The following is a 72,089-nucleotide window of genomic DNA, read 5'->3' on the forward strand; positions in this document are numbered from 1 at the left end:
CAAGGAACCAGAAACTCAAACTGAAGCATGGCTGCTAAACTAGGCAAAAACTCAAGTATGGTATCTTAAAAAGCAAAAATCTGTATTAGTTTTCTATTGCTGCTGTATTAGCACACATTTTTTGTTAGTGGCTTACTATCCTACAGTTCTGTGTTAAGTCCCACTTGGGACTAAAACCAAGGTGCTGGCAGGCTGAATTCCTTTCTGGAGGCTCTAGAGAAGAGTATTTCCTTGATTTTTCCAGGTTCTAGAGGCCCCCTTCCTCTATCTTCCAAAGTCAGCAACACTGCATCTTTCCAACCATCCTTCCCTAGTCACATCTCCTGACCTTGGCAGGGCAAGAGTCTCTGCTTTTAAGGATCCATGCAATTATCTCAGGCCCACCCACATAACCCAGGATAATCTCCCCACCTCAAGGTCCTCAACACAGTGACAGCCACAAAGTCCCTTTTGCTATGTAAAACATAGTACAGGTTCCCGGGATTAAAAATGTGAACATCTGGGGGAGAGGCACGCATTCTTCTGCCAACACAGTAAATGAACAAATGAATCATCAACTGTCATATGCTTATGTGTCACACAAAAAAAGGTTAAGGATTGAGAACTGACCATTGGATTAAGTACCATGGAGGTTCTGGTGACTAGGCAATTTCAGTGGAGTCAAAATCCTAACTGGACTGGGTTCAAAAGAGGAAAGTAGAATGAACAGGGTTAAGGTAACTGAGTTTTGCTACAAAGAGAAGAGGAAGGGGATAGTACCTGGAGGGAGGGATGTGGGTCAAACATCTTTTTCAATATAGAATAATAGCATGTTTATAGGCTCATAGGAATGACCTAGTAGAGGGAAATGAACAGGACAGAAGGGAGAATAGCTAAATCTGGGCCCACTGAGTAGGTAAGGGATGGAATCTAGTAAAAGTAGAAGAGCTTGCCCTAAGTAGGACAACAGTCTCTACGAGTGCAGGAAAGGCAGAGCATACAAGCAAAGATATAGATAAGTAAGCCAATGTGATGGTAGGAGCCTGTGGAAATTCTCATTTCTACTTTTTTTTTAAAAAAGGTCATAAGCTGAGTCTGAGGATGGGAAAGGTGTTAAAGTGTAAGAGCTTTCAAGGAGAGTGAAAGAGTATGAGATAGAGAAATGTAGTAGGATTGCCAGATGGTACAAAGGTCTACGATAAACACACAGGTCATGACTTCAGAGAGACAGAGTCAGCAAGTTCAGCTGCACAAGTGCCTAAGTGTAGAGGTGGCTTACTGAACTTAACCAAAAATGGAGATGAGCCAGGCAAATCCATATAATGAAGCAAGAGATGGGGCAAGGCAATTTAACTGTGTAGCCAAGTGACTGTAACTAACCATGGGACACTGAATCTAAACTGGATAATGGACATGAAGTAGAAAATTAAAGACAGGTGAAAGGATCAATAAATTAAGTCACACAGTACTGTTATCACTCACTGTGTTTATGTCTTACATAGCTAACTCCTCTTCTAGACAGGTCCTCCAAAGTGGGATTAGTGTCTTTTCCTTCTTGGTACTTGAGCACATAAGTTTGTTGTCTGAATGGATGGGTGAATTGCTTACTGATGGTTTAAGGGAAATTCCCCACCTCCAATCCTATGATATATAGAGTTCAAATAAAAAGTTACAATGCTTCATCAAAACCTAGGGTATAAACAAGTCCTTTGGAATGAGACAAGATACTGAATTCCTAGAGTGTTGTGCCCAAGAACTGAACCAGAAGATGTAGATGTATCCCAGTAAGTTTGCCCTTACTGAACACCTCGGTGGAATAAAATCTTTGAACTTCCCAACCTCTAATTATTTCACCTCCTTCCAGTAATTAGCAGGACTCAAAAGAGGCCTCGAGAATACCAAGTTTTCTAAGGAAACAAATGAAACTCACCCTGCAGTGAACAAATGCACAAACAAAGAGCATGTAAAATATGTTTATTGTTCTTTAAAAGGGTTCAGGGTTTGGTTTTAAATCAGGCTGCACACCTTTCATCAGTCTGACATCTCTCTCATCATGTCAAACTGGCTTCAGCTAGCAATACTTCATTAAATCCAAAAGATAAAAAAACTTAATTTTGAAGAAGAAAATCCAGTTCTGAGAACAATTAACATTAGTCTACAATTTAAAACAAAATGAGGGCTAATGTTTCATGTTGCTTTACACACCCTTCTCCTCATACAGAACCAGGAATGTAATTTTCCTAACTCAGGCAGGCACTGATACTGGCGGACACTGCACACACGCACATACACACACACACACAAACACACTTGTTTCTCTGTCTCTCCCCGCAAACAACAAAAATCAGAGCATGTCAAAGGGAAAAGGTTTGTTATGATACTGATCAAAACCCTTGGAGTCAATAGACAGTCCATCTGAGCTTAGAGAACATTCTGTTTTGATCTTAAGCCTATGTTAAAAGAATCTATTGTCATGTTCTGAAATAAAGAATTTTGGATAGTACCATCATTTTCCACTTTAAAATCCACTTTAAAATCCAAAAAGCATTATTTTGTTTTGTTTTCTGGGATGGGGGAGGAGACAATCTACAGATTTTCATTTAAAGAGCAAAACAACTCTGGCATAGGAGATAGGCAATTCACACAGCCAGCGAATGTCTGAGGTATCACCAGTGACAAGGTCTCGGTCCATTCCTACTGGCCTAGCTGATCCTAACAAAACGGGAAGTTTATGGCTCTGCATAGCAAATTCCAGCAGATGACCCTAAACCTTTAATCAAATTCTTAGAAGCAGAGCACTAAGAAATGTGTAATATTTAAATGAAGAGTGCAAGAGCCCCTGATGGTGTCCTTCAACTTGCTTTGTCGATACAGCCTGGTCACAACTGCCTTCCACAAAAGAGCAGAAAAACAGTTTTCTAGATCAGCACATTGAACCCCACAAAGAATCAGCAAAAATGATACTACACCAATTTCACTAGCAACATAGTCCTTTTGCTACTGGTTGGGCTGTTCTAAGTCTCTCTCCTACCCTGTTAGGCCTGTGGACACATACTCACTAGGCATTGTTGGTTTTATCTCATAAAGAACCTAGTAAGAAAATAACAAGGCAATCAGTGGTTAAACTGAACTGTACATATAGGGAGCAGTTTGGAAAATACTCATAACAGGCATTTTCTCAAGTCCAAAATATTGTGTCTTTGCTGCTACTCCTCTGTTCCTGAAAATTCAGAGTACAAATAAGTCCTAAAATAAAAATTTTAAACTACCAGTATTCTCTGGTATCATTAGACAGAAAAGCAGAGCAATGCTACATTACAGACCACAATTCTACAAGGTGTAGAAAGTGTGTTAACTCTGTCTGAACACATCTTTAGTGATGGACTGGAGTACTCCCCTTCAGAAAACAAGTTTCTGGAATACCCACTTAGCTTCATTGGTTGGGAAAGAGAAGAATTTGACTCTCAGCTAAGTCTGAAAAAAGAGACTCCTCTTAAAATGCCATTTCCCCACTAACTTACCAAAACAAAAACCCAAACAAAAGGCTCTTGGCTACTGTGCCTAATGTATAGTTTTCAAGAAAAGAAACTAACATGAATACCCCATCATCAGTAAAGACTAAAAACCACCTGGATCATATAATATATATGCCACTGCCTTTTTTTTCTTTTTTTCTTTTTTTTGGTGTTTTTGGTGGGTTTTTTTTGTGTGTTTTTTTCCCTAAAAGTGCCCCGGTGGGCTTAAGGCTGCCAGACTGCACGCACATCTACAGCAACAAGGGCTTCTCCTATTCCATCTACAACTTGTATCGGGAGGAAGAGCGGAGTAGGGAAAAGGAGAGAAGAGAGGAAAATTGTAGCCCCCACCCCCTAATCCCAAATAAAGAAAAAAGAAATTCCACAACAGGGAGATACATCTATGTGCCAAGCATAATGGAAGAGTGCGCTCCCCAAACAGAAGGTTCTGCACAGGCTAATGTTCTGCTGGTTTTCCTTGGAGACCTATTTTGAAAAAGTTAAAAAAGACAGGAGATTCTGAAATAATTCAATCTGGCAGAAATTCAAACTCCAACACTAAGAGCAAAACCATTCTCCACTGAATTAATCCCTTTTTTCTTTCTCTTTTTCTTTTCTTAAACATTTTATTCACGTTATAGAGGGATTTGTTTGTTTGCTTTTTCCAATCATTAGGAGAGTGGTTGAGGAGTACTGAATCCATCACTACTTTGATGACACAGTCAAGATTCCAGATTCACATTTCCAGGTACCAAGAGTTCCCTCTAAATGCCACAATCAAGTCAGCCTTCGTTTATGTTTCTTTCTACTGAACACAGCAATGCCCATTGGTATCTCTGAAGCGTAATCGCATCTTAGGTCGGTATTTCTCCAGGTAAAGCAGCTGTTTGGAATTGAATGCTCCCCTTCTTTTTCTGAAAATACAAGAATGGCAAACTTTATTATATAAAAAAAGAACTAATTCACTGAAATGCATTATTTATGGCCCAAAGCCACTCTAACGCCACAAAGCCAAAAATCAACGTATTTCCCATACAACATCATTTCTTAAGTTTAAATACGAACTTTCCAAGAATAGACAAAGTTTCTTTGCTGACTCTGATTAGTCTATTAATTGTTTAATAAAAATAAGATTTATCCAGAGACATCTGACTATACTCTAGATTAACATATTCTTCAGATTAGAACTGGTAGCGAGTATTTATATGAAGCAGCAGGCACAGACAGCATTCCTTGAAAGATGTTACCTTCCTAGAGCTGCTACCATTCATTTCATGCCCTGTCATTAATAGCCTTTTTTTTCCTTTTCTCCTCTTTTTTAAAGAAAAGAGGGAAAGGCTAAGAAAATAAATGCCAAAGAATTCTGGACAGCAAAACAGCAAGGCCCATCACTGGAGACTGAGGCCAAGATTCTGTCTGGGAACTACCATCCTGACTTTATGCCTCAGCAGGTCACTTATGAGTCCCAGGTGATTAACTTCTTCTCTATAGATTCTGGTTTGCCTCTTGGTTATAGACAGTTGCATATTAAAGGTATTTTGGACATCCATTAAGAGAGACACAACACCACTGAGATTCTTCTACCTAGCTATTAATTTTAAAGATTCCTAGATATTCAAGTTATATACTGGATATATTCTACAATGTCCACATTTGCTGCTTAAACTAGAAAATCTTTAAATCTGGGAACCAGTAGTCTTACAAGTCTTTTTATCACTTGCTCTTTTTGATATCTTCAAACAAACAATATTTTAAACCAAAAACAGCAAATTATGCCAGTCTATAATGGGTACTTTCCATAATTCCTCTCTCTTATATGATCTTGCTTCATGTGTTTCTGAACATAAAACTTCATACTCACTGTCTTATAAACTGAACTGCATCTTCATACTTCATTCCACATTCAATCAAAGCAAGTGCAACCAGCACAGGTGCCCTGCAAAGAGAAACTCATTTATAAATATCCACACATCTTTGGAATTGAAGGATTTTTTTAAAATCCAGATTACATGTTACCAAAAATTGTCCCCAATTTTTGTTACAAATGGATTTTAATATATTTCCTTATCAAATACTAAAAAGATGCTAGAATTCAACAATATCCTTTTCGTAAGCTAGGAGAGAGTGTCAGAGAATTGGTAATTAGGAGCAGCCTCTATATAAATATATTTTTTAATGTCTCAAAGGAAATGAAGTTTTTTAAAAAGTCCAATTCAGGGCACTGACTTTGGACTAACCTAAATTGACCCAAGTCAAATTAGTAACACTACCACCTTTGCCCCTCAAGATAATGGCTGAAACTTAGAAACTTTACTAAACTATAAAAAAGGAAAACAGCATACAAAAGGGCTAAGGAGAAGTAAGAGTCTGAGTCACCACTGCCTGCACTAATGTTTTGAGTCAAAGTACACATCATAAATTGACATTTAACCTGCTGTTGATGAGAGTGTTGTAACACCATTCCATGCAATGCTTGAAGAAAAAGGTTTTTAAAAAAAATCAAAGTTAATTTTTGTTCTCCAACATATCTCCTTTTAGGAGTTTAAAGCTCAGTCATCTGCTTTCCACCTATTAACTTCCCATATATCTCAATCCAAAATTAACCATGTACAGATTTTTAAAATTTTGTTGCCTATTTCAAAGACCTGAACCTTTGGCTACTTGAAATGGGGGGAAAAAGAAAACATACTGAATTAAGACTGTATTTTTAGCTCAAAGATAAGATAATTACATTAAGTCAGTTTCAAAACAACTGAGCCATCACCCATATATCTAGTATGGTATCAGAATCAGACAACCAATGAAACACAAAAAGCAGCTCTGAGAAATCATATACCAGCTTTTGCTCTTATTTCCTTTCCTTTCAAGCAATTTAATATTTAGTGTAACAAATGCAAATTTCTACCCAAGTGAAATATCTGATAATGAATACACAGACGAAAGGGTAAGAACTTACCTTCCCAATCCTGCAACACAATGCACTGCAACACAGCAACCTGGCTCTTCACGAAATTTGGTTTTTAGTAGGTTTAGCCAATCATCCACTATCTGATTAGGGGGTGGTGCGCCATCATCAAATGGCCAATCCTGGAAAGAAAAAAAATACTTTATATTAAATTGGTATTGTTTCCAGGATTAACATCCCAATGCAGAATAGCTGCACAGTACACAGGGCAGGCCTAATTGAACTAACTATACCATATATACCTACTCTTTTTTTAAAAAATATATCTTTATTGATTTCAGAGAGAGGAAAGGACAGGGATAGAGAGATAGAAACATCAATGATGAGAGAATCACTGATAGGCTGCCTCCTGCCCGTCCCCAACTGGGGATGGAGCCTGCAACCCAGGCATGTACTCTGACCGAGAATTGAACCCTGATCGCCTGGATCCTAGGTCGACACTCAACCACCGAGCCACGCCCAGCCGGGCTATACCTATTCTTAATAACAGGATTCTGGCCACTCCTGAAAATGATCCAAGATCGAAATTCAAGTGTGTCAAATAACTTAGCCTTCCTCAATGAAGTGTAGTCAGAGTCTAATTTTATCTTATGGAAATCTCTTATCAAAGTGATAAGAAATTGGTGTTCCTCAACTATTTTATCTAAATAGATCCGTAAACATAGAGAAAACTGTGTTTAAAGCCAAGACAAAGTAAGAGAAGATACAACACTTGTCCATATGATTTAAAAATCTATTCCGGTGCCCTTGGCTTTTGTAGGTCAGTGGTAGGCCCATGCACCAAAGGGTCGAGGATTCGATTTCAGGTCAAGGGCACATACCTAAGTTGTGGGTTCGCTCCCTGCCCCCTCGACGGGGCATGTGGGGGAGGCAATGAGTCAATGTGCCTCTCTCACACATATGTCTCTCTCTCTCTCTCTCTCCCTCCCTCCCTCCCCCCATCTTCCCTCTCACTTTCTCTGAAAAGCAATGCAAAAAATATCCTCAGGTGAGGATTAACAAAACAAAACAAAAAGTCCACTATGGCAAAGAAGTATACCAACAACTGGTAAGATTACTGGTCTCTACAAATATTTGTGAGGATTATCTCCCAAATAGTTCTAAGATATAATGTCTTTTCTTTAGAAAAAGGCTCTCGCCCGGCCGGGCGTGACTCAGCGGTTGAGCATCGACCTAGGATCCAGGCGATCAGGGTTCAATTCCCGGTCAGGGCACATGCCCGGGTTGTGGGCTTGATCAATGACTCTCTTATCATTGATGTTTCTATCTCTCTCTTTCCCTCTCCTTTCCTCTCTCTGAAATCAATAAGATATATTTAAAAAAAAAAAAGGAAGAAGAATAGAGAAAGGCTCTCTGATAAGAAACCTCCAATAGCACACCATAAGACAGAAACATACTATCATCTTTGGGCTTATAAATATATTTTTAAAAAGTCAAGTAGCAAATATTTTTAAAGCTGTGCCTAAATTATGCTTATCTCATTGAACAAGCACAGTGCCACATAATAGGGTGAGCAAACGAGACCTTTCTCTCAAGTATCCCTTTCTCTCTTTATATTCATCAAATTGGGCTGTTTTTTAATTAAGACCAACCCTTGCACATAGGTTGGTCTTAATTAAAAAACAGGTAGGTGTTTATCTTCCTTGCTACTTTGCAAGAGGTCCAAAGAAACTAACACAAATCAGCTTTAAAGAAAGGGGAAAGTGGATTCACATTTTACATACCCTCTTTTCTATCTAGCTTCAAGGACAGAAATGTAAAAACACAGGGAATTGTTTTTAAACAAAAGACTATTCTGATGAAATTGGATAAGGACACTTTAAGATACTAGAGAAGGAAAAAGAAAAAAGTGACAGAGCATTAAATTGATTCTGCATTCATTATTGGCACCACTAAAGCCCTTCATGTAGCTCATCAGCCATGACAGTACATTATGTTTGATTTGTCAACTACACCCCATAATTAAAGGGCTGTCCATATCATTATTATAAATGTAACCACAGTTTAACTGTAAATAGCAGTAAAACCAGTAAGTACTTTAGTCGAGTTTACTTCTAATACTCCCTAAAATGCACCTAGTTAAGAAACAATAACACAAAAATGCTTCACTTATATAAGCAGTTTCTATTTAAAACAATCATTAAAGTAATAATTTAGAAGCATCTGAACATTAAATTGACATAGCTGAAACCACCATTATTAGTCTTTTTCAATGTGCCTCTGATTTGTAAGAGTGCTGGTCAAAGGAATGAAGGGTCTTATTTTGGGGATATTCTCTCATACAGTGTCCCAAACCCTCTTCACCTAGCAAAAGTAAATTAACAGTCCATCTTAAAATCTGTCTGGGAAAAGGAAAGAAATTTCAAACTTAATTTTAAATGCCCTTGTTTTTTCAAGCTTAAGTTATCATCTAATCATAGCTATTTAAAACAAAAGCCTAGATTTAAAGGCCTGGAATAAATCCCAGACCTATCGGCATTTTCTACAAACTACTTCAAGTTCTTTAGTTCATTTCTATTTCATAAAGGTGTTCATAAACATTACTGGGTCAAACAGACTACAGTCAATCCATTTTCTCACCCTGCCATCTATCAAAACAAACGTATTTTTTATCTATCTACTGGAGAACATACAGTAGCTCTCCCTTATCCACAGGGGATATGTTCCAAGACTCTCAGTGGATGCCTAAAACTGCAGATAGTGCAGAACCCTATATATACTATGTTTTATCCTGTACATACAAACCTATGTTAAAGTTTAATTTATAAATTAGGCACAGTAAGAGATTACCAATAACTCATAATAAAATAGAACAATTAAAACAACATACTGTAATAAAAGTTATGTAAATATGGTATCTCTCTAGCAATTTTTACATTTTTCAGTCCAAACCTATTCCTGAATCTGTGTAACCATCTCTTACTTGTTTGGTGTTACTTGTTTCAGGGGATCCCCTGCTGAAGTGTTCATATAGGCTTAATGCTTTCCAATGCAACATTTTGCCATCAATTGGAATATGTTTTCTGTTCATGTCTTCCATGCACAAATTTAATGCCATTTCCATTTTAACTAAGCACTTATCATGCACTGTGGCTGTAACTTTTGCAGTCTGAGGTGCAAAAGCAAAACCTGCACAAATTTCTTTTCCCTTCTTCACAACTTCACAGATAGAAGACTCATTCCTACTGTGACCATAACAACCTCAGCATGCTTTTTTTCTTTCCTTATTAAGTCGAGAACTTTCACATTTTCACTTAAAGGAAACACTTTCAGACTTCCCTTTGGCATATCTGAATTGCCAGTATCACTACTCTTGCACTTTGGGGCCACTTTACATAAAATAAGGGTTATCGGAACACAAGCACTGCAATACCATGACAGTCAGTCTGATAACTGAGGTGGCTACTAAGTGACTAACAGTAGGCAGCATATACAGCGTAGATATGCTGAAAAAGGAAGGATTCAGGTCCTGGGTGGGACAAAGTGAGATTTCATCACTCTACTCAGAACAGCACATAATTTAAAATTTATCAACTGTTTATTTCTGGAATTTTCCATTTAAGAATTTAAGACCACAGTTGACCCCTCAAGGTAATTGAAACTGTGGAAAGCAAAACCGCAGATTAAGGGGGGACAACTGTATTCACACGGAAAAAAACTTATAATTCAGTCTAGCTTCAGAAGTTAACATTTTGTTTTGTTTAAACACAGGGCTACACCAGAAGTTAAATTTTGGGGTTTTTGTGTGTTTTCTAAACACAAGGCTACATTTTACAAATGTTTATACTTATCCCCAGTGATTTCCAGACCAAACTTAAAGTGATTTAAAAATGAGAATGCAAGCAAATTACTACCATGCCATTCTATTCAAATACATTTGAATACACAGTATGGTTTAAAAACATAATGCTTGGCTATTTATTCTTCTATTTCCACCAAAATGAAAGTGAGGAAACTTTATGGGTCAGATAGAAGATGACTGCCTTACCAACAGGACATTTATTTTGTTTGCACGAACAGCCTTCCCAGCTACTGACCAATTGCAATAAAGACTACAGAACTACCTCTCAATAAAAAGTAGGAATATAACCTTGCACCAATGTCTTCTTTATTATTTTCTTCCTCATTGAGTACTTTAAAAAGTCTCCAGTTTTCATCCTACTTCACTGCCTTCCCACAATCAAATCAAATAGCTCTAAAACACCTAAGACTACAAGGTCATTTCATGACATGCTCCTGTAATTTAGACAACTACCTAAGGAAAAAGGTATAAAATTGTACCTAATATGAGGCTCTTGTTTTCTAAAATAAAACAGCATATACAGAGGCTAGGGAGGATTTTATTTTAAAATAATACCAATCACTTTTTGTTCAAACTGAACTATGAAAATCTAATCATACAAAAAAGCTTCTTAGAAACCTAAAAAAGTATCAGAAACTATGATGATAACTATGGAGCAAGATGCCTTCCCCTTCTCCCTTCTTATCCTCTTCTCCCACCTGTTTGTCCCCTACAAGTTAACTACAAAATATTAAGTAACTAATTTGTACTTGCAAAGTAAGAGAGAATATTTCCATGTGACGTAAGAATGTCTAATGAAAATTACTTGCAGTTAGATTTAAACTGGTAGCCTACAAACAAAAGCCAACTATTGTATTAATTTCCTAGAAAAAATAAAGTGCAAATTTCTATTTTCCTAAAATAATTGTTTACTAAATTTTACCTTTTTAAAAAATATATATCTTTATTGATTTCAGAGAGAGGAAGGAAGAGGGAGAGAGAGAGGTAGAAACATCAATGATGAGAGTCTGATCAGCTGCCTCCTGCACGCCCCTGAATGGAGACGGAGCCCACAACTCGGGCATGTGCCCTGACCAGGAATCGAACTGCAATCTCCTGGATCCTAGGTTGATGCTCAACTACTGAGCCACGCTGGCCAGGCTAAATTTTACTACTTATTGAAAATACCCTGCAAGTGTACACTTTAAGGGCACGAATGACCAAAACTGCCAATCCAAAAGAATTTAAAGGTTGCTATGAATACTGTATTCTCGTAGTGTAAGTTCAAAAAGCAAAACTACTGAGTGCCAAGTTTTATAAATATCTATGTCTGAAAGGTGCAACTTGTTTGTAATAAAAAATTAAAACACTACACACTCACTAGAACGTGGATTCCTTCTTTTTCAACTGGAGCTTTATCATACGTAGCATCACAAACTCGAACCAAAGTTGTCACTCCATACTTCTTAAGTTCCTTTAAAGAAAAACAAATATAAGGGAATTTGCTTTTAGAATCTGCAACCAAAGCTTTAAAAATGTACTACTTTAAAACAATGAGACATCATTCTTCAACAAAAATCAACATCATTCTCATTATGCCAACATATAATGGGCACTCTTGCACTCTCAGTAGAAATGTCAGTAAGACTCAGCTTTATAAAGGGCAATTTAGTAGCATAACACAGAAAATTTAAAAGAACACATATACTTTGACCTAGAAGTTCTACTTCTGGGAATTTTTACTAACGAAATAATTCAAGATATACACAAAGATTTAGGTGCCAGCATGTTCAGCACTGTTTGGAAAGGTAAAAACCTGGAAACATTAATGGTCCAAATGGGATTGGTTAAAGAATGTATGCGCCATCCATACAGAATACTGTAACAGCTATAAAAATAGTACTAAGGAGGTTGGGGGAAGATTTTTTTTTTTTAAATATGCAGTGTGATCCTATCTATATGTATATTTATAAGTATGTGTATGAAGAGAAAAAACATCTAGAGGCCAAGTATTAACAGTTAAGTATTTTTAAAGTGTCCTTTGCTTATCTGTATCTTCTGACTTTTATTTGGTAAACACATTGCTTTTTTTAATTTAAGGAAACAAAAGTTATTTTGAAATTAAGATTAAAAAGTGGTATTATATTACAAAGCCAATTAACATACAAATAATTATAGCCAGAAGCCTTGCTCCTTTAAAAACTTTCCTACAATAATGCCTAATCCAGTGACTACCTATCTTCAAGGCACCACCATGTTTTTATAGTTGCAAGACGACAGTGACTTCTGCCACTTTTGGAATCTATGGCCAAGGAATCCACAGGCTGAAAATAGTATCTCATAATTCAGCCAGGCTTAAAGGTGACTGAACAACCTAAGGACACACAAGCCTAAAATCAACTTGTACACTGCACACAAAGTTAAGAAGCTCAGGACTTATTAAGTATAAATAAGCAGGAACAGTAATATCCTACAAGAAATGTCCATCATTCGGTTATCTGAAGTTATTTTAATTGCTAACGGAATTTATTTTTCACAAAAAAAGCCTTCTTATAAAACATGTTCAGGAAAGTTAAGTATTATATTAAATCAGGAATTTCAAAATACAAATAAAACCCCATTGAAATGAACTTCATCAAAAGTGGTCAGAATATTTGAGGTAGAATATTTGAGGTAGACAAGGGTTTTAGTGTCAGAGACAGTTCTATCACATCTGTGTGCCTTCAGGCAAATTATTAAATTGCTCTGACTTTCAGTTTCCTCATTTGTAAGAGGGAGATAATAAGAGTACCTATATCTCACAGTTATTACAAGGAATAAATGATATACTGAATAAAATTGCTTACTGTAATGCTGGGTACAAAGTGTTCAATAAATATTTTTATTTTTGAAAGTATGATCAAAGAACTGCTAATAATGTAGAAAGGGTATAAGAAAAACATAGTACTAGATAATCCCAAATTCCATAAATGTTCTTTTAAAAATCTGTTATAACTAATCCAACCCATTTCAAAAAAAGATAGGATGACCATTCATATGCCAATCACGAAAATAAATAGCTTTGTGATGAGTTTATATGGTGTTAATTTTTAATGGGATTTTACCTATATATCAATCCAAAAAGTACACCATGCTACAATCTTACCTCTGTGAACTTGTTGAGGGTAGCATTGGTAGGGTTGTGAGTTATCAGAAAACGCATGTTCTCATAGGAGATCTCCACAGGGGCTGGACGGTTCATTATGGCAAATAAAAAGTGTGAGCGTGCGTGTGTGAGTGTGATGGGGAAAATGAAAACAAAAAAAATCAATAAATCCTGAAATGTTTCACAGCAGAAAACATTAAAAAAGACCACTAAAATGCCTATTATCAATCAGTGTTTTCTCTATTCAACGTGTTTATTCTTTAAGAAGCTTCTCTCTTCAAGATAAGCAGAAGTATTCAGAATCCACTTGAATCCAAATTCAACTTGGGCCTCAATGTCTGTAGATGGATACCTTCGGACTCCAAAAACATCCAACTACATACAAAACTTAAGCAGCCTTTACTACATTTAGGCACTAGTGAAACAAGTTAAAAGTGTAGATCACTTTCCACTTTTATTTACTTGATGCTTAATTTTACTGGAGTCATTAAAAGAAATATGCTTGCAATAAAAAAAAAAAAAAAGCCAACTATTTCTGAGGCCAGTCTCGGTGTCCAGAGTCTTCAAGGCAATGTTAATTATGGCACATAGAACCCCCCAAGCTCACTTGTCAGCAAAAACGCTGTGCTGAGCCTGGCAGAAGTCTGCCCTCACGCTCAGAATCGCCATAAATGTGCAACGTATATTCCAACGAAAAACCTGAAAGAGAAAAGCATAAGTAAAATGAACTGGAGGTTGATAGCATCGTAAACACAATGCTCAAAGTCAAGAACATTCTTTATGAGCCTAAAGACATCTGAAATGTCACCAATTTTAAATTACTGCCATCTATAAAGAATAGGATAAAAGTGTATACCAAGAGTCTTAAGAACCAGGGATTCAAAAGTCAAGTATGTGTGTGTGTTTTTCAAAACAGGATCCAAGAAACAAAGTTTCTGCGCTAACAAGATTATTTTTAACTCAAGTCATATGTTTTTATTGATTTTAGAGAGAGAGGAAGGGAGAGGAAGAGAAACATCAATGGGCTGCCTCCTGCACACCACCTACTGGGGACCAAGCCACAACCTGGGCAGGTGCCCTGACTGGGAATTGAACCTATGACCGTTTGGTGTATGGGACAAGGCATAACCGAGCGACACCAGCCAGGGCCTCAAGTCATCTTTAAATGATTAAAAGATCCTTAAAGAAATTTTCCCTCCATGGACTCCTCACAAAGTTCACAATGATCTCCTTTTTCTGCTTTGATGGTTAAGTCTTTCACATACACTCTTTGCTTAAAATAAGATAAATCTATACATGGATGGAGGATATTTACCAAAATTCCACTTTGAGGATTTAATTCTTTCTATCCAAAATATATGCATTGGCCCCCAATTAGGATACTAGTCCATAAAGCACTTCTTTCAAAAAATTATCTTCTTTTCCTCACAACTCTGAGTAGTTGTTACTACCTATGAGGAATGAGGAAAGAAGATCAGAAAAGTGAAGTGACTTGTCTAAGGTGAATGAGTTAGCTGAGCCCAAATTCTAAACCAAGTTTTCTGTTAGTTCCACGTTTTTCCCAATGTAACATAATGTCAGCTGAGACAACCAATGTGTAAAACCCAACCTCTCATTTTCTAGTCCAGTTTACCTTTTTATTATTTCTCACACCACTACCTCTGAAGTACAAAAGCATTTAAAGTTCGATTCACACAGCGTTCTCCTGCCCAAATATTAATCCCTACCAAAAACAAGGCAAGAGAAGTGGTAGAATTTTAACATTATTTTAGGCCTGCTGTTTTGAAACACAGTAATCTTTATAGCTGGCTCAGTCAGTGTCAACATAATCATAATTTCCTCTGGAAACAGGGATCGAGTCAAGTTCTTTCACTTGCCTCTTTCTTAAGCCCCCAATAAATGCTTAATTAGAAGTTTCTAAAAAAGATAAATGTGATCAGACAGAAAAAGACATGAAAAGATAGGACCATTTTCAGAAGAGACTGAAATATAGATTAAAAAGAACCTGGGCTTACAAACTTTCAAGCCTATTCATCTATCCTCAAGTCTTCTTTTTATGACTCTTATGGTATTTTATTTTGTAAGTTACATATATGTGATGTTATCACCATGGACACAAGCACAAAACTACAACATTCCTAAAATATGAAAGACATAAGAAATTCAAAATGGCGTTCTAAGAACTTCAATAACTCAGCAGAATGACTTACCCACTGCAGGGGTGGGGAACCTTTTTTCTGCCAAGGGCCATTTGGATATTTACAACATCATACACGGGCCATACAAAATTATCAACTTAAAAATTAGCTTTGAAAAAAGCTCCCAAATTTATTGACTTTCAAGTCCCACTTGCGGTTGCCTTGGCAGGGCCAGACCAAATGATTTCGCAGGCCTGATGTTCCCTACCCCTGCACTACAGTAAAAACACAAAACTTCTATACTCAAACTGAGAAAAACAAAAATACAAACCACCACTCTTCCTAACTCATAATTCTAACTGTAACTCCAAAACACAGCTACCTTAGATTGCACATTTCATAGAGTACTCCTTGCAAAGTCAAGGAATTTTTTTTTTTTAATCCTCACCCAAGGATATTTTTTCCATTGCTTTTCAGAGAGTGGAAGGAAGGGGGGGAGGGGAGGAGGGAGGAGGAAGGGAGAAAGAGAGAAACATGGATATGAGAAAGACACATTGATTGGTTGCCTCCCACATTCTCCCTGATGGGGGCAGGAACTGAGCCTGCAAATGAGGCACGTGCTCTTGGCCAGAATCAAACCCGGGACCCTTCAGTCAATGGGCCAAATTCTCTAATCACTGAGGCAAACCGGCTAGGGACAGTCAAGGAATTTTAAAGCTAGAAGAAACTTACGAAATCAACTACTCTGACCTTTAAAAAAAAATAAAATAAAAGATGTTTGGGATCCAGAGAAGTCAAAATGTCGGGCAGATCAAAGACAAGAGCCCAGGTCTACTAACTCCCTGTTTATTTTTCCTTCAATTTTGACTAATGAAGGTACCCACGTATTTGTCATAATCTTTTTCATGTAAGTATAATTTTCAAATATTTGTTTGGATGTTCATCTGCAACTGTGACCTTATAAGGGGAGCAAAGATTAATAAGGTAACTACTCAAAGAACAATGGTTTGCATGCAGTGCAGAGCAAAACACAAGGAAATTCTAACCTGTTTGAATCCCTTTGGTTTAATGATGTTATCGCACCTAATTTGTGTGTCAGCTGAGTAAAGGCACTGAAAGACGTCCATTGTAGTGATGGCCAGGGTTAAAAAGTTACAGCCTAGCATTAAGTTTTCTACCTTGTCTCCAGTGTTTGTCTGCTCAGCAAACAGAGCAAGCTTTATCCCATCTTATTCCTCCCAAGCTCATTTTGGAAGGACCACTTCCAGGGTTAAGGATAATTCATTATTAGGTTTTCAATTCTTAACGCCATACTGAGATATCCAGCAAAAAAACTTCTGCCAAATGAAACAGTATGTTCTATCAATGTTAACAGATACATGATAAAAGCAAGCTTCTGCTCCTTCCCCCACACACAAGAATTCAACTACACATCAACAGTTAAATGTTCTTGCACCTGTGAATTCAGATAACTAATGTTAATTCCTGTGACATGCATAAGAATGCAAAGCAAACAGTCTGTAAAAAATCATAAACAACGTACCACAGCTGGAAAGTCTTCTAGCGTAAACTTAGCACCTGTACCCCTTACAGAAAAACCTTCTTCTAAAGTTCTCTCTCTGGCATTAACTCTGCTCTATCTACTTAAGTAAAAATTGATTCTTGCTTTAATTTACCTGGTGATGGAAGAGGCTGGTTTACTGGACAAATAATAGTGGCTAAATTCAAATATGCATCTAAATATTCTCTCCACTCTTTACTTTTATCTTTTATGGAAACTAACTTTTAAAATGTTGCATTTTGGGATATTTCCATTTTTCACAAAAGAATGTAACTTCACTGAAGGATTAGAAAGGATGGTCTGTGAGAGAAAAATCCTTTTAAATTAAGGAAAAGGGGAAGGGAGAAAGAGAAAAACAAAGAAAGAGGGGGCTGGAAGAACAGCAAGTAAGCAGAGGCCTACCAAGCTAAGCTAGTGCACTGCCAATAAGACTAAGTCAATAACAGAAGCCAAACCTCAGTTCTCAAATGCTTCCCATCTCAGACAAGTCTCTTCTCACCCCAACAACCCTTTCCCACTAATACCTGTATGATCAGTCACCTGTCTCCCAGGCAACAAACAAAAGAAAGAGTGTGCAAGTGTGAATCAGTTTACCACTGTGAACATCTCAGGAAATCGTGCTGTGAATATTTTCATGTTTTCTGCCTTTGTTGCTGCTTATTATTAAATTTTTATTTTTCACTGTACATTTCATTTCCTTTTATTTTTAAAGTGTTTATTTATAGACTAAACAATACATTAAAACAGGGAATCATTTGGGGGTCTAGAACAGATTAATTCAATTTACATTATTTGTAATGGGAAAAATGCTTGGGTTTTCAAACAACCTTCTAGAACGAATTAAGTTCCAGAACCAAGATTGTTAGAGTTTAAATGTCTAGTGTCACTACTCTACTAATATAGACCTAGATAAGAATCAAAAACCAGAAGGCATAAAATACAGTAAACCCTTAATTTTGCAGGCCTTGATTTAACGAACTTCAGATTTAACAGACAAAATTTTCAGTCCATATGTCATCTGTGAAAATACCCTGTTAATTTTAAAATGCTTTCAACCAAGATTTGCTTATAATTAACAGGTTATTTTTTTGCTATTAATTCATTGTTTTTTAAAACAAATTTTAGTGAATAAGCTATATGTTGGAATAAACACTATAGTAATTTCGCTAACATAAATATTACAAATCTACAACTATAGTCTACATATTTAAATCCAAGACTCACTGCTTGTAAACAATGTTCAGGGAATGATTAGCACGTGATCATATGGCATCACTCGAGGTAACTGATTCTGTTGTCACTTGGTGTGACTTTCTGCAGATGTTCCAACATGTGCTAAGCCATGCACGCCCCAGCCGTGTGCATTTGTTTACTCATGGTGACTGGTAAATGCACCCCATTTACTAGACCTATTCAGTATAAATTTTAAGTTACGGAAATACACATAGAAAACTTTTCTGTGAAATTAAAACTTTTAATACATACTTAATTTTAACTATACAAACAAGTCTATATAAGTAAAAACAGGTAAACTAACTAATTTGTCAATTTTTTAACAAGCGCATTCGGAAAACCTACTTTATTATATAACACACTTTTAGCTTTAAGGGACACCCGCTCACCCAAATTAGTCTGTTATATCGAGGTTTTATTGTAATACAATATCCATTATTTAATTATGGCACATTTGTAAAATGGAAAACTATGCAGAGGTCAAAAAGAATAAAACAGATTTATATGAACTGTTATGGAAAGATGGCTAATTATCAAGTAAAAATAATTATGCTATACGTTAAGTCCTGCACCTGAAGAATTCTTTCCTCTTGGAGTGTTTTGGGATTTGAAAATAATGGTCTACTCCCAGAACCTACTGTCTTCTCTACTGAAGAACCCAATGTAGAACTGACACTGACATTTTTATTACTGCTTTTATAAGAATCAATAGGTATCTAAATGTTAAGGCATGTATGATCTTTGATAAAGTATTTTATCTTTTCAAATTAAGTTGAATAAAAGTTTCAATATCTTGCCTTAAATTGGTTAACCAGTCTTGTCTAGGACTCAAGTACTATGGCATTTAAAAAATAAAACATTCACAATTTTGATACTTAGACTTCAGACCAAAAAGGACTGAAGCCACACTACTATAATTTATAGATTAACTTACACGCTGTTTGACTAGCTGCGCAAATATGAATATGACAACTAGTCTAGCCTATAAGAACCAAATACTTTATTAAGATAGTGAGTAAAGGTATTTTTATTAATACCTTGAATATATTCAGTGGACTGGATGTGACTTCATAACTGTACTACAATTTTATTCAAATATTTCTGGAATAAGAAAGATGGCTAAGAAACACTACTAAGTGAAAAGAGCAAGGTATGTAACAGTGTGTATAGAAATATTTGTGAGTCCTATATATGCTTTCATATCCACAAACTATCTGGAAAATTATAAAGATAAGAGGTAACAGTGGTTGCCTGGGAGCTAAAAGCCAGGAGCATGATTTACCTTATCATAATATATACTTTTTGAACTGTTTCGATTTTTTTCCATGTACATATGTTATCTTTTTTTAATTCTAGGATGATAAAGAACCTATAATGAGGTACAATCTAATTACATTCTTAACAGTGCTATAACCATGGGATTACAAAGAGCCACAAGAGGGCTAGCCCCTCTGTTCCAGGCAGGCCTATACCTATATATGATTCTAGAAAGACAGTGTTTTTTGTTAAAGATACTAAATTATTAAAAAATTCAGGTCCTGCTTTGGCAACTGTAATTCTAAGTTCAAATATAAATATACAGAATTCAAGGGCGTGATGGAACTTTACATATCAGCCTCACCTAAAGTAACCCAAACTTACTGGGCATCCTTTGAAAATCCTGTCAATCCACTCACATCAAGCTTTCCACTGAAAAATCGCCTCTTTCTATTTTCAAATTAAAGCAAATGATACAGTAAACCCTCTAATTTGATGGGCTATGCCAAAATTAAAACAGTACATTATAATATAAATGCACAATAAAGTATTCTAGATATAAGAAAAAAAAATCTAAAAGCAAAGGTCTGACAAACAAATAAGCATACACTTACTGTTATTTTTCTTAACCAGAAATTCTACAGGAAGTCATGCAAATTTGAGTTAGCTTGGTTTCTACAAACAGGCAACATGAAAGCATAATACTGTATATAAGACTAAAACCTTGCAACAATTTTTTCCTAAAACAAATTTATTTCACTTTAACAAAGACACCTGCACTTCCCTTAAAGTATGAATAATCTGTCAACAGTAAAAAAATTCATTCTCTGAAGTTAAGACATTTTTTCCTTGCAATTTGGCTAGTTAAGAACTTATTAATTCAGCCTGGCAACTGTTGCTCACTGACTGAGCGTCAACCCATGCACCAAAAGGTCTCTGGGGTTTTATTCCCGAGCGGGTTCAATCCCCAGTAGGAGATGTGCAGGAGGCAGCTGATCGATGTTTCTCTCTCATCAATGTTTCTATCTTTCCCTTCCTCTCTGAAATCAATAAAAACAAATTTTTTAAAATAAATTAAAAATTTAAAAAGAACTTATTAATTCAGCCCTAGCTCAGCTGGTTAGAGTGCCGTCCCCATACGCCAAGGCTATGGGCTCAATCCCTGGTCAGGGCACATACAAAAATTAACTGGTGAATGCATAAATAAATGGAACAACAAATCGATGTTTATCTCTTTCTCTTGCCCTTCCTCTCTCTAAAGACAATAATTTTTTAAAAGCACTCAATAAAAATTTGCTGTTTACCCACCATTTAAAAAAATAATTTATTAATTTAAATGTCTATTGGACATTATACTATGTGTCACATACTCTTATAGTTGCAGCAAGAGCCGTAAACAAAATAAACAAAAACTCCTGTTAGGATGGATCTTATATTTTTGTAGGCAGAAGACAAAACATGCCACTGCTATGGAGAAAAAATGCAAAGCAGGGGAATCCGCAGCGCCTCCAATTCTAAATAAGGCTATCAGGAAAGGCCTCACTGAAAAAAGTGACATTTTATCCAAGACCTGGGGGTGTGAGCCAAACAGATATTTGAGGGAGCATTCTAGGCTGCTGCAAAGGTTATGAGATGGGATCATGCTTGGAGTGCCCTTATAACAGCAAGGGGGGCCAGTGCTACCAGAACAAAGAAGGCAAGGGAGTAAAAAGGGTCAGAGAAATAAAAAGAGAGCCTATAGGCCAATATTTGGCTTTTATTTTGAGAAAATGAGATTTCAAGCAAGAGTGACAACTTATGCTTAAAAGGCTCACTCTAGCTGCTATATGGAGACAGATTATATGAGTAGTAAGGGTGGAAGCACAGAGATCAGACAGGAGCCTACTGCTATAATCCAGGAAAGAGACAATGATGGCTTGGACTAAGGTAGTAGAAATACAGAATATAAAAAAAGATCAATTTAAAAATATACTTTGAGGTGGAACCCAAAAGGATTTGTCCACAGGCTGGATATGGGGTCTAAAAAAAAAAATTAAAAAAAAAAGTTAAGGCTCTAAGTAACTTAAGAACTCATAAATGCCTCACAACATTCAGAAACTATTCAGACAACAGACCATAAAATCTTCACTAGCTATCAAGAAAGAAAAGTAGGGAAATTCTTCTGTGAAGTATTACTGTATCTACTGCATTATGACGATTTGAGAGAAAAAAGTATCTTAAGACTTGTAAACTAAAGAGAACTCAACTTTGCTAATTAAACACTCATCTTCTGAGTGAACTGGTTTCAAGCTGAAATTTTGCTCATCTTTCATACCCTGCTCCCAACTCATTAGAGCCCTGTAGAATCAAGAGCTCTATTCTCTGTGCTATGTATCTTTCTTCATCCCTCTGTTGCTGCATTTATCGAACTAAAATTGAATACATGTGGGTCCTTGAACTGAGACAATTCAAATTAATGTTAGTTCTCCTGCCCTACTGACTACAGTCCTAGGGAGCTGATAAGGAAAGAGGTGTCCATTAAATTCTACACAAATTAGGATCTAAAATATCTGTAAACAAGCTAAAAATAGCAAGATGCTTCTTTACTGCTAAAAAAAAAAAAAAGTTTCAGTTACTCCCTGGGTTATTCCTACTTTTCTACTTCCTCATTTAAGGAGGGAACTTGAGAATCAAGTTCCAGTACAGAAATCAATAATCAGTTCTATAAAAAGAAATTATGACCTTGATGGTGGGAAAATATCTTAACATTTCAGAACAACTCAGAAAGGAAAGGAAAGCAATTAACCAACAACCACACCTGCTTCTGAGAACTGTGACAGTTATTTACTGAAGTCCTGTGGGCCCTGTTCCCACTCAAATGAAAAGGGAGTGGTTTTCAAGTTTGTATGTACCCTGGTGATTAGAAGTAGTCCTTTTCTAGTAATTCCTACCTCTACAAATAAGACAAAAACTGCATTAAATATTTTCATGCTACATTTGAAAACACTTTTCAGTTTTGTACTCCACTGTTCAAGATTAGCAATTCTCCAGCCAAATCTCTTGTCCAAATTGTTGTTTTTCCTTTCATTAATAAATTTAAATGGTGGTAACAGCACAAGAGCCAATTTTTACTTTTTCTAAAAGATTATTTGAATACCAGTAATAACATTAAAAATCTCAACAGTACAATTCTAATACTGGGCATTAATCTTATTGTTCTCAGTGAATCTTTCAAAAATTAAGTTAATTAGGTCTATTGTTTATATTCATTCATACTTTCATTTCCAGGCAAAGGTATCATGGCTATCCTCTCCAGACTTTGGTTATTTCAAGACTCCCAAGTCTCTTTCCTACTAAGTTTAAGCACATTCTTTTCCTAACTGTGGTAAGCCTCCTTTATACAATAAGAACTATCTCAAACTCAGCTGCATTCCCATAAAATTAAATCCCAATGTTTGTTTTTCTTCTTTGCTTCCATCTTTCTCTCTTCAATCTCAAAAGGCTAAGTAATTGTCCTAGAGAACAATTTAGGTCTTAATCATCTTAATTTAGTTTCTAACATCGCTATACATACGTTAACCCAAGAACCACTGATTCAATGACTTCTTTAATAAAAAACTGTATCTGAGGTTCTAAACTTCAATGCAAAAAAATTTTTAATGCAACTGTAATAAAGCAAATTCAGTAGGAAAAAATTCAAAAGGACACCTGGATTTACCCTGTCAACACCACTCTGAAATGTTTTCTGACCTCTATCAGGATACTTTGAATGGCTATAACAGCTGCAAGTTCCCTGAGGTTGAAAAATAGATACTTGGGAAAAGGTTATTTGAATCACCTTTCAAAATAACCTACAGCACAGGAGCAGCATGCAAAGCAGAAACTTCCAGGCTATTGTTAGCATTATTTAAAATACGCTTCAGAACTTAGCAGTTAATGGGTCAGCTTAATTCTTTCATTTCCCTATTTTGTCAAATATATTGGTCCTGTTCAAGTATTTACCACCAAAAGAGGGGAGGAAGCTCTCTATGTCAGGATATGGAATAAAAAACATTCCAAATACCGTCTTGTCAGCACAAATTCTTTTGTTTGAGCCCCAGAAATTTTTCTGCTGTTAGGGCATTTTGGTTCAAGTTCCCCCTAAAACAGGGTAAATTACACTTCACTTCCTCTCCTAAACTTACTTCTTCTAAATCACATTATACTTCATAGCCATCTCTCTGTGTACTGAGTCTAGTACAAGATAAATAGGCAAGACCCCAAATCATTCTATTTGAAGCTGCTGGTGGCCTTTTAAAATATACTGTTTATTCACGATTTGCCCAATAATAGCTTGATGTTTATCTTCATAAAACACAACATTCACAATCTTTAAAAACTATACAGTTGGCCCTAGCCGGTTTGGCTCAGTGGTTAGAGCGTCAGCCTGTAGATTGAAGGGTCTCTGGTTCAGACTCCAGCCAAGGGCAAGTACCTCAGTTGCAGGCTCAATTCCCAGCCCGGTCGGGGTACGTGCGGGAGGCAACGAATCAGTATCTTTCTCTCACATTTATGTTTCTCTCTCCCTCTCCCTCTCCCTCCCTACTACTCTCTGAAAAGCAATGGGAAAAATATCCTTGGGTGAGGATTAAAAAACAAAAAAAACAATGTCACAATAAAGGGAATTACTATAGGATAATCAAATAATGGTTTAAGAAAAAGCTATACAGTTGTTTCACATTACATGTGAATGTGAAGTAAAAATAGTGAAATACTCTATAATGCCGTGTCAAGGGATAATTATCCTTTACTCACTAGCTTAGTTCAATTTCAACATGGATTCCCCTTCCTTCTCTTCCCACTTAAGGAATGCAAAATTTTTTTTTAAATGCAAAAAATAATCTTTTTTGTCCTCTACCTCCACATACTTACTGAGATGAAAGGCAACATACCACCTCTGAATGATACTAAAATGCAGCACATCCAATCTTACAAATATTTGTGGAGTTCTGTGTGCATACCATACAAACATCCAGAATCAAGATCCTAAAACAATCAATGTGGGCAAAAATATTTGATGATAGGCATTAAAATTTCATACTGATACCACATACTTTGAAGGTACAAAGTAAGTGTGAGTAGAATAAAGTAGGATTAATTAAGACTTCTGAGGAAAGGTAAAACTTTTATCACAAGACCGGTAGAGACAGCAAAGGGCCATGGTAGCATAACTTGGGAAAGGACCCAAGTCTGTGATTAAATATATCTGGTAAGGACTTGACCATGCTGAGACTTTCAGATCAATTCAAATATAATAAAAGCTCTTAGGAATTTAAAAGCAGAGTAGTAGTCAGGAAGCAACTCTTTGCTCCCTGAGAGAAAGCAAATATAGCTGACTCTTGAACAACTTGGGGATTAGGGGTGCCTAACCCCTGCCCACACACACACAGTTGAAAATCCATGTATAACTTTTGGCTCCCAAAAAACTTAAGTTGCCCCTCCGTACCCCACAGATACCAAAATCCTCGGATGACCAAGTCCCCTTTTCAACATGGTGTAAGATCAACACGTACAGTCAGCCCTCTGCATCTGCAGACTCCCAACCATGCATCAAAAACAGCAGAGGCTTTTTTTTTAATGGTTTTTATTGATTTTTAGAGAGAGAGGAAAGGAAAGAGATAGAGAGAAACATCGATGAGAGTGAAACATCATCTATCAGCTGCCTCCTGCATGCCCCCTACTGGGGAATTGAGCCCCACAACCCAGGCACATGCCCTGACTGGAATCAACCCGTGACCTTTTGGATCCTAGGTAGATGCTCAACCACTGAGCCACACCAGCTGGGCAAGGCATTCATTCATTCATTTACATTTATTATTGTTGTTTTTTAATATTCACCCGAGGATATGTTTTTTAATTGATTTTTTAGAGAGAGAGGAAGAGGGAGAGAAACATTGATGTGAAAAAGAAACATTGACTGGCTGCCTCCCATATGTGCCCTGACCAGGGATCAAACCCACAACCTAGGTATGCACTGTGAAAGGGAATCAAACCCACAACCTCTTGGTGTATGGGAAAATGTTCCAACCAACTGAGCCACCCAGCCAGGGCAAGTCATTTATTTTTTAAAGTCCATGTATAAGTGGATTTGGGCAGTTTGAACCCATGCTGTTCAGGGGTCAACTATATTGTCATATTGGTGGGCATTTCTGATCTACTGAGCAACTCCACAATTACCAACAAGCTTCACAAAAAGTCTCTCAACTTACTAAATCCTACCTGATAAATTCTTTTTCCTTATGAACAAATGACTTTAACTAAATTCTACTTGCAGATGACCTCCAAATGAAGATTTCATCTCACTAGAAAAACAATTCAGAGTATAGTCTATGACTTAAATTTGAAGTGTTTTTTATCTAGAAAGATCTAAATTATTTGCATTTAAACCAATCACCAAAAGGAAACTTGCTTGCAACCACACATGCGGAAAGAAGAATGTCACTAGAATCTATTGTTTCTCTATCATATCCTTCCCAATTTGCTGACAAATCCTGATGATGACTCATATCCTTCTGCACTAACCAGTCACTCTGTTCCCTCATGATATGCTTTTCACCAATAATGGGAAGCAGAAAACATCAATTTATTTTGCTACTAAAAACAGTAAATATCAACATATGTATATAAATACAACTTACAAATACTGTGGTGATACAACCTAGTGAGTATTTCCTATAAAAGGGTACCCAAAAAAGTTATGCTTAAATCTCAACTAAAACTAAAGGACAACTAGAAGAAAGCAGACCTGACTGTAAATTTGAATTCTTGTCAAATGATACATTAGTACAGAGCCAACATTTTTGACCACTGCAGAAATAAAAATATAAAGTAATTTATCTGATCTGCTAAAGCAAATATATCATGTGTGTATTTTATGCCAAAAGAATTAACATTTTCTGAGAAGAATGAAATTTCAACCCAAAAATACTATGAAAGGAATTAAATACACCAATTCTCTAAAGGTAAAGACTGTTCTAATGGTCAAAATATTTTTTCAAAACAGGCTCAACTAGCATAAAAAGGGTCAAAGAAAAGCTTAATCTCAAAATTCTCTACAGTTGAAAACAGCAATGCTATGCAATGTAAATTTATATTCAAATGATGAAATTTCATTTCTAGGCCACTTACACTAGAGTGGATGCTGTGTTACAAGAACCTATGGAACAGAAATCCGTTCAGGCAAACAAAAACTATTTGTATTAAAGTCACATAAAAACTATTGGTATAATGTGTCAGCTCCTCATAGTCATTTTTCTGGGAAAGATTTTGTGCCCGTAAATCTATACTGATTGAACAGATAGTGCAGGGAAAACCACCTAAGACATGCAGGAGAAGAGTCATTTTCTCACCTGGGTCCTGGTAACCACAGAGTAACTGTGCAAAGTAGACAAAGCCTGCAGTTCGGTAAAGCTTCTTTCCTGGAGGTGCTAATAGTAGTGACAGTTTCTGGTAAAGCAAAGACCTCTACTACTCTAAGGAGCAACAGATTTACATACAATAACCACTTGAACTCTACACCAAGCAATCCAGTAAGGCTTCAAGTCCCTACAGTAGCCAGGAAGTCAAAGGAGATTGAGAACGTGGTTCAGTAAATAAAACAAAGGATAAACGGAAAAAGCTAATAGACACCTCTATACATATGCTAGTTCTGAAGCTGAAAATGGATAAAAGGCTCTTCTCATATTCCAGATTAATAGACTCAAATCACCACTTCCCAAAGTAATTATAACTGGTGGCATCCACTGTTCATTTAACAAACGTAAGGTACAAAATTATCTGAACTATAACTCTTACTTTTTAAACTTAGAGAATCATCAGTTTCTATGTAACCCAACTAGTGTATTGAGAAAAATCTCAACGCAGTAACATCCCCAAAAGAGCAAAAAATGTATGCAAGTACCTGAAATACCCTTTAAAAAAAAAAAAAAAGGCCGACTTCCTTAACATCTACTTCACTCCTACATAGCTTCCTATAAGCTGACTAAAGTTAACTAGAAGAAAAAAGTTTAGCCAGAGATTTATGTACTTTAAGCCCCAAGGGGAAATTTATTTTATCCACTACCATTTGTTCACTGATACTTGTTAAACTGGATCAACAACTGACCTATAAATCAACTTCCTTATCGGTAAAACTGAAAGAATGCAACTTACAGGATTATTATGAATTTATAAAGGAGATAATTTGTGATTCAGCACAAAGGAAATGATCTCAAGAAGGGAATACTGAAACCTAAACATGTTGGACTTCACAAGTAGTCAGGACCTCAAGAACTCTACCACTACCCTTCTCAATAAGTATAACTAAGTCTACCATGTTAAACTACGGATCCTGATTTCAAGTTGCTCAAAAATTTTAAAGATCCCTAACTTCTATGAGTAGTATAGCTAATGGGATAGCACTGAAAGAAATCAACCTAACTTAGGTTTCACTCTTCCAAGAGCAACAGCTAAAAATTTATGTACTGTTCCTCTGCATCTTATTTATAAATGCTTTTTCTAGAGGCTTCACTGGTTACCAATCATACCTTCCAACAAAAAAAGTACAGTCAAACCTTGTAAAATAAATCTCCACTAAATTTCAATTTTGTGCCTCAAAATCAGTGTTTTGTAACTACTGCATACAGAAATGCTACCTTTGAAAGACAGAATGAGTAAAAAATTAATTCTTAAAAAACATAAATCGTTTTTACCTTGTACACACAAATGTCTTTTAAAATAAAATATAAATATGAGGCTTTCTGACCTTCTAAGAAAATTATGTGCAAAAGCACTCAAACATTTACTCTTCCCTAGTGCCACCAAAGTCCGATGATGTTGCAAATGTTTTCTGCCTATATATTTGGTTCGTTCAAATTAAATATTACTTGACTGACTCATGGAGGGAGTGGTTTGACTTTTGCTATTCTGAGTCAGAAGATACCAGATTCAGCAGTTCTAAACAATTTCTCATTTATACAGGTGTTCTAAACTGCTAGCCTTTTCCAGGTACTAAATGTAACAATTCAATTGTTGCCTTAGTAAAGAAGTCTTAATGGTAATAATACTTTGAATCTGTATTTCAATTTATAATTAACAAAATGCTTTCATATATATTTTTTCACTTCATGTTCACAGTCTCCTGAGGAAATATCCCACACAGCTGAACAAAGACTTTCACAAAGAAGTGACAACTTCTAGTTGACTCTTAGCCCCAATAAATACACTCTTCCTCTTTCCTCCAAAATAAAAAAACAAACAAAAACATAAAAGTCTGCTGAGTTTCTTTAATCAGACTTTCCTCTCCCAGACATATCCCAGGTGCCTCATAAAAACTCTGTCTCAAAGCACACATCCTGGGGCCCCAGGAGAATTTCAAGGCAGAATCTCCACCCACATAAAGCCCTTGCTTAGGTCTGGAAGAGCCTCAAGTCAGCATCTCCTAAATGATCCCCTTGCCTCCAGCCATTTAGTCTTCTGCTTTAACTTCAACATCTCTCCCTGTACAAGCTGACAGGTCACTATATGGAGTATTTTACCCCAAAGTGAGACAGTGTGAAGATAGTAATCATGTAGTGGACAAATCAAGGACTTTGGAGTCAGAAAGACCTGGGTTTTTAATCCAGCTCCAGCTACTATTATATTGTGACCTGGGACAAGCCACTTAACCTCTTTGAGTCTCTTCATCACTATAAGTCAATGAGGGCTCATCCCTAGTGCCTGGCAAATAGAAGCCACTCAGTATGTGCCAAATAAATACAAATGGAGACACTTGCCACCTTTTAATAGCTGTGATAATTAAATGAGTATAAAAAGCACCTGGTGCATAGTAGGCACTTAATAGTAATTAATCCAGTTCCCCACTGAATAGTAACAATACCATTTACTATTTTCAAAAACAGAGGGCATGCCAATGGTTGAGAAAAAGAATGCTCTAAGAAAAATATAATTTCTGACACATCACTGCTTTTGCCTGTGATTCTATTATGTCTACTATCAAAAGGGCCACCCTACTCTTTGCTTATCATATTGAAAAACTCCCAACTTCTAAGAAAAGTCCCATTGTTAAGGTGTAAAATCCGTATGAAGGTACTCTTTATCAAGAACCCCTACCTTCTACAATACAAGAATCTGGGAAAAGTTCATGAAGACACTTCATTTATAAAAAGTGATTAGTTTATTCACAATATAGTATGAAACAACTTTAAAAATGTCAAATTCAGAATACTGACAAGCAACTTCTCATCATTTTCACCAACACAATGGTATATTGGCAAGTGAGTCTGAAGCCTTAATAAAGTGTCCTTCTATAGCCTTAATTTATTTTTGCACACTGAAGGAAGCATAACTTCACTCACTTCCTGTCTGGAACTACTCTGTAATATAAAGCATGGTATCGAATAACTACCACATTCTAATCCAGCAGTGGTTGTCCTTTGGTGACTCCAAACAAACAAGCATTTGCTGAATGCCTACAGTGATGCTAGAACTGCTAGACACTTTATATGTCTCTTGACAAATTCCAGAAAATAATAAACTAGCCTATGGTTAGTCTCCATCATCATTGCATCATATCATCAGCAGCAGCATTATTTCTTAAGAGCTTTTCTCTAGAGGATTAGGAAAGAGCCACAATCTAAAAATATGACTTCAATTTACCTAAAAATAAAATACCTTTCACCTCCCCTGAAAAGCTAGCAGTACTTTACAAGAGTCTATGCTTCTGAACACTCTAAAGGCAAAAGCCTAGAATCCTGGGCAATAGACAAGTTTTAGTTAGCTCTCACATCACCAGACTAAAATGAGATGACAACCATATCCTGGACAAATTTAGAAATTTATGTAGATGGCATGAAAGGGGGAGTTACGGGGGGGGGGGGGCAAAAAACATTCTTTTAAAAATCCCAGAACCAGAAGATGACAGTGCCAAGGGAATATACTACTATACCCTTTCCTCATACTTGAACCCAAGGACAAGACGCTCCTGGAAAGAACTCCCTAACTCAGGACACCAGGATTCACTATCGCCATACACCACGATCAAGGAGAGCCTCCAGGATGCCTGCTCACACTCTGGACAGACGCCGGCACACCCTTCCACACTCCCTCCCCTGCCATTCACCACCTCCCCGACCTCTCACACCGCACTCATATTCTCCCCACACTCACTCACTCATTCCCACACGCTGCCCCCACAGTCACTCTCCTCCTACACTCGTATTCTCCCCACACCAGCCACAGATACCGTCCCCCCGCACACACTCTCCTGTACACTCACCCCACACTCCTACACACACTCCCCTCCGTACTGCCCCCAACTAGCCCCATCCACACTTTCTCACCCCACACTCTCCCTTCCCTCACCCCCGCATGCACACTCAGCGCTCTCCCCAACTCACTCTTCACCCCCTTCACACACGCACATTTTCCCCCGCCCACACTCCACAACATTCTTACACACTCGATTCCCCCTTCCTCACCCACCCTCCTCCTCCACGCTTCCCGGCCGCGCTCCCCCCTCCCCGGGCCCCGGCCCGGCCCTCCTTCCGGGGACGTGTCTCGGGCCTGCATTAATGGCTGCGGCGCCTCCCGCCCTCCCCTTCCCCGAGGCCCCGGGGGCCGGCGCGGGGGCCGCCCGGGAGCAGCGCACTCACGCTGGCGAGCTGGGGACTGGGCATTGACGTCCGGCGGCGGCGGGAGCGAGGAGGCGCCTCTCTCCTCAGTCACCTCGGCGGCGGCGGCGGCGGCGGTAGCGGTGGCGGCGGCGGCGACGACTCCCCCCCAGCCTCGGCGCGCGACACCCGGCCCGGCCTGGCGGCGGCGGCGCGTGTCCACGAGTCCGTCTTGCTGCTGCTGCTGCGGCCGCTGCTGCGTCTCCTGCTGCCGCCGCTGCCCCCGCTGCCGCCGCTGCCCTGTGGCGTCGCCCAGCGCCGTGCCCGGCCGCCGCTGCCGCTCCAGCCGCTACCGGACGGACGACGGTTACAGCCCGACGATCGCGCCTCCGCCACCACCGCTGCGCGCGCAGCCGGAACCAGCTCCCGCCGCCGCCCCTCAGGGGGCGCTGCAGGGCGCGGCGCGCGCCCGTCGGCCCGCCCACCGCACCCGCTGACTGGTTGGCCTGCGGGCTCGCGGGGCGGTTGGGCCCGCCCCCTGCCCCGCCGGGCGCTGACCCACTGCCCTCGGCGCCTCGCCCGCTCCTCCACGGCCTCTGTTCCGCGGAAGCGCGTCCATGTGACCAGGGCGGGAGTAGAAGGAGGCCTAGCGAGTCGTTCGCCCACGCCCAGGTTCTCCCATCCGCACCTGGGCTGGGCGAGGGCCGAAGGCCGCTGTGTGACCTGCAAGGTCGAAGGGCTTTTGCCAGCATCTCGGGCGGTGGGGCCTGGGGCCGGATCCTGTTGGGACGGGGCAGCGACCGAGCCCTTTGCTTGGGGATTTCCAACTCAGAAGTGAGAACCGGGACAGCTCTGTTCTTGGCTGCCCTTCCTCCGGGCCCCAAATAAATGGCGTGTGCGTCTGCAATTGCAAAGGATGTTTCTGCACCTCCCCCCACATCCTTGCCGCCACACACGCCCAGACCTATGAACCCCCCCTGACCGACCAAAATTCAAACTTCCGGGATGTAGCATCTTGGGCAAGTTATTTCCTCTCTCTGAGTATTCTCAAATATTAACGGGAAATAGTTAACAGCTACCTCATGGGGCTCTTTTCACGCATCAATGATATAACTGAAAAAAATGCCTGATGAAGAGGAGACCCTTAATTTCAAGGTTTCAAACTTAATGTCCCCTTTACCGACAGGGATTGGTTATCCTCGATATTAAACCATTCTCTCCTGTATTTGAAAGGCGGCCAGAAATTCTTTAATTCTTTGTCAGACTATGGAAAATATGGTCACCGGTGAGTTGGGAGACTGGTCTGGGCTACTGCCAGGTGGCAGCCAGAAGAGGCACTGGAGGCTGGCTTGGGACAAAGACAGGAGGCTTACTCATAAGCCTTGGGGGGAGTGGGGGTGCCCTGTCTTTCCTATCCACTCTGGGAAGTCTTCCCTGCCCAAAACTAGCACCTAGATAGAAGGGACTACTGCGCCCCTTGGGCTGCCTCTCCCCCGAACTCCTTACCACCACACACCTGTTCATCGTGCCCTGTGGGGAGGAATATGGTCAGTAGTCATCATGAGCCTTCCGCAGGAGGCAGGGGCATTGTTCCTGACCAGAAGGCATCCATTAGAGCTTAGCAGTCAAAAGAAAGGTCTTAAGACTCAGCCACATCAAGCCACACAAGGAACCCAGGATATTCACCACCAGCAGGTGGCCTAGGAGGGAGTATTCCAGGGCAAGGCTGGCTGGCAGGGCCGTGTGGGATTTGAGAGGCCTTGAAGCAAGAGGGACTGAAGATCAGATTCACCACCCTTGGGCGAGGAGCACAGGCTCAGCTGCCACTTGCACCCTACCTGCCTCCAGCAGGCAGCATTTTCCACTTCCTCCAAGCACAGACTTGAAACACAACTATCTCCTCTGCAAAACTTCTGCTGAGTCTCTTGGTTATTATTCAAGTCATTCTTCTATTCAAGTCTCAAAACACCTTATGCAATCCCCTATCATAGCATTTATCACATTATTTTATAAACACCTGTTTTCATGATTCTCCCCTAAACTGACCTACTTGGGACAGTCTAGTAGGCCATTGAACGAATGGCTGATTCTTCCCTCCACCTAGCTCTCAGCCTGGCCCTAAAATGCCAGTAAATAATATAATAACAACGTAAGGGTAACAATAATGGCTACCATTTATGAAGCATCTATTCTAAGCCCTGGGCAAGGTGTTTTAATATACATTATCAAGTTTATGCTTCAAAATAACCCTATGAAGAAGGTATTATTATCCTCATTTTAAAAGGGATTGGAGGCTTAGAGAAAGACAGAAACAGGATTCATTCTGCCTCTAAAGCCCAAATAAGCATGATGTTAGTCTCTGACTCCAGTCAATAACTGGTGTCCCTCAGAATCACCTAGAATCCCTTTTGAGAAGTTGGAAATATTCCCCACTGAGAGCAAAAGGCCTAAGACCATGGCACCACCAACTCCCCACACCCTAGGACAGCAAGGAAATGCTCTAACCCCTGGCATGAATGACCTCATCCAAATGGTTTCCAAGGAAGACTGTGCACCTCAAACAGGTCAGGAACTGGGCTGCAGGTGCCTAATTACATCGTGAACCACCCTTGGTAGTGAGTTTTACACATAGCAAGTGCCCACTGCCTTTGCTGAAGCATTCCAAGTGCCATTAGCTTATTAATCCTCCCAGTGGCCATGTGAGGCAAAGCTGGCAGTATTCCTGACTGATTTTATAGAACGAAGCCTTAGCTCCTTGAAAGCAGGAGCTGTGTGGGCCTGCCACACACAGGGGTTAGAGAAAGAAGTAATGGGGGGGGGGGGGGCGTGACAAAGAAACTAAAATCCTGGGAGAAGTGGTTTGAGACAGAAGTGGGGACACAACCCAGGTGCTTTGTTCATACCATGGGACTCCAGGCTGTTTCATCTGGCATCCTCACATTGACATTTAGTTGCTGTGTAACTTTCGGAAGTTACTTAATCCAGTTTTAATTTCCCCATCTGTAAACTGGAAAAGGTAAAAATACTCAGCTCATAAGGTAGTTTTCAGCATTACAGGAGTTCGTGTATATAACTCAGGTAGCACCATACTGGACACAGAGTAAATGTTCAATAAATGTTAGCTATTAATACAATTATTAGAATGGTACTTGGCACTGTGGAATGAATAAATGGAATGAGCTTTGCTACTTACTACTGGTTCTACAGAGTTTATTTCAAAATTTTAGGGTCTACTACTTACTATTAGCTTTGTGACCTCGGACAGGGCTTAACTTCATGAATGAACCTCATCTGTGAAATAGGATTGCTCTGAAATTAAGATCTTCAAAGTGCTTTATAAACTGTCAAACACTATACAAACATTAACTGCAATTTGTACGGTGAGTCCACAGGAACCCCAGGTCTGCCCCTTAAATTCCAGACTTCTAAAGTTTCCTCATGTGTAAATGGGCATGGTGATCACATCTATCTCAGGGGGTGTTGTGAAAAAATTAAATCATTAAAGACAATATATTTAAAGTACCTAACACAGTGGGAGGTGGTCCTTATGTTACTTCCCTACCCCTAACAGGTGTTGTTTATCAGTGTCCTATCCGAAGCCACAGGGTGTGGTGGGAAATTAATGGAAGCATTAGAGCTGGGATTAGCCCTGGCTCCGCTACTCTGTGTCCTTGGGCGAGTTACCTAACATCTCTCAGCTTTCAGATTTCTTGCCTCTAACTTGAGACAAGGTATGCCTTTCTTGCAACGTTTTAGGAAGATAAGACTGACTGACCCAGCATAGGCCTTGCCTCACAGTAGGGGCTTGCTCAATAAGCGGGATCCACTCTCAAGTAAAGGACCAAAATTCCCTAACCAGAAACCGAATGGGGTCATGAGCTGCAAAATAAGCGACCCAGGCTCCACAAAGTTCAGCTGAGCTTGGGAGGGTCCTGCAAGGATCCGGCCCAGCAGCACTTGGCTTTCCTGGACCCTGTCAGTGGAGTGGTCAAGAGAAGGCCATGAGCGGACCCAACCCTCCCAACGTGATAGCGGGAGAGGAGGAGGCAGGGGGAGGAAGGAATGTACTGATTCACCGCCCCACCCATCCCCTGCCTCTAATCTCTCTTCCGGAATTTTACAGCCCTCTTTTACAGGGTGGAGGCGGAGGGGGCAGGGAGCCGGTTACCGCCGGCTGCAGGAAGGCCCCCTTGCCAATCAGCTTCTGCGGGAAGCCCCTGGGAGTCGTGCACACACCCAGGCAGTCTGCGTCCAGCTGCCTCCCTGCAAGCAGTTGTGGGGAGCCCAGCGGGGAGGGAGAGGAGCTGTGCATTCCCGGAGACGCCACGCTCGCCCCGGGGGTGGGGCCGCGGGCGGGAGCTGGAAAGCTGCGGCTGAATCTCGCTTGGGCCTGAGTGCACTCGCAAGGCCGCGACCTCTTTCGAGATGCTTCCCACGGCCAATCAGCTACAGTATTAGGATCCCACCGCCGCCTGCGTCAGGTGTAACTGGATTTCAGCCAGAAATCCTAAAAGGAAACGACCTCAGGAACTAGGAGCTAGGGAAAGGGAAAATTTAAGAAACAGGGCTCAACTTCCTGTTTTATCTCCCTAAAGATAAGGCAACTGAGGCCCGGTGAGTGCGGGGATCTGCCTTGGGCTGCGCTGAGAATCAGCAGCGGACTCCACATCAGTACTTTAACCTCTGCCGCTCCGCTGCCCTGCCTTCTGAGTTCCGTTCACAGCATTGTGCGATACCTCCAGACTTAGTTTCCCCGTCTGGAAGTTGGGAAATATCAAAGAATTTATTAATAACGGAAACAAAAGCTGTTGGAAGTGAAGCAGCAAATCTCCCTACACAACGAAGGAATTAGGAGGTAATGATGTTCAAAGCTAACATTTATTGAGCATTTACTACGTGCCAAGCACTGTTCTAAGCACTTTGTACTAATTAATATAATTTTCACAACCCTAGGAGGTGGAAATTTTTATTATCCTCATTTTACATATGGGAAAACAAATGAATAACAGCGGAGCCAGTTAAGTGAACTTGACCAAGGTTACCCTGATAGAGGCAGGATTTGAACCCAGGGAGTATTTGTCCAGGGCCCCCCACATACCTTCAACCATTGTGCCCTCTGCTTCTCAAATGAGAATGTGGTTACAATCTACCTACACTCTGTTGGTTTAACAGTGTAAGCTCTTTTCATTATGGCAACCTGTTTCAGAGTGACTTAGATGATCTGTTTGTGTATAAATGTTTAATATATGCTTTCTGCCTGTGATAATGTTTCTACACACCGAGACATCAAAGGACCGGGTTAAATGGGGCAATCAAGGTCACATTGTGAAATTGAGAGCACTCCTTCCCTGGCAGGTGCACAGTTGTCTTAATTCTGTCAGGTGCTATGGCCAGAATCTTGACTTTCCCTCCACAGTGGGTCCCATTTTACCTAGTAGTAACCTCGAGTACCCATCTCCACACCAATGATTCTAACTTGACTACATAGTGCTGTTTTTCAAGGATACTGAAAAACATATCACCTACCCCATCCTCAGCTTGTGTGCATATAAACTGCACAGTTGAAGGTTCCTTTCTTGGTTTAAGGCCAAATAATATTTCATCTTTTGTTCAAATGCAAACAGCACAAGAGAAAGAAAATAAACTGAACCTCACCAGCCATTTTTAAGTAATGAGAATAAGATGATCAGATACTCCCTAAAAATGAGTTTGGTAGGAGGGAGAGCAGGACTACAAACTTGCCCAAATTAATGTCTAAAAGAACTTCATAAATCAGTTAGTGCAACCCCTCCTTTCATAGGCCCAGGTAAAGCAAAAGAGTTTTCCAGGCCAAGCAGAGCTATTGAGAAGGGGTGGGAGAATCCATTGTGGGAAAAGGAACAGAAGGCAGGCAGAGGGACAAAAGATTAGGTTAGCTTCGATATAAGAAGGCTTTCCTTCTAGTTGTGCTTTAAAAAATTTTTCCTGCTCTCCAGACTTAAAAATGATACGTGCCTTTTATATGTAAGTTATACCTTAATAAAGCTGTTAAAAAGTAAGATGAGCTTTTTTATCGATTGATTTTGGAGAGAGAAATACCGATTTGTTGTTCCACTTATTTATATATTCATTGGTTGACTCTTGTATGTGACCTGACGGGAGATCGAACCTTCAGCCTTGGTGTATTGGGACAATGCTCTAACCAACTGAGCTACCCCCCAGGGCTAATACGATGAGCTTCTTATAATTTTTTTTAATAAAATAAAAGTCCCTTACAATAATATCCAAAGAACCACTATTAATAATTTGTATTATATTGTTCCTCCAGATTTTCCTCTGTACATTCATATTTTTTCTGTGTGTTCATATATGTGTGCATGTGTGTGTGTTTAAAAGAAACGGGTTTCTCTTAATATGTCTTGGACAGTTTTCTATGTCAGTACCTACCTATTCTCCTTTTTCTCTTAAATTTACTGATTTTTTTTTTTTTTTTTAAGAGAGAAAAGAAGGGAGAGAGAGAAACATTTGCTTTGTTGCTCCACGTACCCATGCACTCATTGGTTTCTTCCTTCATGTGCCCGGACCAGGGATCAAACCCAAAACCCTGGGAGATCAGGACGAAGCTCCAGCCAACTGAGACACCAGGCCAGGGCTACCTTGTTCTTTTAAAGGCTGCCTACACGGTATGGCTGAACTATAAGTTATTTAATAGGTTCTCTAGTGATAGATATTTGGATTGCTTCTAATATTTTGCTATTTCAAGCAGTACTACAATGGACATTTTTGCATATACATCTTGGAACCCTTTTAGGAGAACTCTGTAGGCTACGTCCCCAGGTAAGCTGCTCCTTTTAAAATAATACACTTCATAAATTACCACTTGCATCTTATTCCAAACGGCCTGACACAAAAGCCTGTTCCTGATCAAAATCGCATAAAGTGCTTGGTATACAGTACATAATAATTAAATGTTATTTTTGTGATTATTATGACAGTTATTTCACGACATCATTAGGCTGGTGGATATAAGCTCATTCCTTCAGTCAATAATTATTGCTGAGCTTCCACTATGTGATGGGGCCTAAGGATCTGACAGTGAAAAGAGGGAGACCCTGCCCTCGAGAAGTTGAGAGTCTAATTGTTGATGGGTGTGTTAACTGGCAATTACAACATTGTGAAATAAGAACTGCAGAAGTGATCACTGCAGGGGAGATGAGGGAGCACAGAAAAGGGACGTTAACCATCCTGGAGGAGGAGGGCAGGCAAGAGAGGGGCAATGAAAAAGAAGCCACAGCTTGAATTATCCAGAGAGATAAGGTAGCGAGCGCCCCAGCCACTGGAGGTATCCAAGCAGAGGCCAAGATACCAACTCCAAGAAACGCTGGTAGGAACAGTAAATCAAATCAGTGGCTCTCAGATGTTCACCCTCAGACCGGTCCTAGTGCATGGGGAAAGGACAAAAATAAGGCTACAGATGAGACTTTTCATATGCTAAATTTATTCAGTTTAAGGGGCAGTCTTTCATTCTGAGAGTATACCCTTCCTTCTTTTTTGGGTATTAAAATGTCCTTCCTTTTATGAAGCTGTGGTTGTAAATGACAGTTGTTTCTCTTTAATGTTCTCATTTGGCCAAACTAAAAGCTGGCAACCATATCTCGGTGCCCCATCCTCAGTTTTTGAAGTTTTGACTACTGATGATGCCTAAAAGTCAGAGGACCTCTGAGCCAGGTGACTTCTAGAGTTCTTTCCATCCCTGTGGCCATAAGAGTCTTTGCTCAGAAGTGATTAAGGCCTGAAGCTAAATTGAGTTTGGAGTCTGTAAGCCAAATCCTTTGCAACAGACCCTGGGTAAAAATAAATAGCTATGTATGTGTGTAAGAAAAAGAAAGAAAAACAATTTGGTACCCTCTCAAATACTTTTATTTTTGGTTCCCAAACCACATAAGAGTACCTCAAGTTTCCATATAGACTTGCTCTCCGGCCCCTGGGAAATGCAGCAGTGAAGAAGAGAAACCGCAGAAATAACAGAGAGAAGTGATATGGGAAAAATCAATTTGGTGCAGTTTTCACAAACCTTTAAAATAGAGTGCGCGATTTCAGTGATGCCGGGTTTCATGGCCAGCGGCGGCGGCGCTTCTGGTGGGAACGCCGGTGTTTTTCCGGTGTTTCTCTGAGTGGGTCGGAGGGAAAGGAAGATGGTTTTCCCCCCTCCGCTTTCACTTATAAGAAAATGGAAGCAATGCAAAGCGAAGTCTCCCGTAATGTCTCATGAAGAGGAACAAATGAAATGGAGTTCCCCTGTAGCCAGAAAATGCAAGCCCTGGAACGGGCACCGGGCGGGCGGGCCTGCGGGCACCGCGCTCGCCGCCGCACCTGGCCCCGCCGTCACCATGGCGACGCCTCGCCCGCGGCATTCCCGGGCTCGGGGGCTGAGGCCGGTTCGGCGCGGTGGAGCTTTCGCGTTTCTCGCTGGCTCCTGAAACAGAGAAGGGGCGGAGAGCAGAGGATTCGCAGTCAGCTTGTCTGCCGCCCCGGCCATTTGCTTCTCCCCTTGTGTAACTAGGCCTCCCTGGGTGAGAAGGTCCTGAAGCAGGTGAGGGGGTGGAAATGGCTCTGGCAGAGCCCGAAAGACCCAGGTTCCAGTCCCAGCCCCTGATGAATCCATGTATTCATTCAAACAAGCCCTCCTCTGGGTCAGGCACTAGTGAGTGGGGACAGATGCTGAACAGCCAGAGTCGGCCCTCAGAGAGCTGGCGGGCAGAGGGAAGGCTGGGACAGCAGAGGGCCACAAACCAATAGGAAAAGTGACTTCGCAGAGGCAGGTGCCGATTCTATCACTGCCTAGAGTAGAGGTAGGGGAGGGGAGAAATGATATGAAACCCACACTGCACTGAGGACAATCTTAGGACACTCTAGCAAGGGTTCCTTCCTCCTGGGCCCACTATAGTTCAGCATGAATGCATTGAATTAAGGGTGACAAGAACCGAGACTTGCACTTTGACCTCAGGCAAGTCAATTCACTTTCCTGAGCCTCAGTTTCCCCATCTATAAACCAAAGCTAATAATTACCCTTGTTGAGAGAAATTACATTAATTAATGATGCAAAGAGCAGACAGACCCATATCCAAAACCTGATTCTCCAATGCCCAACTGAGTGGATAATTCTAAACTTTAACCCTTCTGAGTCTGAGTTTCCTCACCTGTAAAAGGGTAACGATAGTCATACTAACTCTTAGGAGTGTTGCTAGAATGAGATGAGATAATACATGTAAACCACATAGCACCAGCATAGAGTAAAATGCTAGCTGCTTTTTATTACAGAATTAGAGCTGCTGATCCAGTGCCTGATTTGTCCTGAGTCAGATATTATTACTACTGTTACATAGCGCCTGGTTGGCACTCTGTAAACATTACTTTTGCGCCTTAACCTTAGCCTCTCTCCTAGGCTGAATGAAGGGGAGAGGGCCTGGTCCTGGTCCCATGGGCTCCTCTGGAGACTGAGATGGGGGAAAAGGCAATGGGAGTGCGTCAGCCCTGATGCAATCGCAGCCTCACTGCTTGGCGCACTTCCTCCTCTTTGGGTGTTTACAGGAGATTGGATTCCACAGGAACCCTTGGAAGTATACACTGACAGTGGGGGTGGGCAGCACAACAAATTGTCCCTGCTTTGGGGACAGTTTAGGGAGAAAGTGATACTGTACCTGCCTGGGCCTCACACACTCTGGGTTCAGGGACACAAGAAAGAGATACCAGGTGTTGAGTCCAGGAGGAGGGGCAGGGAAGGCAGGCTCAAGGAGGGAGGGACTAACCCCTGACTGATTGATGCCAGGGCCAGCTTCCAGACCCAGCTCTGGGAGGCCCAATGAATAGGCCCTTTATCGCTGAGGTTAGAAGCTCAGAGGAGGGAGCCACGGAAGGGGTCTCAGGTGACTAGGAGCTCAGAGGATCCTGTCCCTTCCTTCCCAGTAGAAATCCTAGCTGGAGAGAAGGTTCTTTTAAGAACCTTGTTTTTCAGCATTTGCCTGGGATCTTCATCAGTCTCACAGCCTTGCTGGGTCACCTAGAGACATCCTGAGATGAGTAGTGTTGCATAGGATAAAGAACATGGGTTTGTGCCCTGGCTAGATAGCTCAGTTGGTTAGAGCACTGCCCTATCCACCAAGGTTGTGATTCGAGCCCCCAATCAGGGCACATACAAGAATCAACCAATAAATGCATAAATAAGTGTAACAACAAATCCATGTTCTTTCCTCCTCTTTCTGAGATCGATAAATACATTTTAAAAAGAACATAGGCTTGTGGCAGTCAATTCTCAGCTCTTCCAGCTACTGGAAGTCATGTCATCCCTCTAACTCTCAACTTTCTCATGCCAAATGGGATTAGAGTTCTCAAGGTCAGAGATAAAGCCCCACAGAACAGTGCCTGACAATTATAAAAGCACTCAGTAACTGTTAGATATTGTTATTTTTATTAAGACTCAGGGGGAGGCAGAGAGGAAAAGCATCCCAGCATCAGCTCCTGGATCCAAGTACTAGAATTCTCTAGTGCTTAGAGGACCCCTCCCCTTTTTTTTCTAAAGCTGGGGCTAATTGTCCTTCTTTCAATATCTAATGACTGTTTCTCGGTTATCAAGAAAGAATCAGACTTCCCCTCCCCCAGAGCTTTGAAACCCAGTACGCAAAGGTTGCTCAAGCTCCTGAGTCATTCAGCAAAACCCGCCCAAGATAATCAGTGGATCAAGGAAACTAGATGCAGAGTGGGGGAAACCCAACCACAAAGCCTGGGCCTCCTCTTAGGGTAATTCCCTTTGCTGGCCCCTAGGATGAGCTTTCATTCTGGTTGCACAAACAAGACAGCACCTGGCAGCTGAGTCCTTCCTAGACTCCCCCCGTATACAGAACAAGACATTAGCTATACCTGGGTCTCTACTCGCAGCCAGGCCTTCCCATGGAACCTTGTTTGACATGAACTCTTTGCTCTTGGACAAACTCTCTCCGTCCCTCCACACCCCAGTCCTAGGGAAGATTGACACCGTCTCCCATCTTCCCAGCCCACTCATTTCTGAGCCCCTGTAACTTCTGCCCAACCACTCCACTCCCATCACACTCATCAGTGATCTCTTAATTGCCAAATCCAAAAGACGGTCTCCAGGCCTTTCCTTCTTGTCCTCTCTAAACACCTATTGACCACTCTCTTTAAACTCTCCTTCCTGGAGTTCTAAAGCCACAGCCCCCTGGCTGTCCTTCTCCCTCTGCGACCAGCACTTTTTGGTATTGGCTGCTCTCCATCCTTTAAATGTTGCTCCTTGATTTTGCACTTACTTCCCTTCCCTTCCCTTCCTATTCTTTATGGCCCCTCCCAGGTTTAATTGATACATCCACCTCTTTGCTGGTGACTTCCCAGACCGTATCTCCAGCACAGATCTTCCCCTAAATGCCGCCTGCCTACTAAGCAGCTCTACTTGCCCGATCCCAAGCCCAACAAGCTCAACATGCCCTAAAGTGAACTCTTTCTCTTCCCCCCAAACCTGCTCTTCCTCCTATGTTTCTGATCTTGATGAATGACACCTTTTACCTTGTTGCACAAGCCAGAGGTTCAAACCTCACTGATGCCCCCTCCCTGCCCTGCCTACAAGTCACCATGCTCTTAACATCTTATAAACCTCCTTCTTTCCCCTCCATCCCCACTGTTTCTGCTTCAGTTCAGGCCTTCATCATGACCTGAAGCCTAGATTATTACACACCTTAAAAGTGGGCTCTAGGCCTGAACTTCTCCCCCTTTCTACTAGACTTGACTTGGAGTGTCTGGCCAACTACAGTCCTTTTCCTGAGAACCCACTGTTACCACAAACCTTGCTGAGGAAGTGTCTCTAGATCCCATATTGACCTCACCAAAGCCTGCGCTGCTATCACCATTGTGTTTTGAACCAGAGGTGCACATCTGACCCAAGAGGGGCTGAATTCTATCTCCTGGAACTCTGAAACTGGGATATAGTGACTCTGACTCAAATGCTCCCAAGGGTCACATCAGTAATGAAAATGAGTGAAACAGCCCAATGACAGACAATGGGGAATGGGCAATTGTAGCAAATGGAGAATCTGTGTCTTGTCTAAAAGTAGCAGCTGCTACTCTGCTCTAGCAGATGGTTGCCATGGGAATATAGGTCCAGACTTGACAGATATTATGATTTTCCAGATTTTTGTGTGAAATTTCCCAGTTTTTGAATATTGGGCACTAATTCATTCTTTTAAATGCCACAGGCTAAGAATATCTTGTGCATCATATTTGGCCTACAGGGCTGCCAGTTTGTAATCAGCATCAGGGAGTCAGGTTTAGGCACTGGACCCAAAGCTGGGGACAGCCACTTTCGGCCATTTGTATGGAGAAGCAGAGAGAGCCGTCTGTGTAGAGGGAAAAACAAAGCCTGTTCCTGCAGTCTCCTTGTCCCTCAGGTATATCACATGCCCATGTTTCCTGACCCAACACCTCCTGCCCGTCTATACAAAGGCCCAGGACTATGTAATAGTTAAAGTTACGGGCTCTAGCCCTAGTCGGTTTTCTCAGTGGTTAGAGCATTGGCTCGTGGACCAAAGGGTCCCAGGTTCAATTCCGGCCAAGGGGACGTACCTCAGTTGCAGGCTCACCCTGTCGAGGTAGGACTGGGAGGCAACCACTCGATGTGTCTCTCTCACATTGATGTGTCTCTCTCTCTTTCTCTCCCTTCTACTCTCTCTGAAAAAGCAATGGAAAAAATATCCTCGGGTGAGGATTTAAAAAAAAATAAAGTTATGGGCTCTGAAGTCAGACAGACCTGGGCTCAAGTGCTGACTCTACAGCTCCCCAGCTGTGTGTTCTTGATCAAGCAAGTCACTCCACCTCTCTGAGCCTGTTCCTTCCTCTGTCAAATAGGGTACTTTCTTCATAGGGTTATTAGTGGGATTAAAGGACATGTTGCTCAGAAATCTCTCAGCATAGTGCCTGGCACCTAGTAAGCACTGAATGAATGTTAGCTTTTATTATTATTGCCATCAGCAGTGGTAGCAGTAGTGTTCACCAGCCCAGTCCTCTCTCTCAAAGCACCTTCTTGTTTGTATAACTCTCTGGGCACTTACCATTTGCTCTTGTTATTTATCATGATTTTATTTGCTTTGGTATATTGTAAGATCCTAGAGGGAAAGGCCATATCTTATATCTCTCTTTATATGGAGAAGGGAAGAAGGGAACTGGAGTTGGAACACAGTGTTTTGTATACAGTAGGTGCTCAAGAAACATCTGTTGGTACACTCCAGGAATTTAAGCTCCAAGAGAGCAAGGATCTTGTCTCTCTGATTCACTGTTGTATCCCCTGAGCCTAGTACAGCACTGTGCACATATAGAACCCTCAATAAATGTATATTGAATAAAAGAATGAAAGGCATCTCCTCACCCTTCCCCAGGCTTATTTAACATATGCTAGGAGGTTATCGGTGCAAATATCAATTCACTGTTTTAAAAAACTAAAAATTTATTGATTGATTTGAGAGAGAGAGAGAAGGGGGGAGAGAGAGAAAGACAGAGAGAGAGAGAGAAACACAGATTTGTGGCTCTACTTATTTATGCATCCATTCCTTGCTTCTTATATGTGCCCTGACTGGAGATCCAACCGGCAACCTTGTGTATGGGGACAATGCTCTAACCAACTGAGTTACTCGGCCAGGGCTCAATTCACTGTTTTAAAATAGTAGTTTCTGAAATCTCTCGTAATAGCACCCCATTTTTCCTTTGGGGAACTGTCCATCACCCACTCCACTCAATGTGGCTGACCCATGCCAGCTTTAGAAATGGTCGTGCAACACAGGGCTGGCCGATCAGAGGAAACTATCCCCTGGCCACAGTGATTGGTTCAGAATGGGCTCATAACTCAGTCAAAACCAATCATGGCTGAAATGATTGGAAAGGAGAAATCTGCTTTCCATAGAGGAAGCTAAGTCATGAGAATATAACCCTAGAGCTACTAGTGGTCATATTACCACCATGAGGAGAAGGCCTACGTAGGAATGAAGCAAACACAGAGAAGGGTCTAACTAAGAAATGAGAGAGAGAGGTTCCTAAAGGTATTTTTTAAGCAAGTGGATCTAGCTGTGCCTGAAGCCAAGCCCTTGACTCTTCTGTCAGAGGCAATAAATTCCCTTTTTAGGTTTAAGTCATCTTGAGTTTCTGTCACTTATATCCAAAACAGTGCTGATTAACATTTGGATTTTATAGATAGGGACTCATAGTAGACGGAGACATACACTTTTGTAGGACTCTTCCCAGCCCACAATGACCCCCTTTCTCGACAAATTGCCCCTACGCACAGACTAGACTAACAGCCGTATTTGTACTTCCAAACCCTGTGCCCCAAGGCCACAACTGGTTGGACCAGAAGTGGACACGCACTGCGGCATAATCAGATCAGATTCTCTCTCCTGGGGTTTCAGGTTTAGGACTGAGAGATCCTAGTGGAGCCTGAGCTGCATGCTTAAACTTGTAAATGTAAAATGTGAAATTGGGAGCGGGGAGAAGGTCACATTCATGGAGCAGCAGAGAAGCTGATCGGCTGAAGAATGACGCCGATGCGCGGAAGCAGAGGCCGGAGGCTACGATTTCGAGGGGGGGGGGGCAGAGAAAACAAGAGAGACGAGAGCAACAAAGAGAGAGCTGCTTCCTCATCCCTCATGAGACTAATTACTTCTCCTCTTGGGTTGCATGAGATTTCGGTGTGTGCATGAAATTCTCTCCCCCACCATCACCCTTCCTTTAAAAAACTAAAAAAACACACCCTAAAATAGCTTTAGTGTTTGTAGGGGGATTGTTTTGTTCTGACTTGTAACTAAAAGGTTTTTAGACAGCTGTCCTAGGAACAAGTCTACAGCCAAGGTGTCCTATTCACTGGGCTGACAAAGACCCTGGCTTCCTGAATCAAGACACCCCACATCTAATTACTAGCTGTGTAACCTTCGCCAAACACCTAGATTCACTGTACTGGCTCCCGCTCTGTAAAATGGAGTAAGAATGCTTACCCTCCCAGGTTGTTGTGAAGACTGAATGAGATAAGGTGGAAAGAAGAGCTTGGCACAGCATGGGCACCAAGAAGCCATGTAATCAGTATGTGCTAAATTCTGAAGAGGGCTTGGGTCCAACCCTAGAGCCAGTCCACTATTAGGTCCCAGCCAGGGTTACAAAAGGAAGCTTAAAGAGACAACCCCTTTCCCCATCAGCACCTTTTTCATCTCATTTGTGTCAATTTTTCAAAAGCATTGAAGAAGAAAGGAATATCCTTACATTTAAAAGTGCCCATTCCAGAACTCTATTCTAATGATACATGTACTCAGACCAGAGAAAATACATATGCATAAGGATGCTCATTGCAGTATTTATATTAGAGAAAAATTGGAAATGACTTAAATATCCAACACTGCATTTTGCTTAGTAGATTATGATGCGTACATACAATAATAGTGTTATAAAGATTTGAAAGAGAAAAGACAATGTTTTAAAATAAAAATAAACATGGAGTAGAATGCAAAATGTTATGAGGTATAATACAAAATTTGTCTGAATTTTTAAGGTAATATCTCAATAATTTCAAAGAAATTTCTCCCTTTCTCTTACATTTCAGCACCACACAGTCTCACACACCACCAGCCCAGCAATGCATTCATTCATCTTCTCTGCCTTTGGGGTGACACGGGTGGAAAAATTTAAGCAGCATTTATGTATGTACAAGCCCTGAGGCCTCAAACGTTCAAGTTATCGACAAGAATAGATATCCATAACTTCCAGGTAGAAAAAAATGCAGGTTACAAAAATATTTCCAAAAAATGTGAACAGTGCTTATTTTATGCTATGGGATTTCAAGCAGTTTTTCACTTCTTTGTACTTCTATGTATTGTTTGAAGTTTTTATAGTGTGCATTATATTTATGAGAAAAAGTAAAGCTATTTTCATGGGAGGGAAGCTGCCTTGATTTTATTTTCTCCTATATTATCCTCAACATACAATCTACCAAATTTCCTCTAACACATCTTCCTTCTTCAAGAATAAAGAGATTTAGTGGAGCTGCTCCAGACAGAAACGACTTGTACTGGGAAAAGAGCCTTCCATGAGCCTGGCAGAAGTGCTAGGCAGCTTACTACTGCCCTCTCCTGGTCAGAACAGGTCAGAGCCTGATATAGCTAAACAGTGGCACCCAGTGCACCCTGACAGCCAAGGTCATCCCATAGGCTTAGCTTTCAGCTACTCCTGCAATCATCAGTGTGCTGCACACCAGCATCAGTGGCTCAGCACTCCAGCCTAAAACAGGCCATAACCTGGGATCAGGCAGGCTGAACCTAATAACTGCAAATTCAGCTGCACAGTGCTGTCTGCTCCAAGCCAGAGACTTCCAGGAGACACACAATTACAACTGCTAGAGCAAGTGATAGACAGTTTTCCTGTCTGCTAGGGAGCTCTGGTGGTCAACACTCGGGTTCCAGGAAGTAGACGGTAGGGCTGCAGAAAAATAACAGCAATCCTCCTAATCATAAAAACCCTTGTCCTTGTACAGTTCTTTTACTTTTCAGAGTATTTCCCAAAGCAGCTTGATATGTACAAATAAATTAATACAAGAATGTTTGCTGCAGAATTGTTGGTAACAGCAAAAAACTGGAAACAGTTTAAATATCCCCCAGTATGGGAGCATTTAGACAAAATGGAATAGTATGCAGCTGTTAAAAAGAATGAGGTAAATCTGTAATGTGTTGCTATAGAATGGTCTTCAAGATTCAGGGTTAAGTTTTTAAAAAGCAAGATGGTTTTTGTTTTTTAAAGTGATACATTTTTTATTTTATATATTTTTTAAATATATCTTCACTGATTTCAGAGAGAGAGGAAGGAAGAGGGAGAGAGAGAAACATCAATAATGAGAGAGTCATCATCAATCAGCTGCCTCCTACACGCCCCTGACTGGGGATCGATCCCACAACACAGGCATGTGTCCCGACCAGGAATCGATCCACGATCTCCTAGATCCTAGGTCAATGCTCAATCACTGAGCCAAGCCCAGTTGGGCGATACATTTTTTAAAATATGTTTTTATTGGTTTCAGAGAGAGGGAGGGAGAGAGAGACAGAGAGAGAAACATCAATGATGAGAGAAAGTCTTTGATCGGCTGCCTCCTGCACACCCTGCACTGGATGTTGAGCCCACAGCCAGTGCGTGTAGTACTCTGACTGGGAATCAAACCATGACCATCAGGTTCACAGGTCAACACTCAACCACTGAACCATGCCAGCCAGGCAAAACCAAGATGTTTAACAGTCAATAAGTCTGAGTATGTGTATATGTGTGTCTTAAATAAGGATCTGTATAACTGTAGACATATGTATTTAGTTATGTGTGGAACATACTGGAAGGAAACACCAGAACCTAATAATAATAATTGCCCCTGGGGATGATAATACTAAGGGCATGGCAATAAGAAAGAAAGAGAACTACTTTCACTATATTTTTGTACTGTTAAGTTATTTACCACGTTCATGTATTATTTTTTAAGATAAAATTTGTTTAAAATTTTAAAATACTATTTTTCAAAAGACAGTTTGATAGAGTGGAATCAATAAGACTTGGGTTCAAATGTAGACTCTCAGACTTACCTTAAAATCTGAACCCCAATTTTCTAATCTAAAATGAGATTAGTAACATTAATCTCATAGCATTGTTTTGAGAACTAAAGAGAAGCATTTGGTATCAGGACAAGCCTGTTGTCTTCAGGGGGCATTATTCATATTGTCTTCTGTATGACTGGTGCTCTCTGGACATGAACACTGTGGTGGCCCTGTTGAATATAGGGCTTGGTACATAGTAGACACAGGGAAAATAACATAGTTTTCTTATACATTATCTCATTTTAATCTGTCACTTCTTCAACAGGAATGGATCAGCAGCCAAACATGGCTTGGAACAAAGGCCTCCAAATCCTACTCCAACTTGAAAGCAAAATAATAGGAAGATTAGCCCAAAGGGTATGTGTGAGAAGAATGAAAGACAGGATAAGAGCTGAGGATCATGGCATCAGTATTGGAAAGTAAGAAGTAAAACTATTTCTATTTGCAGATGACATGCTCTTATTTGTAGGATATCCTACAGAATCCACAAAAAGAAAACTAGTAGAACTAATAAATGAGTTCAACAAGGTTTCAGGATATAAGATCAATACACAAATAACAGCTGAATTTCTATACACTAGTGTTTTAGTCCATTGGAGCTGTTATAATAGAATACCATAGACTTTTAATAACAAATTTATTTCTCACAGTTCTGGAGGCTAGAAGTCTGAAATCAGAGTGTTAGCATGGTCAGGTTCTGGTGAGGGTCCTCTTCCAGGTTGCGGATAGCTGTTTTCTCTGAAATCCCTTTTATAAGGGCCCTAATCCCATTCATGAGGGCACCACAATGATGACCTAAACACCTCCCAAAGGAACACTTCCTAATACCATCACATTCTAGGTTTGGATTCTAACATATGAATTTTGTGGGGACACAAACATTCAGTCCATAATAACTAGCAATGAACAATCTAAAAATGAAATTGGCCCGGCCAGGCAGGGCTCAGCGGTTGAGCATCAAACTATGATCCAGGAAATCAAGGTTCGATTCCCGGTCAGGGCACATGCCTGGGTTGCAAGCTAGATCCCCAGTGGGGGGGATGCAGAAGGCAGCGGATCAATGATTCACATCATTGATGTTTCTCTCTCTCTCTCTCTCTCTTCCCCTCTCTGAAATCAATAAAGATATATTAAAAAATAAATAAATGAAATAAACTGAGACATTTAAAAAAAAGTATCATAGACCTAAATGTAACAGCTAAAACCATAAAACTCTTAGAAGAAAACATTGGAGTAAATCTTCCTGACATTGGACTAGGCAATAGTTTCTTAGATATGACAATAAAAGAACAAGCAACGATAGAAAAAGTAGATAAGTTGGACTTTGTAAATATTAAAAACATTTGCATTTCAAAGGACATTGGGGCAGTAAAATATTCTGGAATTAAAGTGTGGTGATGGCTGCACAATTCTGTGAATATACTAAAAAACACTGACTTGTAGACTTAAAAGAGTGAATTTTATGGTATATGAATTATATATCAATAAAGCTGTTATTTTTTTTAAAAAAGAGTTGAGGAGTGTTAAATAAGAAACACTCATCCTCATTGTTTCCTCCATGGGAAAGGCATCTATTGGCTTCCTTCTGCCTCCAACTCACTCCTCCCCTAAAGGAGAGAAGTGACTTAAGAAGAGGTATGCCTATTTCTCTGTGCCTTAACTTCTGCAGTTTGAAACACTACCAATGAATGAGTGGTAAAATTGGTCTAATTCTGAGATCAATATTAGGAAGCACACCAATCCACAGACATAAGCCACTATCTTCAATATCAGTTTTATCAATAAAAAAACGGTATTTTGTTCTCCATATGCCTTATTCCTTTGTCTTATTTCTCAAATGATTCAGGACATTTTTAAGCAAGGAGGGTGCTATTTATTGACTAGTCCCCAAGAACCCCAGCAGCACTGGGGGCCTGGGGTGAGTACCATCAAATAGGTACTTGTATATCACAGAGATATTGAGTTTGGAGAGGTAGCGTGGAGCATTGGAATGAGTCAACAGACCTCATTTCTCCTTCTAAATTCATTCATTCATTTATTCAACAAAGAAATAAGTAAACAGCCCTAGCCGGTTTGCTCAGTGGTTAGAGTGTCAGCCCATGGACTGAAGGGTCCCAGGTTCAATTCCGGCCAAGGGCAAGTACCTTGGTTGCAGGCTTGATCCCCAGTTGGGGTCGGGGTACGTGTGGGAGGCAACCAATCGATGTGTCTCTTTCACATCGATGTTTCTCTCTCTCTCTCTCTCCCTTCTACTCTCTCTCTGAAAAAGCAATGGGAAAAATATCCTCAGGTGAGGATTAAAAATAAATAAATAAGTAAGTAAACATGTATTCAACAAATATTTACTAAGCACCTAGCAAGTATCAGTCATTGTTAAATGAGCTGGAGATTCAGCAGCGAATGAAACAGACCAGAGACCTACTATAATGGAGCACACATTTTTGAGTGACGATAAACAGAGTAGATATATTATCTTAGATGGAGATTAGTCCTAAAAAGAAGAAGAAAAAACATAGGGAAGGTGAATAGGAAATATCCATGGAGGATGTGAAATGTTGCCAGGGTATCCAGGAAAAGCTTCGCCAAGAAGATGGCGCTGAAGTAAAGACCTGAAAGATCTGGAAGCAAGGCATGTGGGTACTCAGGGGAAGGATTTCCAGGCAGAGTAAGCAGCATATGCAAAGTCTCTGGTGTGAGAGTGCACGGTCTGAGGAGCGTGCCACTTGCAGCTCAGAATAAGGACTTGGGCTTTTACTCATCAATTTACCCATTAAAGGGTTTTCAGCAGAGGTGTGACATATGAATCTGTCATGAATAGATTAAAGAGGGCAAAGGCAGAAGCAGGGAAACCAGTGAGGAGGGAGGCTGTCACAATAACCCAGGTGAGTGATGACAATGGCTTGGACCAAAAGGCAGCAGTAGAGCGGGTGAGAAGCGGTCATTTCAGAGGTATTTTTGAAGACAGAGTCAGCCGAGTGTGTTGACGGATTAGAGCTAGGGTGTGTGAGAAAGAAAGAAGTTAAGGATAACTCAAGGTTTTTATCCTGAGCAACTGACAGATGCAGTTGCAATGAACTGGACAGGTTGGGGGGAGTAGACACCATGAACTCAGTCTTGGGCGTGTTAATTTTCAGATGCCATCGGACATTCTAGTGAATCTGTCAAACAGGCAGCTAGAGGCGCAAACCTGAGTCCAGGAGAGAATTCCAAGCTACTTACTAGCTTCCCATTTAGCTATCTGCTAGCCTTGTGACCTTAGACAAGTCACTAACTTCTCAGAGCCACAATATCCTCTTCTGTAAAATAGGGATAAAAAATATATAGCTATACCACAAGGTTGTTGTGAGGAATAAATTGGATGATCAGTAAAGTAACTGGTTCACAGGAGGCTCTGAATAAACTGTCACTGTTATTAAGTTCAATTAAACATTAAGCATTAGGTTGCTGGAAACACACAAAAACGAAAGATACAGACCCTACCCTCAATCCCAAAGGAGAAAACTTGGTCAAAATTTTCAACAAAGAAGCTCTCAGGTAACAACAATCATTTGGGAGAATCATCAGGTCCTGGCACCTGACAACAAAGATGATGGACAACTACCCTCGGGATGAAAGCAGTCAAGGGGATTAAAGCACAAACTAAAGTGTGTATCTGGTCCTCATACCAGCTTGCTGGGGAGCCTTGGACTCATCAACCCTAACCTCTCACTTACCAAATAGGGTAAACCCCAAACCCCCAGAGATGTTTAAAAATGCCCAAAGCTGCTCAGGGGAAAAACACTGGTTGGGTAATGCTAATCAGTCACTTCACCATGCCTATTTTCCCACTGGCCTTCCTCTGACTGACTCCTGTCCCCCCAGCAGGACTTTTCCAGTATCTTGCAGGCTCTGAGCCTGGTTCTTCTCAGTTTCTAAGTAGCAGGAGAAAGAGCTCAGAGACCTTGAGCATCCTTGAAGGACCCAGGGTGGCCAACACTGGGGAGCTACTTGAACAACATTAACAGAAAAGTCAGGGACCATAAGGTGAGAGAAGCTGCCATTGAGTTCCAACTGGACCAGGGGCTGTGCTAGGTGTTTCCAGGGCTTGTTCCAAGGATTAAATATGAATCCATGTAGAATATTTGACTGAGGGCCTGGTACATTGTAAGAGCACAATAAATATTGGCTTTATTATTTTTCTTATATCTCTTTAAATCCTCACAACAACCCTGAAAGCTAGGCTCCAAACTGTAGTACTGAGTCTTGGTTTGCTCATCTGTAAACTGGGGCAAATAATGGTACCTACTGAAGATTCATCTAAAACCCTTAGTGTAACGCCTGGTACATAGTAACTGCTCAGTAATCATGAGATATTCTTAGTACTCTTGGAGAAGACACAGAAGTTTCACAGGTCACATAGAAATTCACACAGCCAAGTAGAATAGATTCATGGTTTTGCCCTACTCAACACCCATGCTTCCTCTTTTGGTTAGAGTATCTTCACTCTCTTTTGGGAACCACCCTCCCCTGCTCTCAGGCCATTCGATATGGGTGGTGTTGACACCTCTATTTCAAGCTCCAGGGGAGAGTATGTGACCAGGTCTGGCCAATTGCTCATTCCATCCCTCCAATCACAGGGATTGGTTTGAGAGTGGACTTGTGACCCATGCCGAATCAATGAGAATCCTGGAACTTTGTTTGAATCCATTAGGAGAGAGATGAACCTGTTTGGGACTTGACATTAAGAAGATATAAGCTTGGAGCTACTTTGGATTCCCAGGTGGAAAGAGTGCCTGAGTGAAAAGCAAACAGAGCTAAAGGATAGAAAGAAACTGAAGCTTGCAAAGTTTGAGCTCTTGCCTAAATACCTGAACAGGCATGTCTGAAGTCTGTATTTCAAGTTCCAGGTATATGAGGCAATAATTTATATTCATATCCCCCCCACCTATCTATCTCTCTCCCATTCTCCACCCCCTTAAGACAACCAAAAGAATCCTTATTTGGCAAATGTATCAGTGAGGGTCCCAACTGAAAACAGATGGCACACTCACATTAGAATAATTTTTAGAAGGTTCATTTATGACGGTATAGGCGGTGTAGGAAAACCACATCACCCCTAGACCTGAAGGGACAGAGGAGTCAGTTACCTGAACCTGGAGGGAGTTTTGGAGAAGTGGCCTCCTTAAGAGCAGTGACTGTCAATCAAGGCGCTCTGCCAGCCTATGGAGGGAGCCAAGGGAAAAAATATGCCAACCTTTCTCTTCTCTTGTCTCATCCACAGACTCCCCATTGGCTGAGCCCAGCCTGAAGCCAGAAGGCAAAGGAGTCTGCTGATGTGTTGAAACAAGTCAGAGTCAGAACAGAGTGAAGTGTGGATCTGGAAGGGCAGAAAAGACATAGCTGGCTCAACAAGAAAGCAACAGAGCCTGGTCTGCTGTCTCTCCCACAGTTCCTTGATGACCTTTCCAGAAGCTCAGACCAGAGTTTTAAAACTCTCAGAGTTCCCTTTGGTCTTCCCTGTACAACGCTCTCCTTCCTTCCCTAGAGAAGAGGCCATAAGGATGATACATAGGAGACAGGGATTCTGAGCATCTGGGAAGAAGCCTTGAACCAGCCCTGCCAACTTTGCAGGGAGAAAGAAGCCTCCAGTCCAGCTGCCCACATGACCAAGGAGTCCTGAGCTGACCCTCAGGCCCTTACCCTGCCAGCTCCCTTGCTCGCACAAAAATTTGTCCACGGTCAGGTTGGGCTCCAATCTTGGGCACCACCAGACAGCAGCTCCATGACTTCCCTTTCTCTCTGTGGGAGATGTCTGTTTCCTTCTTCAGCCAAGCCAGAGAAGCTTCTGGGATTCCCCACTACTGGCAGGGGTCCAACAGTGCCCTGAGGACAGGGCTGAGCTGCATCCAAGTATCTCATTTTGGTCACACAGACACCTGTTCACTCTTCCTTCTCAAAACACTCACCCTGATCTTTGCCAACATAAGTTCCTTTCCATTTTTCAAATCCAGTTTAAACCTTAGGATCTCCTCAGAAAGCCTTCCTCATTAACTCACCTGACTCTACACCCTCCTGCTATGATGATGATGATCAGAAGTACCTCCAATAAAATAACTAATAATAGCAACTCATTACTGAGTGCTTTCTACGTGCCCATCGCTGAGCAAACTCCCTTACAGAAACCATCTCATTTAATCGCACAACCACCTTGTAAAGTTGGTGCTATCAATGTATAGCATATGTTGTGATTGGTAATCCTTTTATTGTGCCAGGAGACAAACTCAGGGGCAATTACTTTATCCATTTCTACAGAGGAGAAAACAGAGGCCCAATGAGGATAAATTAATAATTTAAGTTCACACAAGCAAGCAAACAGCAGCGATGAGACCTAAACCCAGATATAACCAACTGCAAAGCCCATGCTCTTAAAAAAGCAGTGTTTTACTGTGTCCCAGCTATGAGTAGTTCCAGAGATCGTTAGTGGCTGGAGGAGGTCCTGTATCTTCTTTGTAACGTGGATATCCATGTACTGGAATCACAGAACCTAACTTATTATGCAGGTGAAATACATACTCTGTACACTATTAAAGAATGCTCTTTCCCAAGTTTTGCAGCAAACACCACCATCATCCCTTTGTGGTTACTGGCTACCATTCTGGCTCTTGAACTCGATGGGATGCCAAACACTTGAAAATAATTTCATTAGTGATGTCATTGTGAGATTAAGAACACACTACAGCCCCAGTCAGGTGACTCAGTTGGTTGGAGTGTCATCCTATACACCAAAAGGTTTCGGGTTTGATTCCCAGTCAGGGCACATACCTAGGTTGTGGGTTCGATTTTTGGTTGGGGCACATACAGGAGGTAACTGATCGATGTATTGAGGTTCCTCTCTTTCTCTCTCCCTTCCTCTCTCTCTCAAATCAATAAACATATCCTCCAGATATGTTTAAAAAAAAAAAAAAGAACACATTACAGATAAAATAGAGACAAGGGAACTCATTAGAAGTTACTGGTAAGACTCAGGCTGTAATTCTGCTGCATTTCCCACAACAAACTAAGCCACTGTTAGTCACTTGGAAATCTGGCCTTGTTTTCACTTCCTTTGTGAAATGTCCCATGTAGGATTTTCCCTCAGTTTAACCTTGTCTTTTTACATTAATCAACCCATTTAATTCTCACAACAACACTATAAAGTAAGTATCGTTATTATCTCCATCTTATAGATGAGGAAATTGAGGCACAGAGAGGTTAAGTAACTTTCTCAAAGTGACACAGCTGATAGTGCTGGGATTTGACCCCTGCAGTTGGCCTCCTGAACTTGTGCTTTTAACAACTACTACTGTGTAGTTAGAAAATAAAGCTAAGTAAAAATAATTACAAAATCCATCAAAGCACTAAAAATGCAAAAAGGCTGTAGAGGAGTGCTTTTTTTGTAGGATCTATGTGCTCCAATAATATGAGGGAGAAATCTTCCACCTAGAGTGTGTGGCTGGTTGAATTGACCAGCAAAGAGAATCTAGAGAACAGACAGCTGAGGAACAGCCATCAGAATCTCCAGTGGGACAGGCAAGTAAACTTAAAAGGAATCAGGGAGCAAAGATCCATAGCTGAGAGTGAATGAGCCACCCTCACACCAGCAAGGGTAGACTTAAGGATAAATGGCTGGAACACCATCTAGCAGGGGGAAGTCAGAAGGATCCAGCAAAGTGAAGAGGAGGAGTCCTTCCGTTTTTCCTTCCTTAAACCCCTATTTGCTGAATTCCTATTGCATGCCAGGCAGTGCTGCCTTTATGGAGTTTGCAGCCTAGTGGGGGAATGTATTAGCACATTCAGTAACCCCCTCAGAAAAAGAATGTTTCTTTCCCAGTTGTTCCAGTAAAAACCCTAAGATTGGCTCTGATCAGCTACTTTAATACCATGCTTAATACTGACCCAGTTATGGGACTTACGGATGGAATATGCTGACTGACCAAGGCCTCAGTGATATGTGCAGCCCCTTCTGTGCAGCCCCACCCAGACCACACACATTGCGAATGGAGTGATGGTTCCCAGGGGAAATGACAGTACTAACTAAGGAGCAGGGAATGAATGCTGAGTAGGCAAAGACAACAGATGTCTGATTCAGGGATTCAGGCAATGATACTGGTAATTACAACACAGCACGGTAAGTGACATGATGGGAAGGCACTGGTGCTGGAGGAGTGCACAGGAAATACCTAACCCAGAGGAAGCGACATGTAAGGTGAGGCTTGAGAAGGAGGTCCTGCGTGCAAGGAGAGGCATGGGGTGGGGAAAGGAAAGAGGTCGTGCAAATTTCTGAGATGTGTGACACTGTGGACAGGGGGCAGTGAGAATGAAGATGATGGGCCAGGTCATGAAGTAGACCTGAGAGGAAAGGAAGGAAAATGGATTGGGGCTGAAGAGGAGATGAAGGTTTCCGTTGGCATGCTGATCTTGAGGGGCATGTGGACATCTTGTTACAGATATCAAAGCCAGGTGGATATGTGGGTGTGGAGTTAGAAGCAGGAGCTCTGGACGCAGCACAAGAATGTGATCAGCACAAGGATGGACACTTAAGTGTGGGTGAAACATCTCTGGGCAAGAAGATCAAGGTTAAACAGACTCTAAAAAGGGCATCCAAATGGCCAATGAGCATATGAAATAAGCATATGAAAACAACATCATTACTTATTAGTACAAACACATAAAAACAATAAGATACCATTACACATCCACCAGAATGGCTGAAATTAAAAGGATTGATGATATCACCTGTTAGCCAGGAAGTAGAAAAACTGAAACTCCCATACATCACTGATAGGAGTAAGTGTAAAATGGCATAATCACTTTGGAAAACTGACAGTATTTACTAAAGCGAAATGTATGTATCCTTGCCCTGGTCCATTTGGCTCAATGGTCAGAGCATCAGCCCTCGGGCTGAAGGGTCCAGGTTCAATTCCAGCCAAGGGCACGTGCCTCGGTTGCAGGCTCGATCCCCGGCCCTGGTGAGGGCACGTGCAGAAGGCAACCAGTTGATGTGCCTCTCTCACATCGATGTTTCTCTCTCTCTCTCCCCTTTCCACTCTCTCTCTCTGAAAAAGCAATGGGGAAAAATATCCTCAGGTGAGGATTAAAAAAAAAAGAAGAAAAGAAAAATGTGTGTATCCTCTATGAGTTAGCAATTCTACTCACGTATATACTATATAGCCAAGAGAAATAAGTGCTTATTTCTCTTGGCTATATAAATGTGTGAAAGAACATTCCTAACCGCATTATTCAGCAGAGCCAAAAAGCTGGAGACAAACTAAATGTCTATTGTTATATGTTCATTCAATAGACACTATACTACACACACACACACACACACACACACAGAACTAAGTACTGACATGGATGAATCTTACAGCTATAATGTTGAGTGAAAGAAGCCAGATCTAAAAAACACATACTGTGTAATTCCATTTATAATGATAAGAAAAATATTCTGAGATGTTCTAAATTAAATTACAGTGGCCAGCAATTGAAAAAGACAGAACTGTCAGTCTGTTAATGGCTGCAGGCCAGCTAACAAAGGACTTCTCACATTTCTATTTTGCCTGTTGGAATTTCGGATTAATTTCCAGGTGGCTATTTCTGCAGATTATTTTAGCCAGACACCATCAAACTCCAGAAGCCTCTGCTTGTTTATAGGCGAGCTTTCCAGACTTCTGCTTACAGCCACGCCACAAGAGCAAACATTTCTTTATTGGGACTCTGCAAGCTCAGAGTTGGCCCCACTTCACCTTCTCCCATCCCTTTGCCTATAGCTCATGTAAATGCTTTCTGACTACCTCTTTCTTACTCCTTCCCCTTACTCAATGTATAAAAATGCTTGTAAAACTCTGGGACAATGGATGTGCCTGGACATGCTGCTGGTAGTTTAGTCTCCATGTCCTTATACTGGTCTTTTGGCTAGCTAGCATTTTTGGCTCAATAAAACCTTACTTAAAAATTTTTTTAACTGTGGAAGTTAAAGATTTTTAAGTTTAACAGTAAAAAGCTCAAAAACAACCCAGCCCACGGCTCAGTTGACTGAGTGTCATCCCATGCACCAGGAGGTCGCCAGTTTGATTCCTGGTCAGGGCACATGCCCAGGTTGGGTTTCAGGCTCCATCCCCAGTAGGGGGCATGCAGGAGGCAGCTGATTGATGTTTCTATATCTCTCTCCCTCTCCCTTCCTCTCTCTGAAATAAAAACATATTTTTTTAAAAACTCAAAAACAGTTGATGGTGATAGAGGTCAGAAATAGTGGTTTCTATTTTGGCAGGGGCTATACCTGAAAAAGGGCCAAGGGAGCCTGCTAGGTGCTGGAAATATTTTGTATCTTGATTTGATGGGATGTGGTTATAAAGGTACGTACATGTATAAAAATCCATCCAGTTGTTCATTTAAGATTTGTGGCCCTGGTTGGTATGGCTCAGTGGTTAAAGCATCACCCACACACCAAAGGGCTGTGGGTTCGATTCCTAGTCAAGGGCATGTACTTGGGTTGGGGGTTCACTCCCCGCCCCGTCAGGGCACATGTGGGAGGCAACCAGTCAATGTGTCTCTCTCACATCAATGTTTCTCTCTTCCCCCCCTCCCCCCTCCCTCCCTTCCACTGTCTGAAAAGTAATAGGGGGAAAATATCCTCAGGTGAGGATTAACAAACGAAATATATATATATATACATATGTATTTGTGCATATTATTGTATCTATTTCATGGCTAAATGGGAGGAGAGCTTATCCCTTCCCCAAAAGACAAAACAACGAAAGACAGCAGGGACTATAGGGGTATTTTACAGTTTATGAAATAATATGACATTTCCCAAGGCCCAGCTTGATAGTGAAGTCCCCCAGGGCCAGAAGTCTTTTTTTTTTAATTTTTATCTCTACTGTTCCAAAGCATCTATACTGGGGTTCAGATCACAGCAGACCCACAGCATCCATGACTCAGTGTCTGCTCAGAGCAGCGTATTTGAGCTCTTGAGTGTTCAACTCAACACTCATTTCCTGTGTGTCTACTGTTGTCAGGCCCTCTGCTGAAAGCTAGGAGTATGAAAACAAATAAAACACCATTTCTGCATTTGCCCTGGCCAATATTGCTCAGTTGGTTGGGTGTCATCCCATGCACTGAACCGTTGCCAGTTCGATTCCCAGCCAGGGCACATGTCTGGGTTGTGGGCTCAATCCCCGGTAGAGGGCATGTAGGAGGCAGTCCATCAATGTTTCTCTCTCTCTCTCTCTCTTCCTCTCTCTCTAAAAAGCAATAAAAAAATAAAACACCATTTCTGCATTTAAAAGCTTCCAACCAAAAGGTGGGTGCCCAGGATGAAGGATGGGTTCTTGCAGCAGCCAACTCATCCATTGTCACATGTAAATAATAATAGTAACAACCAACCACCGTTTGTGAACTGGCAGGTGCTTTATGTATACAATAGATTTTTTTTTCTTAATTGCTATTTAAAACCACAACTGCCTGTAGGTACTTTTGTCTGTTAGGGGAGTGGCATGATTTTTCTCTGGGTAAATGGTTCTTTGTTTAGGAAAATACTTAATAAGTTGCTTTGGCAAAAAGAATGAAGCTCTCCAGGGATAGGGCAAGACAAAGGGAACTGACTGGCTTTGCAAATTAAAGTGGGAAAAGTGTGGCAGCACTAAGGAGGGGTGGCCTAAAAACAGGAGGGGAGATATTAGGAGGTACAGTTAGGGAGATCTATGTTGTTTTTCTTTTCCTTGTCTCTTCCTTAAAGAACCACCCCTTTGCCCTCCTAATCTCACTCACTCTTCGTGTTTTACCTTTTAAAAATCACTTCCTCATACCACACACAGCCTTCAACATGGATGAGGCAAAGCTCTCTCTAGTGACATGGAAAAAATGCACTGGCTATATTGTGAAGTGAAAAAAAGTAATGGGCAAAATGGGTGCACAATATAATCCCCCTCCTTTTAAAGGAGTGCCAAATATGTGTATTTATTTACACTTGGCTATATATGGAAAATTCCTGGAAAAACACAGGACACTATATTTACAGCTGTTACCACTAGGGAGGGTGGGGGGATAAGCAGAAGCTTCTATTTTCCATTTTTGCCCTTTTTACCTTTAAACATTTTACCACAGGATTTCAGCCCCTTTCAAAAGCTCTTCCTCCAAGCAGCCTTCCCTGACTTCTACTATAGATCAGGTCCCCATGCTATCCTTCCCTCCTTTGTTGTGACATCCTGCACCTTGGTAATTTTCTCCTCGTTACCTCTCCCACCCCCGCACCTCCTGCACCCACCATGCCCTCCTCAGCTCCAAGATAGGGACCAGGAACTCCTAGCAGAGTGCTTGGCACAGCTGTTAACCAAAGGAACGGATTCTTGCCCCTTCCAAAGAGTTTCCTCCTGCCTGGTTTTGAATCTTCCAGAGAGAGGAGGAAACGGCTCAGCTCCATGTGTGTGCTGCCCAGGCTGGCCTCACAGTGTTCCAGCTAATTCCTTGCTCAGGGCAGGATGAGATGCCCTCTTTCTTGTTCTGGAGAGAAGTGTAAAGCACCAGCTACTGCCCTCTTCACTGCCCTGAGGGACACCAAAATGCCTGAGACCGTAACAACCTGTGAGAGATAAGAGCAGGTCGGAAAATCAATTACTGGAACAGGCCAGGGCACCCTGGCTGACCTTGGAAGAAGCAGGGACAGCTTCCCTTCCATCTTCCTTTTCTTTCTAGCAGTAGGGGAGGAGGAGATGGAGGCCTAATTGCTTTCACCTTGAGAAAAATCTGCTACTGACCATGTGCGGAGACAATCACTCAGTTATACAGCAGGGGGCTCGAAATTAGATCAGATCAGGAGGCTGACGTTTTTCCCTGAGGCCCTCTGACTAACGACCAAGGGGAAGAGAGGCACTTCGCCTAATGGCCCCCTCCTTGCTCTGGCCTACCAATCACAGTGTCAACTGAGCGCTTGCTTATTTCTGCCCAGAACCCCACAGGGAAATCTCGATGTCTGCCTCCTCTCCACCTAAGCTGCTGTCACTAAGAGTGCCTTCACTTGGTCTTGCCCAGGCCACAGTTAAGGTTGCTGGGAGAGAATTAGAGCTGAGTCTCACTGCCAGGCAGATGGCCTCTATCGACCCAGCCAGCCTCTTCCTGCCAAGTGCAGTCAGGAAAAGTGATGCTGGCCACTGGGACTGCCAGGCAGAGGCACTGGCTAGCCACAAGTACCTAATTCTGTCCAAACACTTCTGACAATTAAGGCAGTGGATGAACTCTCATGCTTTCTCCATCCCTAATGAAAAACAAGTTCAAAAACCACATACTGTTCTCAATCCCCAGGGCAAAGCAAGGAATGCGCAAGAGAGAAAGCCCTGCTACTCCACAGAGCAGTCTTGAGCGATACTGATGCTACCCCGGGAGCCTGTCACCAGAAGCTTGGTATCTGAACCACTGAAAATCTCCCAGGAAACATGTGATACTGGCTTTATACAATTACTGACTTAGAAAGCTTCGGCACACTAGTCCGTCACCTAGTGGGTCCCAAGTAGAAATTTCCCTTAAGAAATTCCTGAGCCCTGACCAGTGTCGCTCAGTGGATTGGAAGGTTGCAGTATAGAAAGGCTGCAGGTTTGATTCCCAGTCAGGGCACATACCCAGGTTGTGGGTTCAGGGCACATACAGAGGCAACTGATCAATGTTATGCTTTCACATCAAAGTCTCTCTCTCTCCCCCTCCCCCTCCTTCTCTCTCTGAAATCAATGAAAAACATGTCCTCAGATGAGAATTTAAAAAAAAAAGAAAGAAGTTCTTGAGATGCAATAGAAGCCCACAGGTTTGTACATAGCTTACTTCAGTTACTTTCTAACTGTGTGACTTTAGTCATGTCTCTTAACCTCTTTAAGCTTAACCTCTCTAGCTGCAGAATAGGATTAATAATACCTACTTCAAAGGGTGCCATAAAATAAAATAAATATACATAAACTATTTAGTACAGTCTTTAGTGCCCAGGAAGTGCTCATGAAATGGTAGCTGTTGATATTATTACTATGGAGCCATCAGTGCCACTCCACCCCAGGCACTGAGGCAAGGTGGAAAGTGGGGGGGGGGGGGGGGGGGGTTCCTACAGGACCATGCAACCTGGTTTGAAATCCCAGTTCCATTACTTCCATTATGTGGCCTTGGGAAAGTTAATTAACTTCTTTGAGCTTCAGTCTCCCTCTCTAAGAAGATATTGATAATACCTTTCTGGTCCAGAAGATAGAGTCCAGCCACCACCTGAGCCTGAGCACATAAAAGGTGCTCAGGAAATATTAGTTGCATTGGTTCTGAATCATCCCCCTTTCCAGTATCCTTCACCTTGTTTATTTGGTAATTTTTGTTGAGACACAAAAGCCTGCTCAAAGTGATCTCCTTTGCGGTAGCATACTGATTTTCTCTAAGTCAGTGGCCTCTTTCCTGTTGTGATGGCTCTTGCCATCTCTATACTATCTGACCTTGGTCACCTCTGACTTTTTGAGACCTCCTCCCTCTCCCCCTTGGCTTTCTTGACTCTGATGCCCTAATCCCCCACCCATCACCCCCAGGCTCTTTTCATCCTTCACTTACTGTCTGTCCTTTGCCCCACATTCTACCTGCTCTCCCTCAGAGAAAGGCCACACACAGTCACCAAAAGCAAGTTCTGCCTCAAAGACCTAAAGCATCATCGTTCTCCTGGCCGCCCACGCATCCAATCCCAGATTCTTGTCCTTTCCCTTCTTCTTTTTCTGAATGCAAGCAATTGCCCGACATTTCTACAGTGGGTTTTTTTCTTCAGAACATTCTCACCTCCACTTCCTTCTATTCCATTTTCCCTCTCACTACTCTAGACCAGTATCAACCCAGATCTGATCTAGTTTAAATGACTAATTCCAATCCACCCTGAATATTATAGCCTTCCTGCAGATCATTTTAAGCATACGAAATATTCTCCTTCCACCACCCTCCCATCTCCATTCAAAATCCCGTTAAGGGTTTTTGCTTCCTACAGCAGATTCAAGAGCACTTCACGCCTTCCAGATCTGATTTTCTAGATTTGACTTTCTATCAGTCCCCAATCCAGACTTTTGTACCATTCATGCCTTATACGTGTCCATCTCCTCTTCTTTGCATCTGTAGCCTCCTCTGCTTGGGGTATCCTCCCTCCATTTCTACTTCTATTTAAATTCAATGTCTTTTTAAAAAAAAATGATTTGAGAGAGAGGGAGAGGGGGAGAGAAAGAAACATCAGTCTGTTGCCTCCTAACGCGCTCTGACCAGGGATTGAACCCCCAACCTGGGTATATGCCCTGACTGGGAATCAAACCCGCCACTTCTTGGTGTATGTGATGATACCCAACCAACTGACCCACACTGACCAGGGCCGATCCATCTTTTAAGACCTGGTTCAAAACTCAACTTCTTCCTGAAGCCTTCCCTGCCCACTCCAGTCCACAGTTATTACTTTCTCCGAGCTTCCTTCGATGATATTGGTGGTGATGGAGATCTGCCTGTCTGAGGGTTGAGAGGATGGTCAGCGCCTGCTGGCACATATGCCCATGCCTTCAACTTATAGCTGAGGGCAGAGTTGGTATCCCCTACATACTGAAACCAAGCGCCCCTATGACTTTAAATTTAGTGTGTTTATTTTAATTGACTTATTTTTTTTACAGAGAGGGAGGAAAGGAGAAAGATAGAGACACATGGATTTGTTGTTCCACTTATTTATGTATTCATTGGTTGATTCTTGTATGTGCCCTGTCCAGGGATCAAACCCACAACCTTGGCGTATCGGGAGGACATTCTAACCAACTGAGCTACCCAGCCAGGGCCAAGTTTAAACTTAGTTTTAAATCCTAGCTTTAGAAATCATATCTCTCTCTAAGTATATACCTCTCAGAAACTTAACCTTTCTCTCAGATAATCAGCAACCTCCAAGATAGCAGAAGACAGTAGCCCAGACCTGGCTAATTGTGACAGGATCCACACCTCTGGCAGGCTAAAGATAACATCTTGACCTAAGTTATGTTTCAGCTCCTGAGCCCTAAGGTGGAACTACCCCCTGGCTATTTTCCCATGAGACTGGACAGAGGAAAAGACCTCAGTATTGTCCTCAAGACCTGAAGAAATGATTCATCACCCTTACCTCACCTCCAACCAATCAGCTACAAGAACAACCCATGGTATCTTGTGACTTTGCCCTATAAATCTGTAACCTACACACCATCAGGGAGTCAGATTTTTTAAAAATATTTTTATTGATTTTTTAGAGAGAGAAGAATGGAGAGGGAGAGAGAGAAACATCGATGTGAGAACAGAACATCAATCAGTTGCCTCCTGCATGTCCCCTACTGGGAATCAAGCTCACAACCCAGGCATGCACCCTGACCAAGAATCAAACTGGCAACCTTTTGGTTCATGGGAAGACACCCAACTGAGCCACACTGGCCAGGGAGGGAGTCGAATTTTTAGAGCATTAACTCCCTTTCTCTGTATTGACCAATTCAATATTAAACTACTTTTTCTTTCTATACTGCAAACTCCTGCTCATGCATTTCTCTGGGCAAGTGCAGGCAGTCAGGCAGACCCAAGGAGAAAACATTGGGGTTCCAGTAACAATACTCCTGGATGACAAAGCATAGTGTCATAGTGGTTTGGAGTTGGACAGATTTGTGTTCAAATACTAATCGATCACTTTCCCACTGTTTGCAAGGCCTTAGCAAGTGACCTAACCTCACCAAGTCTCTTTTCTCATCTAAAAAATAGGGGTTATAATGGCCTCATAGGGTTGTTGTGAAGATTAAATGAAAATGTATGCAAATGACTTTGCACAGTGCCTGGCACTCAGTCTACATTCAATGAAAGGTAGAGATTATTATAGTTCCTGGCACCCTGCAGTCTAAACATCACTTCTGCAGCCCTGCTCATTTGCATAGCCAAAGAATAATTTACATAGACTGTGATATTTTACTATAGGTATATCTGCTTTCAAAACAGCTCTCTTTCCAACTTTCCATTTTTATAAATGGTACCACTGTTCCAAGGCTCCCAGGCTCAAACATTGGCAGCATACTCAGCTTTTCCTGCTCTTTCATGGGCCAAACCCGTTGGCACTTAACCATGGGCTGTCTCTGTTCTGAGAATGTCTTAGTTCCCCATTGGGACTGTAAATGCTTTGACAACAGGAACTCTGACTTATACTGCCTTGGTATCTGATACACTGGCATAGAACAGGGTCTCAATACATATTTGTTTTCTGACAAGATGCTATCAACAAATTAATTTACAGGCGCAGGTGTGAAGGAGGTACTACAGCAATCTGAAACAAGGATAAGATACTTCGTGATTCTGTTTGATCTTTTCTCCTTTCTCTACTCCATGATTTCCTCCTACTCACCTCTAAGGCCCAAATCAATATCTCCTCTATGAGATCCGCCATAAACATCATTTCCTTTCTTTCTTTCATTTATACTGTATATTTAATTGCATAGAGTTTTTACCAATTTTTAAAATTAAAAATTGAAAAAATTAAAATGATATAGAAAGGTATAAAGTAGTAATGAAATTTTTCTCTTAATCCCACTTCTCAAAGATAACAACTGGAAACATTTTGGTGAACATCCCTCCAGATCTTTTACTGTCGAATTGGGAATTAATATCCTATACTAAGACAGAATATGAAAATAATCTTTTTTAAATAATCGTGTTTCTCTTAGATTTTACATGCCATTTTCTGGGCCAGGGAAGGAGGGGGATTATAAATCGAAGTTGTAAAACAAATGAGCAAACTTCAAATCTGTCCCACAACACAACAACTCTATCACAGAGCACCTATCTCACTGCGCCGTTTGTGTACACCTCTGCCTCACTGCTGGCTTATACACAGGGCAGCAACTGACATTAATTTTGATATTCCCAACACCTAATTTACACATAGGAAGCACTCAGTAAATGGTTTTGTAAAGAATGACTTAACTTTCATCTCCCATCCTTCTTAATATGTTTTACAGCTTGATTTCTTTTTTAAATCAGATTTATTTAATAAACAGATTTACTTTGAGAATTTTGCATCTCACCTTTAAATGACTGACCTATGAGTCAGAGTCTCAGCAGGAAACTGAACTAAACTCAGATGACTCAAGAAACTTTAATGAAGGGACTATTCAAGAGGTTTGGGCACAGTTAAGGGAACCAAAAATGGAGACTGAGGTGGCCAGAGGCTAGCAACAGCAGGAAGTTATGACCATGCTGCACTGACAGAATCTATTGTCTTGGAAGGAATCAGTCACTGCCATAAAATAAGAAAACACAGCCCAGAGCAGGGTAAAACCCCAAACTCAGTCTCCTCTGCACACCCGTCTCTTGCTAGTGCCTCCCATTGGTGGAACCCAAGTGAGCAATGAGCCCAGGTGATACAGTCCACACAGCTTAGCTTCTGGGGGCACAGGGCAAACATGGAAAGAGAATGGAAGGGGGTGAGCAACAGGGAGGAGGCATGAAATCCATCAGTTACCGAACACATTGTAGCGAGTGGTGTCTGGAACCTAAATTGTGAAGTTAGCCACCACCATTGTTTTTCATGCCAGATAGCAGAGCATGGGGGGAGGTAGGGAAGTGGGGAGGAAGAAATAATCAATGGATGTAAGATATCCATAGTAGCTACAGATCCTGCCTCAGTAGGTGATCATGAGGCTAAGCTTGTACTCATAGCTGCCCTCTTCTACCATCTATTCTATATTTCCCTTACCTTCTGCCAGCACCTTGGCTGGAGGGGAGTCTCTACATTGTGGGATGACCCAAACCCTCATTTCCACAGGATTCACTCCTAGGTGGTCCCATTTTTTTTATTGCTTTGCTATAGTTTTACATTGATGGTTATTGGGTACAGGAGTACTAAGAGAGACCCTGGGAAGAGACATGGTTCTCCTTCTTCCTTGTGGTAGCAGCAACCTAATTTCCATTTACTAATCAGGATCAATCACCCTGGCCAATGTTGAAAACCCTTTTTCTGCCATTGACTCAATTGCCTGAGGAGCCCAGAATGACCAGGGGGACGTAGCAGCTTCCAAGTTAAAAGGAATTAATTTAATGTCTGTAGTCCCTGGAAAGTAAGACCTCCAAACCCACTGAACCCAAAATTGCAGGGAAAAAAGCAAAAATTCTACGAGTGAATTATTAAGTATAAATACAAGAAGGATCACTCCCACTTCCTCCCTGGACCCTTGTATTCTGGCCATGGACAGGATGGGACCGTATATTAGTTTTTTTAAGGCATATGCACATCCTTTGCCATCACCCCAACTTCCCAGGTTGTCGTCTCCTAGATGGCATTCCCGGAGCCACCTGGCTGTGATTTACTAAGCTATTTCTATGCAATCCAGAATTTGTCTTAGGGTGTGATATCTGAATTGGGAGTTTTTGCTGATGGCTTTACCATCTCTCTATGAAAGGGATAGTTTGGTTATTTGAAAACACCTTGCAATGTGTTCTTCCAAAAGAAACAAAACCAAGAAAATAAAAACCACTCTTGCTCTATAATGATCTTTTTAGGTTCAGCAGGCAGACCCCACCTAAGATACTTGGCTTTTGCTATGCTATTTGATGCCTAATTATCACTCTTATCTCAGCTCTCGTTGCCTTACCCCATCTAGTGGAGAATGTGTCTACTATGCACATATCAGTCATTTTCACAGAAATGTTTTAGATCTCCTACTAAGAACCATTGCTAATGACAACCTGGTAATCCTGTGGCATTCAGAGTGTGATATGCTCTGTAACCATCAACAAAGTGTCAAGTGGGCCCTGTGTTGAAGTCAAGAAAAAAAGATAATAGCCCCTAATGCTTCCCAATTCATATTTTGATCCGATAACTTAAACATGAAGAGCTTTTTGGAATGAAAAGAAGAGTATGACTAGTTCAAAACTGTAGGAGAAATGCCTCATTATAATAATAATTCTCATACATTTAAATAAATATCTATGTCTTAGAACAAATCTCTACAATTATTTGTAGTCTAAGAGCTCGGGCTTTGAAATCAGACAACACTGAACTTCAAATATTAATTAACCTCTTATGTGATCTGGGAAAATTATTTAAACTCTCTGAGCCTTGGTTTCTACCTCTTTGTAAAGTGGGCATAACTATACTCTTTTCTCCTAGACTTAAAGGCTTACACAGCCTGGTATATACTAAGTCCTTAAAAATGTTAATAATTATGATTTGTAGTAGTTATTATGTACAAGACATTATAGATATTGGGCTCTACGGTGAACAAAAGATTTCAGAAGTTTCTGTTTATAATAGTGAAATTTACCAAGAGGAAATGACTCCAACTTTAATTTCCTTTAGATTGTTTGTTTAGAACGTTAGATTATTCTCCCTCCCTCCCCACCCAAAAGAAAATAAAAAAGACTTAATAAACTTTAAGAAAGCAGCACAGTTGCTTAACATGAGCTTTATCATAGCAACCTAATATTGTAACAGTTTGAGAACAAATTTATCCCTTTAGGTCAACTTCATGGTACAAATAAATTCTGTTTTTAAGGGTTTTAAATGTTTTTTGTAGCCATTGCATTGATAACCATTGTATAATCACTGAATTTAGTGTAATGATGCCCAATTTTATAGAACTAGAGAGCAAAATTTACCAATTTATATAATTTTAAGGGTTATGGTTGTTTCTTTGTCTTTATATACCTAAATCAGTCATACTTAATGGCAGAGAATTTAAAAATTTGGGTTATGCCCAGCTGGGCATGGCTCAGCTGTTGAGCATAGACCTAAGATTCAGGAGATCGCAGTTTGATTCCTGGTCAGGGCACATGCCCGGGTTGTGGGCTTGATCCCCAGTAGGGGTCATGCAGGAGGCAGCCGATCAATGACAACTCTCTCATCATTGACATTTCTCTCTCTCTCTCTCCCTCTCCCTTCCTCTCCCTGAAATCAATATATATATATTGTATTTTATTTTATTTTTTTTAATAAAAATTAAAAATAAATAAATAAAAATTTGGGTTATCAAACCCAGCTGCTGTGTCTCAGTGGTTAAGTATCAACCCATGAACCTGGAGGTCACGGTTCGATTCCTGGGCAGGGCACATGCCCAGGTTGCAGGCTCGATCCCCAGTAGGAGGCATGCAGGAGGAAGCTGATCAATCACTCTCTCATCATTGATGTTTCTCTCTCTCTCTCCCCCTCTCCCTTTCTCTCTTTGAAATCAATAAAAACATATTTTTTAAAATGTAGCCATCTTAAAAAATAATTGGGGGTTATCAAGTCAGACTACCTGGGTCCAAATCCCTGGTAACTTTGAGCAAGTGACTTAACCTCCCTGTGCTTTTATTTTCTCAACTATAAAATAGGAATAACAATAGCCTCACAGGACTATTGTGAAAAATAAATCAAACACGTGTTGATGTTGGCTGTTATTATTTATTGTCCCTACAGTTCCAAGTCCCTAGTAACGAATGTATTGTGGAAAGAAGTGGGAATAGCCTACCCTATCAAAAAGAGGGATCTGAAAGCCTTCAGTGCCCTAGTAAGCTTGTCTCAGGAAACAGTCTGATTGCACAGGTAGTGAACCACTCTCCCACAACCATGGAGACCAAGTGTGCTAATAAGGAATCCATTTTACACACAGCTACCCTAGAAGTTAGGGACAAACCTAATGAGTCAGTTTATTAGAACATAGAATCAGCTGACTGGTCCCATCCTTTGATAAATGGGATTCATCCAGGGTCCATAAAAAAGCTTAAAGCGGACCCCAAGTCTATTTTCCACACTATACTCCTGGCTGTAGCCTCACAGATGGTGGGATCTAAGTAGTGTCCGGCAGTTCCTGGGCAGGTCTTTCCTATTACTGAGAGATTAGTGATTTTTTCCTCCTCTGTTCTTTTTCATCTAGTTGAGGGAGAACAGAGGTGTTCAACCAGCATGCTCTTTTTCAATACTGAGTATAACATCAGGTTCAAAGCTACAGCTCAACAGATTATTATTAAGACTGAGTTGAGGAGATTAAGGAGAAAGGCAGTTGAAAGCCGGGCAGGCCCCTGAGCCACGTCATTCGGCTGCTGAGAAACCACTGAATGCCTTTCCTACACAAACTCAAGAGGCTTATTAAAAAATGGAACAATAGCCCAGCCTGGCATGGCTCAGCGGTTGAGCATCGACCTAGGATCCAGGATATCAGGGTTCGATTCCCAGTTAGGGCACATGCCCGTGTTGCGGGCTGCAGCCAATCGATGACTCTCATCATTGATGTTTCTATCTCTCTCTCTCCCTCTCCCTTCCTCTCTCTGAAATCAATAAAGATATATATTTTTTTTAAATAGGAACAATAACAAAACAAGACTGATTTCTTTTTTACAGGAAATATATCTCTAAGATCCAGCCATGCTAAACTACTTGTGGGTCTTCAAACTCATCAAGTTCTTGCTCCTTTCTAAGTCCTCTCGGTGCCTGGGTGTCCTTTTCCAGCCCTTCACTGGGCTAATTCCTGAGGTCCTTTAAGTTCAGCTTAAATGACACCTCCAGAAAGCAAGCTTAATCCCCCAGGCTGTACTGTCCCTCCTCTGTACTCTTGTAGCACCTTGTACTTACACGCATTCTAGCATTTACCACACTGACATGCAATTGCCAGTTTACATATCTGTATCCCCAACTGTCATCAGCAACCTGAGGACAGGAACCCACATCTTATTCACCATTATGTCCCTAACATCTAGCACAGTTCCTGGTACATGGATGTTCAAGAAATATTTGTTGAATATTTTGCAAGTCTCCTAATTAGTCTTTGTGCTTCTGTTCTTCCCCCAGTTTCTACACAACAGCCAGAGAAAACTCCTTACTGCAGCCTGCACGGCTGCACTGGATTCTAACCCTCCCTGCCACGACGTGCCCCCACCCCCCACCCCCCGGAGGCACTTTACCCTCCAACCACAGGGCCTTTCTTTGTTCTTAGAATTCACTCAGCCAGTTCCAGCCCCACTCAGCAGGGCCCCTGCACTTGCTGCTCCTTTTCCCCAGAGCGCTCTTCCTAGGGCCCCTGCCACGGTTCTGCCAGGGCCACAGTTGCTCAAAAGTATTTTGGGATCTCATCTTTAAAATTTTTTTTTTATTATTGCTTTTACATAGAGAGAGGAAGAGGGGAGTGGGAGGGAAGGAGGGGGAGAGAGAGAGACAGAGAGAGAGGCATCAATTTGTTGTTCCACTTATTTATGCATCACTGGTTGATTCTTGTATGTGCCCTGACCAGGGACTGAACCCGAAACCT

At 41.2% G+C, this 72,089-nt stretch overlaps 1 protein-coding gene across 1 annotated transcript; it reads right to left on the reverse strand.

The window, feature by feature from the left end:
* Positions 1-1,936: 1,936 nt before the first annotated feature.
* PTP4A2 (protein tyrosine phosphatase 4A2) lies at positions 1,937-31,329 on the reverse strand. Its single transcript, XM_016217525.2, has 6 exons — positions 31,223-31,329; positions 13,386-14,084; positions 11,622-11,714; positions 6,451-6,581; positions 5,356-5,430; positions 1,937-4,408 (listed from the first exon to the last, which is right to left on the reverse strand). The coding sequence occupies exons 2-6, from the start codon at positions 13,479-13,481 to the stop codon at positions 4,300-4,302; spliced, it is 504 nt and encodes a 167-aa protein (XP_016073011.1). The 5' UTR covers positions 13,482-14,084; positions 31,223-31,329; the 3' UTR covers positions 1,937-4,299.
* Positions 31,330-72,089: the final 40,760 nt, after the last annotated feature.

This window comes from Miniopterus natalensis, chromosome 9, assembly GCF_054644295.1.
Source record: "Miniopterus natalensis isolate mMinNat1 chromosome 9, mMinNat1.hap1, whole genome shotgun sequence".
In the NCBI taxonomy this organism is placed as follows: Eukaryota; Metazoa; Chordata; class Mammalia; order Chiroptera; family Miniopteridae; genus Miniopterus; species Miniopterus natalensis.

Excerpts from the sequence above, each read along its gene's own strand:
- PTP4A2 (XM_016217525.2), bottom strand. The coding sequence starts at position 13,481 with ATGAACCGTCCAGCCCCTGTGGAGATCTCCTATGAGAACATGCGTTTT. Across the intron at positions 11,715-13,385 it reads CCCTCAACAAGTTCACAGAG|GAACTTAAGAAGTATGGAGT; the intron begins GTAAGATTGTAG and ends TTTTCTTTAAAG. Across the intron at positions 6,582-11,621 it reads AAGAAGGAATCCACGTTCTA|GATTGGCCATTTGATGATGG; the intron begins GTGAGTGTGTAG and ends TTTTCTTTCCAG.